This window comes from Petromyzon marinus, unplaced genomic scaffold, assembly GCF_048934315.1.
Source record: "Petromyzon marinus isolate PM22_M1 ecotype Great Lakes invasive population unplaced genomic scaffold, UKy_Petmar_22M1.pri1.0 PM_G_Scaffold_17, whole genome shotgun sequence".
NCBI classification, from domain to species: Eukaryota; Metazoa; Chordata; class Hyperoartia; order Petromyzontiformes; family Petromyzontidae; genus Petromyzon; species Petromyzon marinus.
Genome location: NW_027422728.1, coordinates 325,958 through 394,224, shown reverse-complemented (window position 1 = coordinate 394,224; position 68,267 = coordinate 325,958). Strand labels below are relative to the sequence as shown.

Sequence of the window (68,267 nt, the reverse complement as noted above, 5' to 3'; positions counted from 1 at the left end):
TGTGTGAGTCTATGGGTCTCTGTGTGAGTCTATGGGTCTATGTGTGAGTCTATGGGTCTCTGTGTGAGTCTATGCGTCTCTGTGTGAGTCTATGTGTCTCTGTGTGAGTCTGTGGGTCTCTGTGTGAGTCTGTCGGTCTCTGTGTGAGTCTGTGGGTCTCTGTGTGAGTCTATGGTTCTCTGTGTGAGTCTATGGGTCTCTGTGTGAGTCTGTGGGTCTCTGTGTGAGTCTATGGGTCTCTGTGTGAGTCTATGGGTCTCTGTGTGAGTCTATGGGTCTCTGTGTGAGTCTGTGGATCTCTGTGCGAGTCTGTGGGTCTCTGTGTGAGTCTGTGGGTCTCTGTGTGCGTCTATGGGTCTCTGTGTGAGTCTGTGGGTCTCTGTGTGAGTCTGTCGGTCTCTGTGTGAGTCTATGGGTCTCTGTGTGAGTCTATGGGTCTCTGTGTGAGTCTATGGGTCTCTGTGTGAGTCTGTGGGTCTCTGTGTGAGTCTGTCGGTCTCTGTGTGAGTCTGTGTGTCTCTGTGTGAGTCTATGGTTCTCTGTGTGAGTCTATGGGTCTCTGTGTGAGTCTGTGGGTCTCTGTGTGAGTCTATGGGTCTCTGTGTGAGTCTATGGGTCTCTGTGTGAGTCTATGGGTCTCTGTGTGAGTCTGTGGATCTCTGTGCGAGTCTGTGGGTCTCTGTGTGAGTCTATGGGTCTCTGTGTGAGTCTATGGGTCTCTGTGTGAGTTTATGGGTCTCTGTGTGAGTCTATGGGTCTATGTGTGAGTCTGTGGATCTCTGTGCGAGTCTGTGGGTCTCTGTGTGAGTCTGTGGGTCTCTGTGTGAGTCTATGGGTCTCTGTGTGAGTCTGTGGGTCTCTATGTGAGTCTATGGGTCTCTGTGTGAGTCTATGTGTCTCTGTGTGAGTCTATGGGTCTCTGTGTGAGTCTATGTGTCTCTGTGTGAGTCTATGGGTCTCTGTTTGAGTCGATGTGTCTCTGTGTGAGTCTATGGGTCTCTGTGTGAGTCTATGTGTCTCTGTGTGAGTCTATGGGTCTCTGTGTGAGTCTATGGGTCTCTGTGTGAGTCTATGGGTCTCTGTGTGAGTTTATGGGTCTCTGTGTTAGTCTATGGGTCTCTGTGTGAGTCTGTGGATCTCTGTGCGAGTCTGTGGGTCTCTGTGTGAGTCTGTGGGTCTCTGTGTGATTCTATGGGTCTCTGTGTGAGTCTGTGGGTCTCTGTGTGAGTCTATGGGTCTCTGTGTGAGTCTATGTGTCTCTGTGTGAGTCTATGGGTCTCTGTGTGAGTCTATGTGTCTCTGTGTGAGTCTATGGGTCTCTGTGTGAGTCTATGGGTCTCTGTGTGAGTCTATGGGTCTCCGTGTGAGTCTATGGGTCTCTGTGTGAGTCTGTGGATCTCTGTGCGAGTCTGTGGGTCTCTGTGTGAGTCTGTGGGTCTCTGCGTGAGTCTGTGGGTCTCTGTGTGAGTCTATGGGTCTCTGTGTGAGTCTGTGGGTCTCTGTGTAAGTCTATGGGTCTCTGTGTGAGTTTAGGGGTCTCTGTGTGAGTCTGTGGGTCTCTGTGTGAGTCTATGGGTCTCTGTGTGAGTCTATGTGTCTCTGTGTGAGTCTATGGGTCTCTGTGTGAGTCTATGTGTCTCTGTGTGAGTCTATGGGTCTCTGTGTGAGTCTATGTGTCTCTGTGTGAGTCTATGGGTCTCTGTTTGAGTCTATGTGTCTCTGTGTGAGTCTATGGGTCTCTGTGTGAGTCTATGTGTCTCTGTGTGAGTCTATGGGTCTCTGTGTGAGTCTATGGGTCTCTGTGTGAGTTTATGGGTCTCTGTGTTAGTCTATGGGTCTCTGTGTGAGTCTGTGGATCTCTGTGCGAGTCTGTGGGTCTCTGTGTGAGTCTGTGGGTCTCTGTGTGATTCTATGGGTCTCTGTGTGAGTCTGTGGGTTTCTGTGTGAGTCTATGGGTCTCTGTGTGAGTCTATGTGTCTCTGTGTGAGTCTATGGGTCTCTGTGTGAGTCTATGGGTCTCTGTGTGAGTCTATGGGTCTCTGTGTGAGTCTATGGGTCTCCGTGTGAGTCTATGGGTCTCTGTGTGAGTCTGTGGATCTCTGTGTGAGTCTGTGGGTCTCTGTGTGAGTCTGTGGGTCTCTGCGTGAGTCTGTGGGTCTCTGTGTGAGTCTATGGGGCTCTGTGTGAGTCTGTGGGTCTCTGTGTAAGTCTATGGGTCTCTGTGTGAGTTTAGGGGTCTCTGTGTGAGTCTGTGGGTCTCTGTGTGAGTCTATGGGTCTCTGTGTGAGTCTATGTGTCTCTGTGTGAGTCTATGGGTCTCTGTGTGAGTCTATGTGTCTCTGTGTGAGTCTATGGGTCTCTGTGTGAGTCTATGGGTCTCTGTGTGAGTCTGTGGGTCTCTGTGTGAGTCTGTGGGTCTCTGTGTGAGTCTATGGGTCTCTGTGTGAGTCTATGGGTCTCTGTGTGAGTCTATGGGTCTATGTGTGAGTCCATGGGTCTCTGTGTGAGTCTATGTGTCTCTGTGTGAGTCTATGTGTCTCTGTGTGAGTCTGTGGGTCTCTGTGTGAGTCTATGGGTCTCTGTGTGAGTCTATGGGTCTCTGTGTGAGTCTATGTGTCTCTGTGTGAGTCTATGTGTTTCTGTGTGAGTCTATGGGTCTCTGTGTGAGTCTATGGGTCTCTGTGTGAGGCTATGTGTCTCTGTGTGAGTCTGTGGGTCTCTGTGTGAGTCTATGGGTCTCTGTGTGAGTCTAAGGGTCTCTGTGTGAGTCTATGGGTCTCTGTGTGAGTCTATGGGTCTCTGTGTGAGTTTATGGGTCTCTGTGTGAGTCTATGGGTCTATGTGTGAGTCTGTGGATCTCTGTGCGAGTCTGTGGGTCTGTGTGAGTCTGTGGGTCTCTGTGTGAGTCTATGAGTCTCTGTGTGAGTCTGTGGGTCTCTGTGTGAGTCTATGGGTCTCTGTGTGAGTCTATGGGTCTCTGTGTGAGTCTATGGGTCTCTGTGTGAGTCTATGGGTCTCTGTGTGAGTCTGTGGGTCTCTGTGTGAGTCTGTCGGTCTCTGTGTGAGTCTGTGGCACTCTGTGTGAGTCTATGGGTCTCTGTGTGAGTCTATGGGTCTCTGTGTGAGTCTGTGGATCTCTGTGTGAGTCTATGGGTCTCTGTGTGAGTCTGTGGGTCTCTGTGTGAGTCTATGGGTCTCTGTGTTAGTCTATGGGTCTCTGTGTGAGTCTATGGGTCTATGTGTGAGTCTATGGGTCTCTGTGTGAGTCTATGGGTCTCTGTGTGAGTCTATGGGTCTCTGTGTGAGTCTATGGGTCTCTGTGTGAGTCTGTGGGTCTCTGTGTGAGTCTGTCGGTCTCTGTGTGAGTCTGTGTGTCTCTGTGTGAGTCTATGGTTCTCTGTGTGAGTCTATGGGTCTCTGTGTGAGTCTGTGGGTCTCTGTGTGAGTCTATGGGTCTCTGTGTGAGTCTATGGGTCTCTGTGTGAGTCTGTGGATCTCTGTGCAAGTCTGTGGGTCTCTGTGTGAGTCTATGGGTCTCTGTGTGAGTCTATGGGTCTCTGTGTGAGTTTATGGGTCTCTGTGTGAGTCTATGGGTCTATGTGTGAGTCTGTGGATCTCTGTGCGAGTCTGTGGGTCTCTGTGTGAGTCTGTGGGTCTCTGTGTGAGTCTATGGGTCTCTGTGTGAGTCTGTGGGTCTCTATGTGAGTCTATGGGTCTCTGTGTGAGTCTATGTGTCTCTGTGTGAGTCTATGGGTCTCTGTGTGAGTCTATGTGTCTCTGTGTGAGTCTATGGGTCTCTGTTTGAGTCGATGTGTCTCTGTGTGAGTCTATGGGTCTCTGTGTGAGTCTATGTGTCTCTGTGTGAGTCTATGGGTCTCTGTGTGAGTCTATGGGTCTCTGTGTGAGTCTATGGGTCTCTGTGTGAGTTTATGGGTCTCTGTGTTAGTCTATGGGTCTCTGTGTGAGTCTATGGATCTCTGTGCGAGTCTGTGGGTCTCTGTGTGAGTCTGTGGGTCTCTGTGTGATTCTATGGGTCTCTGTGTGAGTCTGTGGGTCTCTGTGTGAGTCTATGGGTCTCTGTGTGAGTCTATGTGTCTCTGTGTGAGTCTATGGGTCTCTGTGTGAGTCTATGTGTCTCTGTGTGAGTCTATGGGTCTCTGTGTGAGTCTATGGGTCTCTGTGTGAGTCTATGGGTCTCCGTGTGAGTCTATGGGTCTCTGTGTGAGTCTGTGGATCTCTGTGCGAGTCTGTGGGTCTCTGTGTGAGTCTGTGGGTCTCTGCGTGAGTCTGTGGGTCTCTGTGTGAGTCTATGGGTCTCTGTGTGAGTCTGTGGGTCTCTGTGTAAGTCTATGGGTCTCTGTGTGAGTTTAGGGGTCTCTGTGTGAGTCTATGGGTCTCTGTGTGAGTCTATGTGTCTCTGTGTGAGTCTATGGGTCTCTGTGTGAGTCTATGTGTCTCTGTGTGAGTCTATGGGTCTCTGTGTGAGTCTATGTGTCTCTCTGTGAGTCTATGGGTCTCTGTTTGAGTCTATGTGTCTCTGTGTGAGTCTATGGGTCTCTGTGTGAGTCTATGTGTCTCTGTGTGAGTCTATGGGTCTCTGTGTGAGTCTATGGGTCTCTGTGTGAGTTTATGGGTCTCTGTGTTAGTCTATGGGTCTCTGTGTGAGTCTGTGGATCTCTGTGCGAGTCTGTGGGTCTCTGTGTGAGTCTATGGGTCTCTGTGTGAGTCTATGGGTCTCTGTGTGAGTCTGTGGGTCTCTGTGTGAGTCTATGGGTCTCTGTGTGAGTCTGTGGGTCTCTGTGTGAGTCTATGGGTCTCTGTGTGAGTCTATGGGTCTCTGTGTGAGTCTATGTGTCTCTGTGTGAGTCTATGTGTTTCTGTGTGAGTCTATGGGTCTCTGTGTGAGTCTATGGGTCTCTGTGTGAGGCTATGTGTCTCTGTGTGAGTCTGTGGGTCTCTGTGTGAGTCTATGGGTCTCTGTGTGAGTCTAAGGGTCTCTGTGTGAGTCTATGGGTCTCTGTGTGAGTCTATGGGTCTCTGTGTGAGTTTATGGGTCTCTGTGTGAGTCTATGGGTCTATGTGTGAGTCTGTGGATCTCTGTGCGAGTCTGTGGGTCTGTGTGAGTCTGTGGGTCTCTGTGTGAGTCTATGGGTCTCTGTGTGAGTCTGTGGGTCTCTGTGTGAGTCTATGGGTCTCTGTGTGAGTCTATGGGTCTTTGTGTGAGTCTATGGGTCTCTGTGTGAGTCTATGGGTCTCTGTGTGAGTCTGTGGGTCTCTGTGTGAGTCTGTCGGTCTCTGTGTGAGTCTGTGGCACTCTGTGTGAGTCTATGGGTCTCTGTGTGAGTCTATGGGTCTCTGTGTGAGTCTGTGGATCTCTGTGTGAGTCTATGGGTCTCTGTGTGAGTCTGTGGGTCTCTGTGTGAGTCTATGGGTCTCTGTGTTAGTCTATGGGTCTCTGTGTGAGTCTATGGGTCTATGTGTGAGTCTATGGGTCTCTGTGTGAGTCTATGGGTCTCTGTGTGAGTCTATGGGTCTCTGTGTGAGTCTATGGGTCTCTGTGTGAGTCTGTGGGTCTCTGTGTGAGTCTGTCGGTCTCTGTGTGAGTCTGTGTGTCTCTGTGTGAGTCTATGGTTCTCTGTGTGAGTCTATGGGTCTCTGTGTGAGTCTGTGGGTCTCTGTGTGAGTCTATGGGTCTCTGTGTGAGTCTATGGGTCTCTGTGTGAGTCTGTGGATCTCTGTGCAAGTCTGTGGGTCTCTGTGTGAGTCTATGGGTCTCTGTGTGAGTCTATGGGTCTCTGTGTGAGTTTATGGGTCTCTGTGTGAGTCTATGGGTCTATGTGTGAGTCTGTGGATCTCTGTGCGAGTCTGTGGGTCTCTGTGTGAGTCTGTGGGTCTCTGTGTGAGTCTATGGGTCTCTGTGTGAGTCTGTGGGTCTCTATGTGAGTCTATGGGTCTCTGTGTGAGTCTATGTGTCTCTGTGTGAGTCTATGGGTCTCTGTGTGAGTCTATGTGTCTCTGTGTGAGTCTATGGGTCTCTGTTTGAGTCGATGTGTCTCTGTGTGAGTCTATGGGTCTCTGTGTGAGTCTATGTGTCTCTGTGTGAGTCTATGGGTCTCTGTGTGAGTCTATGGGTCTCTGTGTGAGTCTATGGGTCTCTGTGTGAGTTTATGGGTCTCTGTGTTAGTCTATGGGTCTCTGTGTGAGTCTATGGATCTCTGTGCGAGTCTGTGGGTCTCTGTGTGAGTCTGTGGGTCTCTGTGTGATTCTATGGGTCTCTGTGTGAGTCTGTGGGTCTCTGTGTAAGTCTATGGGTCTCTGTGTGAGTCTATGTGTCTCTGTGTGAGTCTATGGGTCTCTGTGTGAGTCTATGTGTCTCTGTGTGAGTCTATGGGTCTCTGTGTGAGTCTATGGGTCTCTGTGTGAGTCTATGGGTCTCCGTGTGAGTCTATGGGTCTCTGTGTGAGTCTGTGGATCTCTGTGCGAGTCTGTGGGTCTCTGTGTGAGTCTGTGGGTCTCTGCGTGAGTCTGTGGGTCTCTGTGTGAGTCTATGGGTCTCTGTGTGAGTCTGTGGGTCTCTGTGTAAGTCTATGGGTCTCTGTGTGAGTTTAGGGGTCTCTGTGTGAGTCTATGGGTCTCTGTGTGAGTCTATGTGTCTCTGTGTGAGTCTATGGGTCTCTGTGTGAGTCTATGTGTCTCTGTGTGAGTCTATGGGTCTCTGTGTGAGTCTATGTGTCTCTCTGTGAGTCTATGGGTCTCTGTTTGAGTCTATGTGTCTCTGTGTGAGTCTATGGGTCTCTGTGTGAGTCTATGTGTCTCTGTGTGAGTCTATGGGTCTCTGTGTGAGTCTATGGGTCTCTGTGTGAGTTTATGGGTCTCTGTGTTAGTCTATGGGTCTCTGTGTGAGTCTGTGGATCTCTGTGCGAGTCTGTGGGTCTCTGTGTGAGTCTGTGGGTCTCTGTGTGATTCTATGGGTCTCTGTGTGAGTCTGTGGGTCTCTGTGTGAGTCTATGGGTCTCTGTGTGAGTCTATGTGTCTCTGTGTGAGTCTATGGGTCTCTGTGTGAGTCTATGTGTCTCTGTGTGAGTCTATGGGTCTCTGTGTGAGTCTATGGGTCTCTGTGTGAGTCTATGGGTCTCCGTGTGAGTCTATGGGTCTCTGTGTGAGTCTGTGGATCTCTGTGTGAGTCTGTGGGTCTCTGTGTGAGTCTGTGGGTCTCTGCGTGAGTCTGTGGGTCTCTGTGTGAGTCTATGGGGCTCTGTGTGAGTCTGTGGGTCTCTGTGTAAGTCTATGGGTCTCTGTGTGAGTTTAGGGGTCTCTGTGTGAGTCTGTGGGTCTCTGTGTGAGTCTATGGGTCTCTGTGTGAGTCTATGTGTCTCTGTGTGAGTCTATGGGTCTCTGTGTGAGTCTATGTGTCTCTGTGTGAGTCTATGGGTCTCTGTGTGAGTCTATGGGTCTCTGTGTGAGTTTGTGGGTCTCTGTGTGAGTCTGTGGGTCTCTGTGTGAGTCTGTGGGTCTCTGCGTGAGTCTGTGGGTCTCTGTGTGAGTCTATGGGGCTCTGTGTGAGTCTGTGGGTCTCTGTGTAAGTCTATGGGTCTCTGTGTGAGTTTAGGGGTCTCTGTGTGAGTCTGTGGGTCTCTGTGTGAGTCTATGGGTCTCTGTGTGAGTCTATGTGTCTCTGTGTGAGTCTATGGGTCTCTGTGTGAGTCTATGTGTCTCTGTGTGAGTCTATGGGTCTCTGTGTGAGTCTATGGGTCTCTGTGTGAGTCTATGGGTCTCTGTGTGAGTCTGTGGGTCTCTGTGTGAGTCTGTGGGTCTCTGTGTGAGTCTATGGGTCTCTGTGTGAGTCTATGGGTCTCTGTGTGAGTCTATGGGTCTATGTGTGAGTCTATGGGTCTCTGTGTGAGTCTATGCGTCTCTGTGTGAGTCTATGTGTCTCTGTGTGAGTCTGTGGGTCTCTGTGTGAGTCTGTCGGTCTCTGTGTGAGTCTGTGGGTCTCTGTGTGAGTCTATGGTTCTCTGTGTGAGTCTATGGGTCTCTGTGTGAGTCTGTGGGTCTCTGTGTGAGTCTATGGGTCTCTGTGTGAGTCTATGGGTCTCTGTGTGAGTCTATGGGTCTCTGTGTGAGTCTGTGGATCTCTGTGCGAGTCTGTGGGTCTCTGTGTGAGTCTGTGGGTCTCTGTGTGCGTCTATGGGTCTCTGTGTGAGTCTGTGGGTCTCTGTGTGAGTCTGTCGGTCTCTGTGTGAGTCTATGTGTCTCTGTGTGAGTCTATGGGTCTCTGTGTGAGTCTATGGGTCTCTGTGTGAGTCTATGGGTCTCTGTGTGAGTCTGTGGGTCTCTGTGTGAGTCTGTGGGTCTCTGTGTGAGTCTGTGGGTCTCTGCGTGAGTCTGTGGGTCTCTGTGTGAGTCTATGGGGCTCTGTGTGAGTCTGTGGGTCTCTGTGTAAGTCTATGGGTCTCTGTGTGAGTTTAGGGGTCTCTGTGTGAGTCTGTGGGTCTCTGTGTGAGTCTATGGGTCTCTGTGTGAGTCTATGTGTCTCTGTGTGAGTCTATGGGTCTCTGTGTGAGTCTATGTGTCTCTGTGTGAGTCTATGGGTCTCTGTGTGAGTCTATGGGTCTCTGTGTGAGTCTATGGGTCTCTGTGTGAGTCTGTGGGTCTCTGTGTGAGTCTGTGGGTCTCTGTGTGAGTCTATGGGTCTCTGTGTGAGTCTATGGGTCTCTGTGTGAGTCTATGGGTCTATGTTTGAGTCTATGGGTCTCTGTGTGAGTCTATGCATCTCTGTGTGAGTCTATGTGTCTCTGTGTGAGTCTGTGGGTCTCTGTGTGAGTCTGTCGGTCTCTGTGTGAGTCTGTGGGTCTCTGTGTGAGTCTATGGTTCTCTGTGTGAGTCTATGGGTCTCTGTGTGAGTCTGTGGGTCTCTGTGTGAGTCTATGGGTCTCTGTGTGAGTCTATGGGTCTCTGTGTGAGTCTATGGGTCTCTGTGTGAGTCTGTGGATCTCTGTGCGAGTCTGTGGGTCTCTGTGTGAGTCTGTGGGTCTCTGTGTGCGTCTATGGGTCTCTGTGTGAGTCTGTGGGTCTCTGTGTGAGTCTGTCGGTCTCTGTGTGAGTCTATGGGTCTCTGTGTGAGTCTATGGGTCTCTGTGTGAGTCTATGGGTCTCTGTGTGAGTCTGTGGGTCTCTGTGTGAGTCTGTCGGTCTCTGTGTGAGTCTGTGTGTCTCTGTGTGAGTCTATGGTTCTCTGTGTGAGTCTATGGGTCTCTGTGTGAGTCTGTGGGTCTCTGTGTGAGTCTATGGGTCTCTGTGTGAGTCTATGGGTCTCTGTGTGAGTCTATGGGTCTCTGTGTGAGTCTGTGGATCTCTGTGCGAGTCTGTGGGTCTCTGTGTGAGTCTATGGGTCTCTGTGTGAGTCTATGGGTCTCTGTGTGAGTTTATGGGTCTCTGTGTGAGTCTATGGGTCTATGTGTGAGTCTGTGGATCTCTGTGCGAGTCTGTGGGTCTCTGTGTGAGTCTGTGGGTCTCTGTGTGAGTCTATGGGTCTCTGTGTGAGTCTGTGGGTCTCTATGTGAGTCTATGGGTCTCTGTGTGAGTCTATGTGTCTCTGTGTGAGTCTATGGGTCTCTGTGTGAGTCTATGTGTCTCTGTGTGAGTCTATGGGTCTCTGTTTGAGTCGATGTGTCTCTGTGTGAGTCTATGGGTCTCTGTGTGAGTCTATGTGTCTCTGTGTGAGTCTATGGGTCTCTGTGTGAGTCTATGGGTCTCTGTGTGAGTCTATGGGTCTCTGTGTGAGTTTATGGGTCTCTGTGTTAGTCTATGGGTCTCTGTGTGAGTCTGTGGATCTCTGTGCGAGTCTGTGGGTCTCTGTGTGAGTCTGTGGGTCTCTGTGTGATTCTATGGGTCTCTGTGTGAGTCTGTGGGTCTCTGTGTGAGTCTATGGGTCTCTGTGTGAGTCTATGTGTCTCTGTGTGAGTCTATGGGTCTCTGTGTGAGTCTATGTGTCTCTGTGTGAGTCTATGGGTCTCTGTGTGAGTCTATGGGTCTCTGTGTGAGTCTATGGGTCTCCGTGTGAGTCTATGGGTCTCTGTGTGAGTCTGTGGATCTCTGTGCGAGTCTGTGGGTCTCTGTGTGAGTCTGTGGGTCTCTGCGTGAGTCTGTGGGTCTCTGTGTGAGTCTATGGGTCTCTGTGTGAGTCTGTGGGTCTCTGTGTAAGTCTATGGGTCTCTGTGTGAGTTTAGGGGTCTCTGTGTGAGTCTGTGGGTCTCTGTGTGAGTCTATGGGTCTCTGTGTGAATCTATGTGTCTCTGTGTGAGTCTATGGGTCTCTGTGTGAGTCTATGTGTCTCTGTGTGAGTCTATGGGTCTCTGTGTGAGTCTATGTGTCTCTGTGTGAGTCTATGGGTCTCTGTTTGAGTCTATGTGTCTCTGTGTGAGTCTATGGGTCTCTGTGTGAGTCTATGTGTCTCTGTGTGAGTCTATGGGTCTCTGTGTGAGTCTATGGGTCTCTGTGTGAGTTTATGGGTCTCTGTGTTAGTCTATGGGTCTCTGTGTGAGTCTGTGGATCTCTGTGCGAGTCTGTGGGTCTCTGTGTGAGTCTGTGGGTCTCTGTGTGATTCTATGGGTCTCTGTGTGAGTCTGTGGGTTTCTGTGTGAGTCTATGGGTCTCTGTGTGAGTCTATGTGTCTCTGTGTGAGTCTATGGGTCTCTGTGTGAGTCTATGGGTCTCTGTGTGAGTCTATGGGTCTCTGTGTGAGTCTATGGGTCTCCGTGTGCGTCTATGGGTCTCTGTGTGAGTCTGTGGATCTCTGTGTGAGTCTGTGGGTCTCTGTGTGAGTCTGTGGGTCTCTGCGTGAGTCTGTGGGTCTCTGTGTGAGTCTATGGGGCTCTGTGTGAGTCTGTGGGTCTCTGTGTAAGTCTATGGGTCTCTGTGTGAGTTTAGGGGTCTCTGTGTGAGTCTGTGGGTCTCTGTGTGAGTCTATGGGTCTCTGTGTGAGTCTATGTGTCTCTGTGTGAGTCTATGGGTCTCTGTGTGAGTCTATGTGTCTCTGTGTGAGTCTATGGGTCTCTGTGTGAGTCTATGGGTCTCTGTGTGAGTCTGTGGGTCTCTGTGTGAGTCTGTGGGTCTCTGTGTGAGTCTATGGGTCTCTGTGTGAGTCTATGTGTCTCTGTGTGAGTCTATGGGTCTCTGTGTGAGTCTATGTGTCTCTGTGTGAGTCTATGGGTCTCTGTTTGAGTCGATGTGTCTCTGTGTGAGTCTATGGGTCTCTGTGTGAGTCTATGTGTCTCTGTGTGAGTCTATGGGTCTCTGTGTGAGTCTATGGGTCTCTGTGTGAGTCTATGGGTCTCTGTGTGAGTTTATGGGTCTCTGTGTTAGTCTATGGGTCTCTGTGTGAGTCTGTGGGTCTCTGTGTGAGTCTATGGGTCTCTGTGTGAGTCTATGGGTCTCTGTGTGAGTCTATGGGTCTCTGTGTGAGTCTGTGGATCTCTGTGCGAGTCTGTGGGTCTCTGTGTGAGTCTATGGGTCTCTGTGTGAGTCTATGGGTCTCTGTGTGAGTTTATGGGTCTCTGTGTGAGTCTATGGGTCTATGTGTGAGTCTGTGGATCTCTGTGCGAGTCTGTGGGTCTCTGTGTGAGTCTGTGGGTCTCTGTGTGAGTCTATGGGTCTCTGTGTGAGTCTGTGGGTCTCTATGTGAGTCTATGGGTCTCTGTGTGAGTCTATGTGTCTCTGTGTGAGTCTATGGGTCTCTGTGTGAGTCTATGTGTCTCTGTGTGAGTCTATGGGTCTCTGTTTGAGTCGATGTGTCTCTGTGTGAGTCTATGGGTCTCTGTGTGAGTCTATGTGTCTCTGTGTGAGTCTATGGGTCTCTGTGTGAGTCTATGGGTCTCTGTGTGAGTCTATGGGTCTCTGTGTGAGTTTATGGGTCTCTGTGTTAGTCTATGGGTCTCTGTGTGAGTCTGTGGATCTCTGTGCGAGTCTGTGGGTCTCTGTGTGAGTCTGTGGGTCTCTGTGTGATTCTATGGGTCTCTGTGTGAGTCTGTGGGTCTCTGTGTGAGTCTATGGGTCTCTGTGTGAGTCTATGTGTCTCTGTGTGAGTCTATGGGTCTCTGTGTGAGTCTATGTGTCTCTGTGTGAGTCTATGGGTCTCTGTGTGAGTCTATGGGTCTCTGTGTGAGTCTATGGGTCTCCGTGTGAGTCTATGGGTCTCTGTGTGAGTCTGTGGATCTCTGTGCGAGTCTGTGGGTCTCTGTGTGAGTCTGTGGGTCTCTGCGTGAGTCTGTGGGTCTCTGTGTGAGTCTATGGGTCTCTGTGTGAGTCTGTGGGTCTCTGTGTAAGTCTATGGGTCTCTGTGTGAGTTTAGGGGTCTCTGTGTGAGTCTGTGGGTCTCTGTGTGAGTCTATGGGTCTCTGTGTGAATCTATGTGTCTCTGTGTGAGTCTATGGGTCTCTGTGTGAGTCTATGTGTCTCTGTGTGAGTCTATGGGTCTCTGTGTGAGTCTATGTGTCTCTGTGTGAGTCTATGGGTCTCTGTTTGAGTCTATGTGTCTCTGTGTGAGTCTATGGGTCTCTGTGTGAGTCTATGTGTCTCTGTGTGAGTCTATGGGTCTCTGTGTGAGTCTATGGGTCTCTGTGTGAGTTTATGGGTCTCTGTGTTAGTCTATGGGTCTCTGTGTGAGTCTGTGGATCTCTGTGCGAGTCTGTGGGTCTCTGTGTGAGTCTGTGGGTCTCTGTGTGATTCTATGGGTCTCTGTGTGAGTCTGTGGGTTTCTGTGTGAGTCTATGGGTCTCTGTGTGAGTCTATGTGTCTCTGTGTGAGTCTATGGGTCTCTGTGTGAGTCTATGGGTCTCTGTGTGAGTCTATGGGTCTCTGTGTGAGTCTATGGGTCTCCGTGTGCGTCTTTGGGTCTCTGTGTGAGTCTGTGGATCTCTGTGTGAGTCTGTGGGTCTCTGTGTGAGTCTGTGGGTCTCTGCGTGAGTCTGTGGGTCTCTGTGTGAGTCTATGGGGCTCTGTGTGAGTCTGTGGGTCTCTGTGTAAGTCTATGGGTCTCTGTGTGAGTTTAGGGGTCTCTGTGTGAGTCTGTGGGTCTCTGTGTGAGTCTATGGGTCTCTGTGTGAGTCTATGTGTCTCTGTGTGAGTCTATGGGTCTCTGTGTGAGTCTATGTGTCTCTGTGTGAGTCTATGGGTCTCTGTGTGAGTCTATGGGTCTCTGTGTGAGTCTGTGGGTCTCTGTGTGAGTCTGTGGGTCTCTGTGTGAGTCTATGGGTCTCTGTGTGAGTCTATGTGTCTCTGTGTGAGTCTATGGGTCTCTGTGTGAGTCTATGTGTCTCTGTGTGAGTCTATGGGTCTCTGTTTGAGTCGATGTGTCTCTGTGTGAGTCTATGGGTCTCTGTGTGAGTCTATGTGTCTCTGTGTGAGTCTATGGGTCTCTGTGTGAGTCTATGGGTCTCTGTGTGAGTCTATGGGTCTCTGTGTGAGTTTATGGGTCTCTGTGTTAGTCTATGGGTCTCTGTGTGAGTCTGTGGATCTCTGTGCGAGTCTGTGGGTCTCTGTGTGAGTCTGTGGGTCTCTGTGTGATTCTATGGGTCTCTGTGTGAGTCTGTGGGTCTCTGTGTGAGTCTATGGGTCTCTGTGTGAGTCTATGTGTCTCTGTGTGAGTCTATGGGTCTCTGTGTGAGTCTATGTGTCTCTGTGTGAGTCTATGGGTCTCTGTGTGAGTCTATGGGTCTCTGTGTGAGTCTATGGGTCTCCGTGTGAGTCTATGGGTCTCTGTGTGAGTCTGTGGATCTCTGTGCGAGTCTGTGGGTCTCTGTGTGAGTCTTTGGGTCTCTGCGTGAGTCTGTGGGTCTCTGTGTGAGTCTATGGGTCTCTGTGTGAGTCTGTGGGTCTCTGTGTAAGTCTATGGGTCTCTGTGTGAGTTTAGGGGTCTCTGTGTGAGTCTGTGGGTCTCTGTGTGAGTCTATGGGTCTCTGTGTGAGTCTATGTGTCTCTGTGTGAGTCTATGGGTCTCTGTGTGAGTCTATGTGTCTCTGTGTGAGTCTATGGGTCTCTGTGTGAGTCTATGTGTCTCTGTGTGAGTCTATGGGTCTCTGTTTGAGTCTATGTGTCTCTGTGTGAGTCTATGGGTCTCTGTGTGAGTCTATGTGTCTCTGTGTGAGTCTATGGGTCTCTGTGTGAGTCTATGGGTCTCTGTGTGAGTTTATGGGTCTCTGTGTTAGTCTATGGGTCTCTGTGTGAGTCTGTGGATCTCTGTGCGAGTCTGTGGGTCTCTGTGTGAGTCTGTGGGTCTCTGTGTGATTCTATGGGTCTCTGTGTGAGTCTGTGGGTTTCTGTGTGAGTCTATGGGTCTCTGTGTGAGTCTATGTGTCTCTGTGTGAGTCTATGGGTCTCTGTGTGAGTCTATGGGTCTCTGTGTGAGTCTATGGGTCTCCGTGTGAGTCTATGGGTCTCTGTGTGAGTCTGTGGATCTCTGTGTGAGTCTGTGGGTCTCTGTGTGAGTCTGTGGGTCTCTGCGTGAGTCTGTGGGTCTCTGTGTGAGTCTATGGGGCTCTGTGTGAGTCTGTGGGTCTCTGTGTAAGTCTATGGGTCTCTGTGTGAGTTTAGGGGTCTCTGTGTGAGTCTGTGGGTCTCTGTGTGAGTCTATGGGTCTCTGTGTGAGTCTATGTGTCTCTGTGTGAGTCTATGGGTCTCTGTGTGAGTCTATGTGTCTCTGTGTGAGTCTATGGGTCTCTGTGTGAGTCTATGGGTCTCTGTGTGAGTCTGTGGGTCTCTGTGTGAGTCTGTGGGTCTCTGTGTGAGTCTATGGGTCTCTGTGTGAGTCTATGGGTCTCTGTGTGAGTCTATGGGTCTCTGTGTGAGTCTATGGGTCTCCGTGTGAGTCTATGGGTCTCTGTGTGAGTCTGTGGATCTCTGTGTGAGTCTGTGGGTCTCTGTGTGAGTCTGTGGGTCTCTGCGTGAGTCTGTGGGTCTCTGTGTGAGTCTATGGGGCTCTGTGTGAGTCTGTGGGTCTCTGTGTAAGTCTATGGGTCTCTGTGTGAGTTTAGGGGTCTCTGTGTGAGTCTGTGGGTCTCTGTGTGAGTCTATGGGTCTCTGTGTGAGTCTATGTGTCTCTGTGTGAGTCTATGGGTCTCTGTGTGAGTCTATGTGTCTCTGTGTGAGTCTATGGGTCTCTGTGTGAGTCTATGGGTCTCTGTGTGAGTCTGTGGGTCTCTGTGTGAGTCTGTGGGTCTCTGTGTGAGTCTATGGGTCTCTGTGTGAGTCTATGGGTCTCTGTGTGAGTCTATGGGTCTATGTGTGAGTCTATGGGTCTCTGTGTGAGTCTATGCGTCTCTGTGTGAGTCTATGTGTCTCTGTGTGAGTCTGTGGGTCTCTGTGTGAGTCTGTCGGTCTCTGTGTGAGTCTGTGGGTCTCTGTGTGAGTCTATGGTTCTCTGTGTGAGTCTATGGGTCTCTGTGTGAGTCTATGTGTCTCTGTGTGAGTCTATGGGTCTCTGTTTGAGTCTATGTGTCTCTGTGTGAGTCTATGGGTCTCTGTGTGAGTCTATGTGTCTCTGTGTGAGTCTATGGGTCTCTGTGTGAGTCTATGGGTCTCTGTGTGAGTTTATGGGTCTCTGTGTTAGTCTATGGGTCTCTGTGTGAGTCTGTGGATCTCTGTGCGAGTCTGTGGGTCTCTGTGTGAGTCTGTGGGTCTCTGTGTGATTCTATGGGTCTCTGTGTGAGTCTGTGGGTTTCTGTGTGAGTCTATGGGTCTCTGTGTGAGTCTATGTGTCTCTGTGTGAGTCTATGGGTCTCTGTGTGAGTCTATGGGTCTCTGTGTGAGTCTATGGGTCTCTGTGTGAGTCTATGGGTCTCCGTGTGCGTCTATGGGTCTCTGTGTGAGTCTGTGGATCTCTGTGTGAGTCTGTGGGTCTCTGTGTGAGTCTGTGGGTCTCTGCGTGAGTCTGTGGGTCTCTGTGTGAGTCTATGGGGCTCTGTGTGAGTCTGTGGGTCTCTGTGTAAGTCTATGGGTCTCTGTGTGAGTTTAGGGGTCTCTGTGTGAGTCTGTGGGTCTCTGTGTGAGTCTATGGGTCTCTGTGTGAGTCTATGTGTCTCTGTGTGAGTCTATGGGTCTCTGTGTGAGTCTATGTGTCTCTGTGTGAGTCTATGGGTCTCTGTGTGAGTCTATGGGTCTCTGTGTGAGTCTGTGGGTCTCTGTGTGAGTCTGTGGGTCTCTGTGTGAGTCTATGGGTCTCTGTGTGAGTCTATGTGTCTCTGTGTGAGTCTATGGGTCTCTGTGTGAGTCTATGTGTCTCTGTGTGAGTCTATGGGTCTCTGTTTGAGTCGATGTGTCTCTGTGTGAGTCTATGGGTCTCTGTGTGAGTCTATGTGTCTCTGTGTGAGTCTATGGGTCTCTGTGTGAGTCTATGGGTCTCTGTGTGAGTCTATGGGTCTCTGTGTGAGTTTATGGGTCTCTGTGTTAGTCTATGGGTCTCTGTGTGAGTCTGTGGATCTCTGTGCGAGTCTGTGGGTCTCTGTGTGAGTCTGTGGGTCTCTGTGTGATTCTATGGGTCTCTGTGTGAGTCTGTGGGTCTCTGTGTGAGTCTATGGGTCTCTGTGTGAGTCTATGTGTCTCTGTGTGAGTCTATGGGTCTCTGTGTGAGTCTATGTGTCTCTGTGTGAGTCTATGGGTCTCTGTGTGAGTCTATGGGTCTCTGTGTGAGTCTATGGGTCTCCGTGTGAGTCTATGGGTCTCTGTGTGAGTCTGTGGATCTCTGTGCGAGTCTGTGGGTCTCTGTGTGAGTCTTTGGGTCTCTGCGTGAGTCTGTGGGTCTCTGTGTGAGTCTATGGGTCTCTGTGTGAGTCTGTGGGTCTCTGTGTAAGTCTATGGGTCTCTGTGTGAGTTTAGGGGTCTCTGTGTGAGTCTGTGGGTCTCTGTGTGAGTCTATGGGTCTCTGTGTGAGTCTATGTGTCTCTGTGTGAGTCTATGGGTCTCTGTGTGAGTCTATGTGTCTCTGTGTGAGTCTATGGGTCTCTGTGTGAGTCTATGTGTCTCTGTGTGAGTCTATGGGTCTCTGTTTGAGTCTATGTGTCTCTGTGTGAGTCTATGGGTCTCTGTGTGAGTCTATGTGTCTCTGTGTGAGTCTATGGGTCTCTGTGTGAGTCTATGGGTCTCTGTGTGAGTTTATGGGTCTCTGTGTTAGTCTATGGGTCTCTGTGTGAGTCTGTGGATCTCTGTGCGAGTCTGTGGGTCTCTGTGTGAGTCTGTGGGTCTCTGTGTGATTCTATGGGTCTCTGTGTGAGTCTGTGGGTTTCTGTGTGAGTCTATGGGTCTCTGTGTGAGTCTATGTGTCTCTGTGTGAGTCTATGGGTCTCTGTGTGAGTCTATGGGTCTCTGTGTGAGTCTATGGGTCTCCGTGTGAGTCTATGGGTCTCTGTGTGAGTCTGTGGATCTCTGTGTGAGTCTGTGGGTCTCTGTGTGAGTCTGTGGGTCTCTGCGTGAGTCTGTGGGTCTCTGTGTGAGTCTATGGGGCTCTGTGTGAGTCTGTGGGTCTCTGTGTAAGTCTATGGGTCTCTGTGTGAGTTTAGGGGTCTCTGTGTGAGTCTGTGGGTCTCTGTGTGAGTCTATGGGTCTCTGTGTGAGTCTATGTGTCTCTGTGTGAGTCTATGGGTCTCTGTGTGAGTCTATGTGTCTCTGTGTGAGTCTATGGGTCTCTGTGTGAGTCTATGGGTCTCTGTGTGAGTCTGTGGGTCTCTGTGTGAGTCTGTCGGTCTCTGTGTGAGTCTGTGGGTCTCTGTGTGAGTCTATGGTTCTCTGTGTGAGTCTATGGGTCTCTGTGTGAGTCTGTGGGTCTCTGTGTGAGTCTATGGGTCTCTGTATTGAGTCTATGGGTCTCTGTGTGAGTCTATGGGTCTCTGTGTGAGTCTGTGGATCTCTGTGCGAGTCTGTGGGTCTCTGTGTGAGTCTGTGGGTCTCTGCGTGAGTCTGTGGGTCTCTGTGTGCGTCTATGGGTCTCTGTGTGAGTCTGTGGGTCTCTGTGTAAGTCTATGGGTCTCTGTGTGAGTTTAGGGGTCTCTGTGTGAGTCTGTGGGTCTCTGTGTGAGTCTATGGGTCTCTGTGTGAGTCTATGTGTCTCTGTGTGAGTCTATGGGTCTCTGTGTGAGTCTATGTGTCTCTGTGTGAGTCTATGGGTCTCTGTGTGAGTCTATGGGTCTCTGTGTGAGTCTATGGGTCTCTGTGTGAGTTTATGGGTCTCTGTGTGAGTCTATGGGTCTCTAAGTGAGTCTATGGGTCTCTGTGTGAGTCTGTGGGTCTCTGTGTGAGTCTGTGGGTCTCTGTGTGAGTCTATGGGTCTCTGTGTGAGTCTATGGGTCTCTGTGTGAGTCTATGTGTCTCTGTGTGAGTCTATGTGTCTCTGTGTGAGTCTATGGGTCTCTGTGTGAGTCTATGGGTCTCTGTGTGAGGCTATGTGTCTCTGTGTGAGTCTGTGGGTCTCTGTGTGAGTCTATGGGTCTCTGTGTGAGTCTAAGGGTCTCTGTGTGAGTCTATGGGTCTCTGAGTGAGTCTATGGGTCTCTATGTGAGTCTATGGGTCTCTATGTGAGTCTATGGGTCTCTGCGTGAGTCTATGGGTCTCTGAGTGGGTCTATTGCCTCTGTGTGAGTCTATGGGTCTCTGTGTGAGTCTATGGGTCTCTGTGTGAGTCTATGGGTCTCTGTGTGAGTCTATGGGTCTCTGTGTGAGTCTATGGGTCTCTGTGTGAGTCTATGGGTCTCTGTGTGAGTCTATGGGTCTCTGTGTGAGGCTATGTGTCTCTGTGTGAGTCTGTGGGTCTCTGTGTGAGTCTATGGGTCTCTGTGTGAGTCTAAGGGTCTCTGTGTGAGTCTATGGGTCTCTGAGTGAGTCTATGGGTCTCTATGTGAGTCTATGGGTCTCTGCGTGAGTCTATGGGTCTCTGAGTGGGTCTATTGCCTCTGTGTGAGTCTATGGGTCTCTGTGTGAGTCTATGGGTCTCTGTGTGAGTCTATGGGTCTCTGTGTGAGTCTATGGGTCTCTGTGTGAGTCTATGGGTCTCCGTGTGAGTCTATGGGTCTCTGTGTGAGTCTGTGGATCTCTGTGTGAGTCTGTGGGTCTCTGTGTGAGTCTGTGGGTCTCTGCGTGAGTCTGTGGGTCTCTGTGTGAGTCTATGGGGCTCTGTGTGAGTCTGTGGGTCTCTGTGTAAGTCTATGGGTCTCTGTGTGAGTTTAGGGGTCTCTGTGTGAGTCTGTGGGTCTCTGTGTGAGTCTATGGGTCTCTGTGTGAGTCTATGTGTCTCTGTGTGAGTCTATGGGTCTCTGTGTGAGTCTATGTGTCTCTGTGTGAGTCTATGGGTCTCTGTGTGAGTCTATGGGTCTCTGTGTGAGTCTGTGGGTCTCTGTGTGAGTCTGTGGGTCTCTGTGTGAGTCTATGGGTCTCTGTGTGAGTCTATGGGTCTCTGTGTGAGTCTATGGGTCTATGTGTGAGTCTATGGGTCTCTGTGTGAGTCTATGCGTCTCTGTGTGAGTCTATGTGTCTCTGTGTGAGTCTGTGGGTCTCTGTGTGAGTCTGTCGGTCTCTGTGTGAGTCTGTGGGTCTCTGTGTGAGTCTATGGTTCTCTGTGTGAGTCTATGGGTCTCTGTGTGAGTCTATGTGTCTCTGTGTGAGTCTATGGGTCTCTGTTTGAGTCTATGTGTCTCTGTGTGAGTCTATGGGTCTCTGTGTGAGTCTATGTGTCTCTGTGTGAGTCTATGGGTCTCTGTGTGAGTCTATGGGTCTCTGTGTGAGTTTATGGGTCTCTGTGTTAGTCTATGGGTCTCTGTGTGAGTCTGTGGATCTCTGTGCGAGTCTGTGGGTCTCTGTGTGAGTCTGTGGGTCTCTGTGTGCTTCTATGGGTCTCTGTGTGAGTCTGTGGGTTTCTGTGTGAGTCTATGGGTCTCTGTGTGAGTCTATGTGTCTCTGTGTGAGTCTATGGGTCTCTGTGTGAGTCTATGGGTCTCTGTGTGAGTCTATGGGTCTCTGTGTGAGTCTATGGGTCTCCGTGTGCGTCTATGGGTCTCTGTGTGAGTCTGTGGATCTCTGTGTGAGTCTGTGGGTCTCTGTGTGAGTCTGTGGGTCTCTGCGTGAGTCTGTGGGTCTCTGTGTGAGTCTATGGGGCTCTGTGTGAGTCTGTGGGTCTCTGTGTAAGTCTATGGGTCTCTGTGTGAGTTTAGGGGTCTCTGTGTGAGTCTGTGGGTCTCTGTGTGAGTCTATGGGTCTCTGTGTGAGTCTATGTGTCTCTGTGTGAGTCTATGGGTCTCTGTGTGAGTCTATGTGTCTCTGTGTGAGTCTATGGGTCTCTGTGTGAGTCTATGGGTCTCTGTGTGAGTCTGTGGGTCTCTGTGTGAGTCTGTGGGTCTCTGTGTGAGTCTATGGGTCTCTGTGTGAGTCTATGTGTCTCTGTGTGAGTCTATGGGTCTCTGTGTGAGTCTATGTGTCTCTGTGTGAGTCTATGGGTCTCTGTTTGAGTCGATGTGTCTCTGTGTGAGTCTATGGGTCTCTGTGTGAGTCTATGTGTCTCTGTGTGAGTCTATGGGTCTCTGTGTGAGTCTATGGGTCTCTGTGTGAGTCTATGGGTCTCTGTGTGAGTTTATGGGTCTCTGTGTTAGTCTATGGGTCTCTGTGTGAGTCTGTGGATCTCTGTGCGAGTCTGTGGGTCTCTGTGTGAGTCTGTGGGTCTCTGTGTGATTCTATGGGTCTCTGTGTGAGTCTGTGGGTCTCTGTGTGAGTCTATGGGTCTCTGTGTGAGTCTATGTGTCTCTGTGTGAGTCTATGGGTCTCTGTGTGAGTCTATGTGTCTCTGTGTGAGTCTATGGGTCTCTGTGTGAGTCTATGGGTCTCTGTGTGAGTCTATGGGTCTCCGTGTGAGTCTATGGGTCTCTGTGTGAGTCTGTGGATCTCTGTGCGAGTCTGTGGGTCTCTGTGTTAGTCTTTGGGTCTCTGCGTGAGTCTGTGGGTCTCTGTGTGAGTCTATGGGTCTCTGTGTGAGTCTGTGGGTCTCTGTGTAAGTCTATGGGTCTCTGTGTGAGTTTAGGGGTCTCTGTGTGAGTCTGTGGGTCTCTGTGTGAGTCTATGGGTCTCTGTGTGAGTCTATGTGTCTCTGTGTGAGTCTATGGGTCTCTGTGTGAGTCTATGTGTCTCTGTGTGAGTCTATGGGTCTCTGTGTGAGTCTATGTGTCTCTGTGTGAGTCTATGGGTCTCTGTTTGAGTCTATGTGTCTCTGTGTGAGTCTATGGGTCTCTGTGTGAGTCTATGTGTCTCTGTGTGAGTCTATGGGTCTCTGTGTGAGTCTATGGGTCTCTGTGTGAGTTTATGGGTCTCTGTGTTAGTCTATGGGTCTCTGTGTGAGTCTGTGGATCTCTGTGCGAGTCTGTGGGTCTCTGTGTGAGTCTGTGGGTCTCTGTGTGATTCTATGGGTCTCTGTGTGAGTCTGTGGGTTTCTGTGTGAGTCTATGGGTCTCTGTGTGAGTCTATGTGTCTCTGTGTGAGTCTATGGGTCTCTGTGTGAGTCTATGGGTCTCTGTGTGAGTCTATGGGTCTCTGTGTGAGTCTATGGGTCTCCGTGTGAGTCTATGGGTCTCTGTGTGAGTCTGTGGATCTCTGTGTGAGTCTGTGGGTCTCTGTGTGAGTCTGTGGGTCTCTGCGTGAGTCTGTGGGTCTCTGTGTGAGTCTATGGGGCTCTGTGTGAGTCTGTGGGTCTCTGTGTAAGTCTATGGGTCTCTGTGTGAGTTTAGGGGTCTCTGTGTGAGTCTGTGGGTCTCTGTGTGAGTCTATGGGTCTCTGTGTGAGTCTATGTGTCTCTGTGTGAGTCTATGGGTCTCTGTGTGAGTCTATGTGTCTCTGTGTGAGTCTATGGGTCTCTGTGTGAGTCTATGGGTCTCTGTGTGAGTCTGTGGGTCTCTGTGTGAGTCTGTCGGTCTCTGTGTGAGTCTGTGGGTCTCTGTGTGAGTCTATGGTTCTCTGTGTGAGTCTATGGGTCTCTGTGTGAGTCTGTGGGTCTCTGTGTGAGTCTATGGGTCTCTGTATTGAGTCTATGGGTCTCTGTGTGAGTCTATGGGTCTCTGTGTGAGTCTGTGGATCTCTGTGCGAGTCTGTGGGTCTCTGTGTGAGTCTGTGGGTCTCTGCGTGAGTCTGTGGGTCTCTGTGTGCGTCTATGGGTCTCTGTGTGAGTCTGTGGGTCTCTGTGTAAGTCTATGGGTCTCTGTGTGAGTTTAGGGGTCTCTGTGTGAGTCTGTGGGTCTCTGTGTGAGTCTATGGGTCTCTGTGTGAGTCTATGTGTCTCTGTGTGAGTCTATGGGTCTCTGTGTGAGTCTATGTGTCTCTGTGTGAGTCTATGGGTCTCTGTGTGAGTCTATGGGTCTCTGTGTGAGTCTATGGGTCTCTGTGTGAGTTTATGGGTCTCTGTGTGAGTCTATGGGTCTCTAAGTGAGTCTATGGGTCTCTGTGTGAGTCTGTGGGTCTCTGTGTGAGTCTGTGGGTCTCTGTGTGAGTCTATGGGTCTCTGTGTGAGTCTATGGGTCTCTGTGTGAGTCTATGTGTCTCTGTGTGAGTCTATGTGTCTCTGTGTGAGTCTATGGGTCTCTGTGTGAGTCTATGGGTCTCTGTGTGAGGCTATGTGTCTCTGTGTGAGTCTGTGGGTCTCTGTGTGAGTCTATGGGTCTCTGTGTGAGTCTAAGGGTCTCTGTGTGAGTCTATGGGTCTCTGAGTGAGTCTATGGGTCTCTATGTGAGTCTATGGGTCTCTGCGTGAGTCTATGGGTCTCTGAGTGGGTCTATTGCCTCTGTGTGAGTCTATGGGTCTCTGTGTGAGTCTATGTGTCTCTGTGTGACTCTATGGGTCTCTGTGTGAGTCTGTGGGTCTCTGTGTGAGTGTATGGGTCTCTGCGTGAGTCTGTGGGTCTCTGTGTGAGTCTATGGGTCTCTGTGTGAGTCTATGGGTCTCTGTGTGAGTTTATGGGTCTCTGTGTGAGTCTATGGGTCTATGTGTGAGTCTGTGGATCTCTGTGCGAGTCTGTGGGTCTGTGTGAGTCTGTGGGTCTCTGTGTGAGTCTATGGGTCTCTGTGTGAGTCTGTGGGTCTCTGTGTGAGTCTATGGGTCTCTGTGTGAGTCTATGGGTCTCTGTGTGAGTCTATGGGTCTCTGTGTGAGTCTATGGGTCTCTGTGTGAGTCTGTGGGTCTCTGTGTGAGTCTGTCGGTCTCTGTGTGAGTCTGTGGCACTCTGTGTGAGTCTATGGGTCTCTGTGTGAGTCTATGGGTCTCTGTGTGAGTCTGTGGGTCTCTGTGTGAGTCTATGGGTCTCTGTGTGAGTCTGTGGGTCTCTGTGTGAGTCTATGGGTCTCTGTGTTAGTCTATGGGTCTCTGTGTGAGTCTATGGGTCTATGTGTGAGTCTATGGGTCTCTGTGTGAGTCTATGGGTCTCTGTGTGAGTCTATGGGTCTCTGTGTGAGTCTATGGGTCTCTGTGTGAGTCTGTGGGTCACTGTGTGAGTCTGTCCGTCTCTGTGTGAGTCTGTGTGTCTCTGTGTGAGTCTATGGTTCTCTGTGTGAGTCTATGGGTCTCTGTGTGAGTCTGTGGGTCTCTGTGTGAGTCTATGGGTCTCTGTGTGAGTCTATGGGTCTCTGTGTGAGTCTGTGGATCTCTGTGCGAGTCTGTGGGTCTCTGTGTGAGTCTATGGGTCTCTGTGTGAGTCTATGGGTCTCTGTGTGAGTTTATGGGTCTCTGTGTGAGTCTATGGGTCTATGTGTGAGTCTGTGGATCTCTGTGCGAGTCTGTGGGTCTCTGTGTGAGTCTGTGGGTCTCTGTGTGAGTCTATGGGTCTCTGTGTGAGTCTGTGGGTCTCTATGTGAGTCTATGGGTCTCTGTGTGAGTCTATGTGTCTCTGTGTGAGTCTATGGGTCTCTGTGTGAGTCTATGTGTCTCTGTGTGAGTCTATGGGTCTCTGTTTGAGTCGATGTGTCTCTGTGTGAGTCTATGGGTCTCTGTGTGAGTCTATGTGTCTCTGTGTGAGTCTATGGGTCTCTGTGTGAGTCTATGGGTCTCTGTGTGAGTCTATGGGTCTCTGTGTGAGTTTATGGGTCTCTGTGTTAGTCTATGGGTCTCTGTGTGAGTCTGTGGATCTCTGTGCGAGTCTGTGGGTCTCTGTGTGAGTCTGTGGGTCTCTGTGTGATTCTATGGGTCTCTGTGTGAGTCTGTGGGTCTCTGTGTGAGTCTATGGGTCTCTGTGTGAGTCTATGTGTCTCTGTGTGAGTCTATGGGTCTCTGTGTGAGTCTATGTGTCTCTGTGTGAGTCTATGGGTCTCTGTGTGAGTCTATGAGTCTCTGTGTGAGTCTATGGGTCTCCGTGTGAGTCTATGGGTCTCTGTGTGAGTCTGTGGATCTCTGTGCGAGTCTGTGGGTCTCTGTGTGAGTCTGTGGGTCTCTGCGTGAGTCTGTGGGTCTCTGTGTGAGTCTATGGGTCTCTGTGTGAGTCTGTGGGTCTCTGTGTAAGTCTATGGGTCTCTGTGTGAGTTTAGGGGTCTCTGTGTGAGTCTGTGGGTCTCTGTGTGAGTCTATGGGTCTCTGTGTGAGTCTATGTGTCTCTGTGTGAGTCTATGGGTCTCTGTGTGAGTCTATGTGTCTCTGTGTGAGTCTATGGGTCTCTGTGTGAGTCTATGTGTCTCTCTGTGAGTCTATGGGTCTCTGTTTGAGTCTATGTGTCTCTGTGTGAGTCTATGGGTCTCTGTGTGAGTCTATGTGTCTCTGTGTGAGTCTATGGGTCTCTGTGTGAGTCTATGGGTCTCTGTGTGAGTTTATGGGTCTCTGTGTTAGTCTATGGGTCTCTGTGTGAGTCTGTGGATCTCTGTGCGAGTCTGTGGGTCTCTGTGTGAGTCTGTGGGTCTCTGTGTGATTCTATGGGTCTCTGTGTGAGTCTGTGGGTCTCTGTGTGAGTCTATGGGTCTCTGTGTGAGTCTATGTGTCTCTGTGTGAGTCTATGGGTCTCTGTGTGAGTCTATGTGTCTCTGTGTGAGTCTATGGGTCTCTGTGTGAGTCTATGGGTCTCTGTGTGAGTCTATGGGTCTCCGTGTGAGTCTATGGGTCTCTGTGTGAGTCTGTGGATCTCTGTGTGAGTCTGTGGGTCTCTGTGTGAGTCTGTGGGTCTCTGCGTGAGTCTGTGGGTCTCTGTGTGAGTCTATGGGGCTCTGTGTGAGTCTGTGGGTCTCTGTGTAAGTCTATGGGTCTCTGTGTGAGTTTAGGGGTCTCTGTGTGAGTCTGTGGGTCTCTGTGTGAGTCTATGGGTCTCTGTGTGAGTCTATGTGTCTCTGTGTGAGTCTATGGGTCTCTGTGTGAGTCTATGTGTCTCTGTGTGAGTCTATGGGTATCTGTGTGAGTCTATGGGTCTCTGTGTGAGTCTATGGGTCTCTGTGTGAGTCTGTGGGTCTCTGTGTGAGTCTGTGGGACTCTGTGTGAGTCTATGGGTCTCTGTGTGAGTCTATGGGTCTCTGTGTGAGTCTATGGGTCTATGTGTGAGTCTATGGGTCTCTGTGTGAGTCTATGCGTCTCTGTGTGAGTCTATGTGTCTCTGTGTGAGTCTGTGGGTCTCTGTGTGAGTCTGTCGGTCTCTGTGTGAGTCTGTGGGTCTCTGTGTGAGTCTATGGTTCTCTGTGTGAGTCTATGGGTCTCTGTGTGAGTCTGTGGGTCTCTGTGTGAGTCTATGGGTCTCTGTGTGAGTCTATGGGTCTCTGTGTGAGTCTATGGGTCTCTGTGTGAGTCTGTGGATCTCTGTGCGAGTCTGTGGGTCTCTGTGTGAGTCTGTGGGTCTCTGTGTGCGTCTATGGGTCTCTGTGTGAGTCTGTGGGTCTCTGTGTGAGTCTGTCGGTCTCTGTGTGAGTCTATGGGTCTCTGTGTGAGTCTATGGGTCTCTGTGTGAGTCTATGGGTCTCTGTGTGAGTCTATGGGTCTCTGTGTGAGTCTGTGGGTCTCTGTGTGAGTCTGTCGGTCTCTGTGTGAGTCTGTGTGTCTCTGTGTGAGTCTATGGTTCTCTGTGTGAGTCTATGGGTCTCTGTGTGAGTCTGTGGGTCTCTGTGTGAGTCTATGGGTCTCTGTGTGAGTCTATGGGTCTCTGTGTGAGTCTATGGGTCTCTGTGTGAGTCTGTGGATCTCTGTGCGAGTCTGTGGGTCTCTGTGTGAGTCTATGGGTCTCTGTGTGAGTCTATGGGTCTCTGTGTGAGTTTATGGGTCTCTGTGTGAGTCTATGGGTCTATGTGTGAGTCTGTGGATCTCTGTGCGAGTCTGTGGGTCTCTGTGTGAGTCTGTGGGTCTCTGTGTGAGTCTATGGGTCTCTGTGTGAGTCTGTGGGTCTCTATGTGAGTCTATGGGTCTCTGTGTGATTCTATGTGTCTCTGTGTGAGTCTATGGGTCTCTGTGTGAGTCTATGTGTCTCTGTGTGAGTCTATGGGTCTCTGTTTGAGTCGATGTGTCTCTGTGTGAGTCTATGGGTCTCTGTGTGAGTCTATGTGTCTCTGTGTGAGTCTATGGGTCTCTGTGTGAGTCTATGGGTCTCTGTGTGAGTCTATGGGTCTCTGTGTGAGTTTATGGGTCTCTGTGTTAGTCTATGGGTCTCTGTGTGAGTCTGTGGATCTCTGTGCGAGTCTGTGGGTCTCTGTGTGAGTCTGTGGGTCTCTGTGTGATTCTATGGGTCTCTGTGTGAGTCTGTGGGTCTCTGTGTGAGTCTATGGGTCTCTGTGTGAGTCTATGTGTCTCTGTGTGAGTCTATGGGTCTCTGTGTGAGTCTATGTGTCTCTGTGTGAGTCTATGGGTCTCTGTGTGAGTCTATGGGTCTCTGTGTGAGTCTATGGGTCTCCGTGTGAGTCTATGGGTCTCTGTGTGAGTCTGTGGATCTCTGTGCGAGTCTGTGGGTCTCTGTGTGAGTCTGTGGGTCTCTGCGTGAGTCTGTGGGTCTCTGTGTGAGTCTATGGGTCTCTGTGTGAGTCTATGGGTCTCTGTGTGAGTCTATGGGTCTCTGTGTGAGTCTGTGGGTCTCTGTGTGAGTCTGTCGGTCTCTGTGTGAGTCTGTGGCACTCTGTGTGAGTCTATGGGTCTCTGTGTGAGTCTATGGGTCTCTGTGTGAGTCTGTGGGTCTCTGTGTGAGTCTATGGGTCTCTGTGTGAGTCTGTGGGTCTCTGTGTGAGTCTATGGGTCTCTGTGTTAGTCTATGGGTCTCTGTGTGAGTCTATGGGTCTATGTGTGAGTCTATGTGTCTCTGTGTGAGTCTATGGGTCTCTGTGTGAGTCTATGGGTCTCTGTGTGAGTTTATGGGTCTCTGTGTTAGTCTATGGGTCTCTGTGTGAGTCTGTGGATCTCTGTGCGAGTCTGTGGGTCTCTGTGTGAGTCTGTGGGTCTCTGTGTGATTCTATGGGTCTCTGTGTGAGTCTGTGGGTTTCTGTGTGAGTCTATGGGTCTCTGTGTGAGTCTATGTGTCTCTGTGTGAGTCTTTGGGTCTCTGTGTGAGTCTATGGGTCTCTGTGTGAGTCTATGGGTCTCTGTGTGAGTCTATGGGTCTCCGTGTGAGTCTATGGGTCTCTGTGTGAGTCTGTGGATCTCTGTGTGAGTCTGTGGGTCTCTGTGTGAGTCTGTGAGTCTCTGCGTGAGTCTGTGGGTCTCTGTGTGAGTCTATGGGGCTCTGTGTGAGTCTGTGGGTCTCTGTGTAAGTCTTTGGGTCTCTGTGTGAGTTTAGGGGTCTCTGTGTGAGTCTGTGGGTCTCTGTGTGAGTCTATGGGTCTCTGTGTGAGTCTATGTGTCTCTGTGTGAGTCTATGGGTCTCTGTGTGAGTCTATGTGTCTCTGTGTGAGTCTATGGGTCTCTGTGTGAGTCTATGGGTCTCTGTGTGAGTCTATGGGTCTCTGTGTGAGTCTGTGGGTCTCTGTGTGAGTCTGTGGGTCTCTGTGTGAGTCTATGGGTCTCTGTGTGAGTCTATGGGTCTCTGTGTGAGTCTATGGGTCTATGTGTGAGTCTATGGGTCTCTGTGTGAGTCTATGCATCTCTGTGTGAGTCTATGTGTCTCTGTGTGAGTCTGTGGGTCTCTGTGTGAGTCTGTCGGTCTCTGTGTGAGTCTGTGGGTCTCTGTGTGAGTCTATGGTTCTCTGTGTGAGTCTATGGGTCTCTGTGTGAGTCTGTGGGTCTCTGTGTGAGTCTATGGGTCTCTGTGTGAGTCTATGGGTCTCTGTGTGAGTCTATGGGTCTCTGTGTGAGTCTGTGGATCTCTGTGCGAGTCTGTGGGTCTCTGTGTGAGTCTGTGGGTCTCTGCGTGAGTCTGTGGGTCTCTGTGTGCGTCTATGGGTCTCTGTGTGAGTCTGTGGGTCTCTGTGTAAGTCTATGGGTCTCTGTGTGAGTTTAGGGGTCTCTGTGTGAGTCTGTGGGTCTCTGTGTGAGTCTATGGGTCTCTGTGTGAGTCTATGTGTCTCTGTGTGAGTCTATGGGTCTCTGTGTGAGTCTATGTGTCTCTGTGTGAGTCTATGGGTCTCTGTGTGAGTCTATGGGTCTCTGTGTGAGTCTATGGGTCTCTGTGTGAGTTTATGGGTCTCTGTGTTAGTCTATGGGTCTATGTGTGAGTCTATGGTCTCTGTGTGAGTCTGTGGGTCTCTGTGTGAGTCTATGGCTCTATGTGTGAGTCTATGGGTCTCTGTGTGAGTCTATGGGTCTCTGAGTGAGTCTATGGGCCTCTGTGTGAGTGTGTGGGTCTCTGTGTGAGTCTATGGGTCTCTGAGTGAATCTATGGGTCTCTGTGTGAGTATATGGGTCTCTGTGTGAGTCTGTGGGTCTCTGTGTAAGTCTATGGGTCTCTGTGTGAGTCTATGGGTCTCTGTGTGAGTTCATGGGTCTCTGTGTGAGTCTATGGGTCTATGTGTGAGTATATGGGTCTCTGTGTGAGTCTGTGGGTCTCTGTGTAAGTCTATGGGTCTCTGTGTGAGTCCATGGGTCTCTGTGTGAGTTTATGGGTCTCTGTGTGAGTCTATGGGTCTATGTGTGTGTCTGTGGATCTCTGTGCGAGTCTGTGGGTCTCTGTGTGAGTCTGTGGGTCTCTGAGTGAGTCTATGGGTCTCTGTGTGAGTCTATGTGTCTCTGTGTGAGTCTATGTGTCTGTGTCGTACCGCGCTCCTCGGGACGGAGGAGGGGGGGGAGAGAAACAGCCACGAGGCGCTGTTATACTCCACGTTACAAACCACAACGTTAACCGTGCTGTGAGAGGTGTTAAGAGGCGGTGCCAGCAAAAGAGCTGCGGTCTGAGGTCACCGTAAAAATACAATTAGTTTAGAACCGACGTGATTTTACCTAAAGAACCAAGAAGATTAATCCCTGCAGTCACGACAGCTTTAAATCGAAATCTATCGTGTAGTGTTGAGTCTATGGTGTAGTGTTGAGTCTATGGTGCAGTGTTGAGTCTATGGTGTAGTGTTGAGTCTATGGGCAGTGTTGAGTCTATGGTGCAGTGTTGAGTCTATGGGCAGTGTTGAGTCTATGGTGCAGTGTTGAGTCTATGGGCAGTGTTGAGTCTATGGTGCAGTGTTGAGTCTATGGTACAGTGCTGAGTCTATGATGCAGTGTTGAATGTATGGTGCAGTGCTGAGTCTATGGGCAGTGTTGAGTCTATGGTGCAGTGTTGAGTCTATGGGCAGTTTTGAGTCTATGGGCAGTGTTGAGTCTTTGGGTAGTGTTGAGTCTATCGGGCAGTGTTGAGTCTATGGTGCAGTGCTGAGTCCATGGTACAGTGTTGAGTCTATGGGTAGTGTTGAGTCTATGGGCACTGTTGAGTCTATGGGCAGTGTTGAGTCTATGGTTAGTGTTGAGTCTTTGGGTAGTGTTGAGTCTATGGTGCAGTGCTGAGTCTATGGGTAGTGTTGGTTTTTCTCACACCAGATAACTCTCGAAACTCCGTTTGGTACAGGACCATCCAGACTGTGTGTGCCCCCTTTTATTGCTGTGCATGAGTTTGTCAGAAGTGACAGACTGAACTGTTTAATTCTTAACACGTAGGCTTTTGGCGACCAATGTTCTGTTTACGTGACAACCCTTACCAGTTGGCCGTGTCGGGTGGTGGCGGGTTTAACATTAATATATTTACGCAATCTAACCCACAAAAAGCCTTTGTGTATGGATGAATTGTTTAAACCAAACATTTCAAGTCACTTAAATATTTTATTTTGATTTAAAGCTTTCGTGACTGCAGTAATTCATATTCTTAGCTCTTTCGGCAAAGTCACGTTGAAGGGAAACAATAAAATAATAAAATATATATACAAAACAATAAAAATTATCACGACGTTTCGACCATAACATAACGACCGTTTGTGTTATGGTCGAAACGTCGTGAGAATTTTTATTGTTTTATATGTATTTTATTATTTTATTGTTTGCCTTCAACGTGACTTTACCGAAAGAGCTAAGAATATCACTAAAAGATGTCCGTTTTTAATGACGCTTGCCGCCCGAACATTTTTGTTCCCGCATTCAGGAGCCGTCGAGGGTGACAACAGGGGTCGTGCCATTTCCCATCGCCGGTTTTTAAACTACCCGTTGAGCTACGAGCCCCGGGATCTCTTCGACGCCTTGAAAGGAGGAGAAGGCCTCGACGTTTCTTGAGCGATCTTTAACAAGAGACCCCCGGGCGGACTCGTCCCTCGCAAAAGCATTCTTTTCACCCCAAATTGCCCCGTATTTTTCCGCCGGGTCGATGCCGAACGTCGTAGACTTTCGGGCCTCCCGCAGGGCGTCGGCGGCGGCGAGACGCTCTGCCCCCCCGATGCCCCGCTTCGACCGGATCCCGCGACCGTCGGCCTCGAAGATGCTGAGAGAATCGGCCAGGCTGCTGTCGTTCTCCAAGGGGTGGCCCCGGTCGTCCCCCGTGCGGCCCGCGGACTTGGCGCGGGCCGGACTCTACCGCATGGGCTTCAGCGACCTGGTGGCCTGCTTCCGCTGCGGCGGGATGATGCATCGCTGGGAGGAGGGGGACGACCCCGCTCGGGAGCACGCCAGGCACTTCCCCGCCTGCGCTCGCGCGGTGGGTGACGCCAGCGACGGCGCCGGTGACGTCCTGACGCTTGTTTTGGGGGGGCGAGGCCGGGTCTTTCCTAAAACTAGTGCGGGGTGCCGCTGAGAATTTGCAACGATTGGCACGAAGAGATGTGCCTCGGGGTTCTGGGTACCGATTGGAGATAATTCTAGGCGTGTTTAGACGACGATGGCGAACGAGCGGAGACCCTTTGGCTCGTTGAATCCATTGACGCGCATTCGCGGTCAGATTCGTGTTATATTAAAAAACGATAGTCCAAAAACAAGTGTGAACATTTCTTTGTAAGCACCCTGTGCTAACACAGTTATTCTTGACCTGGCGAGGGCCCTACTCAGCGCTGCGATGATGTAGCTATTTGTTTCAGATGCCGACCCTCTCCGTCACGCAAAGCAGCGACGTTGCTCAGCGAAGCGGGCTCAGCATCGTTGCGTGGACATTTATATTTGCCGAATACCCTCGCACGTGGTGACCACGGGGGGAACAGAGAGAGAGAGACACGGAAACTCCAAATAGGCAGAAGCAGGTGTCAGGGTCGGGTTTCGAGCCCATGACCTCCTGCATACCAGGCGAGGTCGTTGACATCTCCTGGCTACCGCTGCGCCCTTGTAGATGAGTCTCAGTTCTTCAATGCTTTGTGCCTATAACCATGTTCAATGATGAGACTTTCCCGCTCCCCGCGCTGAAGAGTCGGCTCGCTCATTTGACAGCAGAGCCACGGCAACAAAATCAATTAAACTCTGCCCACCGTTGTAAAGACGTTGCAGCTGCCGTGCCGTAGAGGCGGTCACGTGGATTTCGGATTAACCGAGGCAACGTATTTGTTCGGTTTAAGCGCCGCGTGACTTGTAATAAAAACGTCCAAGAATTAACCAATGTTGTATAAACTGTTTTTAGATTATTTGGACTTCAGGGGAATATCCACGAGTTCTTAATCTCTGTCAAAATCGCAGGTGTGCGGTTCATCTGCAAATCGAATAAACCGCGCACGGATCATCCAGAGTCTACTGTAATTCAAATCAAGATTCTACTGTAATGTTATCTTCTCTATAAATTCCCCCACCTGTTGTATATGCCGGGTCTTGAAAATTTTAATAAAAATGATAAAAATGAAATAAAATTTGGAAAAATGCGTAATTATCCGAAATAATGTTAATTGATGTAATTATGCGCATAGGTTATGCTAGTTATGGAGATGTAATCGTATTAAGTCATGTAAATGACTTAACCTTTTTAGGTCAGTCTAAAAAGGTTTTGTTTCGAAGATGTCGTTTAAAAAAAAACGATTCCAATGCCCTCACGGCTTCCTGGGGAGCCGTTCCAAAGGGCGGGGACAATTCGATGAGCTCACTGCATCACCGTCGTCGCCATTGACGCTGTCGTCACAGTCGTCATCGTCGTCACCATTGTCGTCGTTGCGTTTGTTTCTGGGTGGTGCCTTTTCCCCGCAGGCCCCGTTGCCGCAGGCCACTCAGGATGGCCCCGACTCCGCACTGTGTCCAGAGATGCGTTCGTTCGGGGCGCGAATCAGATCTTTCGCGAGCTGGCCGTACACCGCCAATGTGTCCCCGCATGAGCTGGCCTACGCAGGCTTCTACTATTCCGGTACGGTTTGTGCTGCTGCTGCCGCTGCTGCTGCTGCTACGTAGAAGTGGGTGGAGGCCTTCCCCGGTGCTGTAGTCGTCCCCGTTTTGTGGGGGGAGGGGCGGCTCTTTGGGGGGCAAGCGCCACGGTGGCTCGGAGATGTTGACTACCTCGCCTGGAAGGCAGGAGGTGGTGGGTTCCATCCTGACGCCTGATGCGTATTTGGAATTTTCGTGCCTCCCCGTGGTCGCGTGGATTTTTTCTGCCGGTCCTCCGGTTTTTTTCCTCGCACATTTAGAAACACGCGTTTAGAGAATTTGGCTGCGTTTAAATTATCATGCGATAAGCCACTTCGTTGAGCTATCGTTTGTGAATGCCAGGTGGTCGCCTCTGAAAAAGAGCTGAATAGCAACTCAATGGTCCTAACACCTAGTATCATAAAATAGTTTCAATGTTGGTTAATAGTTTTGGTCAAACACCTGAGGGAGGTCAGAATCAGAATATTTATCTATACTGGAGGAATCCATTGAGCTGTGAAGCTCTTTTTCGCATGATGTCCAGTCGGGGCATGGGGGGTAAGAACGTCACGGCAACGAACAGTTTACAAAAACACGATAGGAGTGCGAAGTCCTGTCGGTTCCAAGCGTGTTGTAGAGTGCGTACACGAAACACGGGGAAGGCCTTTACAAGTTGTATAATCTCATGCAGATGTAGATGACGCTGGTTCTTCACGTTCTGTAGATGTAGATGACACTGGTTCTTCACGTTCTGTAGATGTAGATGCCGCTGGTTCTTCACGTTCTGTAGATGTAGATGCCACTGGTTCGTCACGTTCTGTAGATGTAGATGCCACTGGTTCTTCACGTTCTGTAGATGTAGATGCCGCTGGTTCTTCACGTTCTGTAGATGTAGATGACGCTGGTTCTTCACGTTCTGTAGATGTAGATGCCACTGGTTCTTCACGTTCTGTAGATGTAGATGCCGCTGGTTCTTCACGTTCTGTAGATGTAGATGCCGTTGGTTCTTCACGTTCTGTAGCTGTAGATGCCGCTGGTTCTTCACGTTCTGTAGATGTAGATGCCACTGGTTCTTCACGTTCTGTAGATGTAGATGACGCTGGTTTTTCACGTTCTGTAGATGTAGATGCCACTGGTTCTTCACGTTCTGTAGATGTAGATGACGCTGGTTCTTCACGTTCTGTAGATGTAGATGCCACTGGTTTTTCGTATTCTGTAGATGTAGATACAACTGGTTCTTCACGTTCTGTAGATGTAGATGCCGCTGGTTCTTCACGTTCTGTAGATGTAGATGCCGCTGGTTCTTCACGTTCTGTAGCTGTAGATGCCGCTGGTTCTTCACGTTCTGTAGATATAGATGCCACTGGTTCTTCACGTTCTGTAGATGTAGATGACGCTGGTTATTCACGTTCTGTAGATGTAGATGCCACTGGATTTTCGTATTCTGCAGATGTAGATGCAACTGGTTCTTCACGTTCTGTAGATGTAGATGACGCTGGTTCTTCACGTTCTGTAGATGTAGATGACGCTGGTTCTTCATGTTCTGCAGATGTTGATGCCACTGGTTCTTCATGTTCTGTAGCTGTAAATGCCACTGGTTCTTCACGTTCTGTAGCTGTAAATGCCACTGGTTCTTCACGTTCTGCAGATGTTGATGCCACTGGTTCTTCACATTCTGTAGATGTAAATGCCACTGGTTCTTCACGTTCTGTAGATGTAAATGCCACTGGTTCTTCACGTTCTGCAGATGTTGATGCCACCACCTCCATCTATTGTGAGGCGGTTGAACTTACGACTCTCGGTCCGAACGGGCAACTGGATGGGTTTGTTTATCTCTGAAAAGTTGACAGTGTCGATATGTAGGGGAGAGGTCCCTGTAACGTGTTTTCTATTTTGAGTAGGTCACGGAGATCTTGTGAGGTGCTTCAGCTGCGACGGTCATCTACAAGAGTGGGCGCTGGGAGACAGCGCTTGGCATGAGCACGCAAAGTGGTTTCCCAGGTGAGGCGTTTGGCACCTGCTGCTCCCGTGAAATGTATATATATACAGTGAGGGAAAAAAGTATTTGATCCCCTGCTGATTTTGTACGTTTGCCCACTGACAAAGAAATGATCAGTCTATAATTTTAATGGTAGGTTTATTTGAAAAGTGAGAGACAGAATAACAACAACAAAATCCAGAAAAACGCATGTCAAAAATGTTATAAATTGATTTGCATTTTAATGAGGGAAAAAAGTATTTGACCCCCTCTCAATCAGAAAGATTTCTGGCTCCCAGGTTTCTTTTATGCAGGTAACAAGCTGAGATTAGGAGCTGAGATTAGGAGTACACTCTTTAAGAGTGTGCTCCTAATCTCAGCTCGTTACCTGTATAAAAGACACCTGTCCACAGAAGCAATCAATCAATCAATCAAATTCCAAACTCTCCACCATGGCCAAGACCAAAGAGCTCTCCAAGGATGTCAGGGACAAGATTGTAGACCTACACAAGGCTGGAATGGGCTACAAGACCATTGCCAAGCAGCTTGGTCAGAAGGTGACAACAGTTTGTGCGATTATTCGCAAATGGAAAAAACACAAAAGAACTGTCAATCTCCCTCGGCATGGGGCTCCATGCAAGATCTCACCTCGTGGAGTTGCAATGATCATGAGAACGGTGAGGAATCAGCCCAGAACTACACGGGAGGATCTTGTCAATGATCTCAAGGCAGAGGGACCATAGTCACCAAGAAAACAATTGGTAACACACTACCTCAGGGGTCGGGAACCTATGGCTCGCGAGCCAGATGTGGCTCTTTTGATGATTGCATATGGCTCGCAGATAAAACAAAATATTCTCACTTGTTTTAATCCATCCATCAATTTTTTACTGCGCATGTCCTGTTCATGGCTGCAGGAGCAATTGTCCATTATTTTAATTGGATGATACTGGCCTACGTATGCATGTGAGCAGTCATTCTCACATCTTAAAAACATCAAGTCCAACCTACGATCACGTTTAACGGATGAAAGCCTCAACGCTTGCATGAAGCTTAACCTCACCAAGTACCAACCCGACTACAAAGACATCAGCAAATCCATGCAGCACCAGAAGTCGCATTAATGGTGAGTGTTATAACAACATTATTTAAAAGAATAAATTCAGAGGCTTATTATACTGACATTTAGTTGAATTCACTTTTAAAATATATTATATGGCTCTCACTGAAATAAATTTCCAAATTTTTTGCTTTCATGGCTCTCTTAGTCAAAAAGGTTCCCGACCCCTGCACTACCTCGTGAAGGACTGAAATCCTGCAGTGCCCGCAAGGTCCCCCTGCTCAAGAAAGCACATATACATGCCCGTCTGAAGTTTGCCAATGAACATCTGAATGATTCAGAGGACAACTGGGTGAAAGTGTTGTGGTCAGATGAGACCAAAATGGAGCTCTTTGGCATCAACTCAACATGCCATGTTTGGAGGAGGAGGAATGCTGCCTATGACCCCAAGAACACCATCCCCACCGTTAAACATGGAGGTGGAAACATTATGCTTTGGGGGTGTTTTTCTGCTAAGGGGACAGGACAACTTCACCGCATCAAAGGGACGATGGACGGGGCCATGTACCATCAAATCTTGGGTGAGAACCTCCTTCCCTCAGCCAGGGCATTGAAAATGGGTTGTGGATGGGTATTCCAGCATGACAATGACCCAAAACACACGGCCAAGGCAACAAAGGAGTGGCTCAAGAAGAAGCACATTAAGGACCTGGAGTGGCCTAGCCAGTCTCCAGACCTTAATCCCATAGAAAATCTGTGGAGGGAGCTGAAGGTTCGAGTTGCCAAACGTCAGCCTCGAAACCTTAATGACTTGGAGAAGATCTGCAAAGAGGAGTGGGACAAAATCCCTCCTGAGATGTGTGCAAACCTGGTGGCCAACTACAAGAAACGTCTGACCTCTGTGATTGCCAACAAGGGTTTTTGCCACCAAGTACTAAGTCATGTTTTGCAGAGGGGTCAAATACTTATTTCCCTCATTAAAATGCAAATCAATTTATAACATTTTTGACATACGTTTTTCTGGATTTTTTGTTGTTATTCTGTCTCTCACTGTTCAAATAAACCTACCATTAAAATTATAGACTGATCATTTCTTTGTCAGTGGGCAAACGTACAAAATCAGCAGGGGATCAAATACTTTTTTCCCTCACTGTAAATATTCACTAATTATGTGTTCCCCAACACATCCATCGCATTATATAATAATGATGTGTTCCCCGATACATCCAACGCATTATAAGATAATAACAAAATCATAATAAACGCGATAAAATAATAAATATAATGTGTTCCCCAATACAACCATCTCACTATAAGATCATAATATAAATAATAATAATAATGATGGTGATGTGCTCCCCAATACATCCACCACATTATACCCAGCCGGCATAACGTAATGACCCCCCCCTCTTCCCGCGTCGTTTGCTGAACAGCTGCGCGTTTGTTGGACGACAGAAGGGGGAAGCTTTCGTCCGCGGGTCGATGCGGCCGCCGGTAACAAAACATTTTCTCGCCAACTTTTGGTTTCGCAGGAAAATCGAGTTTAACGCCGGCGTGCGAACACGCCGCACGTACGATTTTTTGTTTCGTTTTTTAACGTTGACCTTGGTCAACTCCGGTCGTTGAACAGACGAGACTATCCTCATCTCTTGATGGAGTTTATCAGGGGTCTTGAACACAAATAGACTCAAACTTAAACTTCGCAGGCAGCTTGAAATGTTGTTCATCATTCAGGGGTAAAAATACAAAAATAATGTGGTTTTATTACCAATATGCTCATTGTAAATATAGTAGTGTGTATAGTATAGTAGTGTATAGTGTAGTGTATAGTGTAGTGTAGTGTATAGTGTAGTGTATAGTAGTGTAGTGTATAGTGTAGTGTATAGTGTAGTGTATAGTAGTGTAGTGTATAGTGTAGTGTATAGTGTAGTGTATAGTAGTGTAGTGTATAGTGTAGTGTATAGTGTAGTGTATAGTAGTGTATAGTAGTGTAGTGTATAGTGTAGTGTATAGTAGTGTATAGTGTAGTGTATAGTAGTGTATAGTGTAGTGTATAGTAGTGTAGTGTATAGTGTAGTGTATAGTATAGTAATGTATAGTGTAGTAGTGTATAGTAGTGTAGTGTATAGTGTAGTGTATAGTATAGTAATGTATAGTGTAGTAGTGTATAGTAGTGTAGTGTATAGTATAGTAGTATAGTATAGTAGTGTATAGTATAGTGTATAATATAGTAGTGTATAGTGTAGTGTATAGTAGTGTAGTGTATAGTATAGTAGTATATAGTGTATAGTGTAGTAGTGTATAGTATAGTAGTGTATAGTGTAGTGTATAGTAGTGTATGTATAGTAGTGTATAGTAGTGTAGTAGTGTATAGTAGTGTAGTGTATAGTATAGTAGTGTATAGTATAGTATTGTATAGTAGTGTATAGTGTAGTAGTGTATAGTAGTGTAGTAGTGTATAGTAGTGTATAGTGTAGTAGTGTATAGTAGTGTAGTAGTGTATAGTAGTGTATAGTATAGTAGTGTATAGTAGTGTATAATAGTGTATAGTAGTGTATAGTAGTGTATAGTGTAGTAGTGTATAGTAGTGTATAGTAGTGTATAATAGTGTATAGTAGTGTATAGTAGTGTAGTAGTGTATAGTAGTGTAGTAGTGTATAGTGTATAATAGTGTATAGTAGTGTATAGTGTATAATACTAGTACAGCTCACACCGGTGTGTTGGAGAGCCAAGCCACAACATTTAGAATCTGAGTATGACGTTTCACCAGTAATTACAACAACAACGAGCTTCATCAGGCGACGGCCAGATTAAATGTACTCTATAACTATATATAACTATGGGGATAATCGGTGTTTTTGGCATAGAGATCCACGGAATTTTTTTAATTTTATCTTTTTGGATGCTGCGCGATTTTGAGCCGTCTGCAGCTGCCCTGCCCCCCGTCGTTAGCGGCGACAATCGAGAGCCGGCTCTTGTCGTTCCGTTTGGTTTGCCGACACGCCGATTGCAAATCGAGCGCAGAGTAACGGTGCAAAAAGTCGCGATCGTTTTTAACGCGAGCGGTCGTCGCTTGCGTAACTTATCCATTTTTGTCGGTTCTTCTGCGTGACACCGGCGATGATTCTTACACGCGACGATGTTCATCTTTATTTGTCGGTTTAAAGGCTCCGCTACCGGGTCAGACGCCGCAGAGTACAACCGCGGAGATTGAGCACGGTAAGACGGCGGATCCCTGCGCACTGTATCAGACCCTCACCTGATACAGGTGAGGGTCTGATACAGGTGAGAGTCTGATACAGGTGAGGGTCTGATACAGGTGAGGGTCTGATACAGGTGAGAGACTGATACAGGTGAGAGTCTGATACAGGTGAGGGTCTGATACAGGTGAGGGTCTGATACAGGTGAGAGTCTGATACAGGTGAGAGTCTGATACAGGTGAGGGTCTGATACAGGTGAGGGTCTGATACAGGTGAGAGTCTGATACAGGTGAGAGTCTGATACAGATGAGAGTCTGATACAGGTGAAAGTCTGAGCCAGGTGAGAGTCTGATACAGGTGAGAGTCACGACCTCATGTATACCAGACGAGGTGGTCAACATCTCGCCAACTTTGCGCCCCATATGTAAGCAGTCTGGTGATGATCGACCATCACTTTTTGAAACCGCTGAAAGTGTGTGCGGGTGTGTCTCTGTGTGTGCGTCTGTGTGTGTGTGCGCTTGCGTCTGTGCGTGCGCGCGTGTGTCTCTGTGTGTCTCTGTGCGTCTCTGTGTGTCTCTGTGCGTCTCTGTGTGTCTCTGTGTGTCTCTGTGCGTCTCTGTGTGTCTCTGTGTGTCTCTGTGTGTCTGTGTGTCTCTGTGTGTCTCCGCGTGTGTCTCCGCGTGCGTCTGCGCGCGCTTCGTCCACAGCAGCGCCATCGACTGAGGAGCTTCTGGACAAGCTGGAAGAGCGGCTGTCCTGCAAGGTGTGCATGGAGCGCGAGGTGTCCACGATGTTCGTGCCGTGCGGACACGTGGCCACGTGCGGCCACTGCGCCCTCTCCCTGAGCCGGTGTCCTGTGTGCCGCGTCGCCGTGCAGACGTCGCTCCGGGCCTTCATGGTTTAGGCGGACGGCCGGGCGAAGGAGGAGGAGAGAGAAACGACCGCCGGGGATCCCGACCGCCCGTGGCTTCGACCGTTGGGGCGAGTTCGTTGATTCACCCATCCCCTCTCCCGTACCGAGGCATAAGCCGGTCGCTGGCGAGCGTTCGGCGTTCGTTTTTTCCGCACAGGGAGGCACGGGGAGGGCAATTTCACTTGGCCACCGGCCTCCACCCATAGAGCAGCCTTTTTTTTGGGGGGTTTCCGGAATGTAAAAGGGTTCATTGATAATTATCAGTGTGGTGGTTTTGAAGGCGTACGATGTCAGACTTGGAAAGTGAAGGAAGTAAAGTTTTAAGACTGTTCTGTAATCTTTACTTTAACCGGATGGTACGCATAGGTTACACACGTTAACAGTTTCTACATTTGGGAGCTATTACATTTAGAACTCTGTGGAGCGCTTATTGCAACGGGTGGAAGGGTCAAAGATTGCGGTGATTTTAAGGCGTACTTACATGTGTGAGTTATTACATTTATAACTCTGTGGGACAATGCAATGGGTGGCATGGGAAAGCGTTAATAAGAGTGCGTTGATTTTAACGTGTGCAATGTCAGACTTGGGAAGTGACGAAGTGAATGTACATGCACATATACACGTGTAAGCTGTTACACGTGTAACAGCTTACACGTGTATATGTGTAAGCTGTTACACATGTAAAGCTGTTACACGTGTAACTCTGTGGATCGCTTATTGCAATGGGCGGAAGGGTTAAAGAGTTGCGGTGATTGTAAGGCGTTTGGTGCTAGACTTGAAGTGAAGAAGTTACGTTCTGTAAATCTTTACTGGAACTGGAATGTTACGCAGAGTTCACGTGCGTAAACATTTTTACGTTTGTGAGTTATTACATTAATAAGTAATATTTTAAAATACTTTTTTTTTTTAAACACTCTTTAATGAAATGTACCCTACTGGTAACGGAATAACTCCACGACTCCAGGAAGTGGCCCCGAGGCTTGGCCACGACGTAAGGGGACCGTGGAGATTTACAGCCAACGACGTCAGTTGAGCGTGGACAATTACACCCAAGACGAAACATAACGTGTTAAAAAAAGATTGTTGGAAAATATATTTTTTACGCTAGAATACAGTGTTGTCATCATTATGACATAAGTATACCACATTGGTAAGTGGGTTAAGATTGAGTTACTATATTTGATGATACTACAACAACAACAGACAGAGTGAGTTCATACACAGCGTGTGCAATAATAGCCCCATGGAGCACTTATTGCAATGGTGATGTCATCAAAAATTTAATTGTCGCGTTCCACGGTGGCCGCTCTTTGTCGGTGGTGGGGAGCGGTGGGGGGTTGGTGGAGCGGTCAGCGCTACCAACGCCGGTGATCAGCCGAGTTCCATTCCCGCTCACGGCCAACGCCACAGTGATTGCGATCATCTGAACAACCGGTCCTGGGCCTCCCCTAGGTCGACTTGGCCTCGAATGAGTGCCCGCTGCGATATGTAAAGACATCGCCACTGGGGAGACAAAGGCGGCTGTGCGTGGTGTTGACCACCCCACCCCCCCCCCACCCTCGTGTGCCACAGTGCCGGTAGCCTTCATAGCTGCTGCTAATCGCTAACAGCACTTGCCCCAACAGTCTGTTAAGGCTACACGGGGAGGGATCTTCATAGCTGCTGCTAATTGCTAACAGCACTTGCCCCAACAGTCTGTTAAGGCTACACGGGGGGGATCATCATAGCTGCTGCTACTCGCTAACAGCACTTGCCCCAACAGTCTGTTAAGGCTACACGGCGGTGGCTGGGGGATCTTTGGGGCTGTGTGTGGACGGCTTTGTGTGTTCCTCGCCGCTTTTGTTTCTAAGAAGTGCCAGGTTATTTTTCCATCGGTCGCGTGAGAGATAATTTTCGGGGACTCGTTAACCCGCTGCTGGATTAGGGCCCCTCGGCGCGCCTCGTCCCACGGGGGTTTGTGTTGGACTCGGCACTTGGCGAAGAGAACGCCGGAGCAGTTCCCCCCGCGGGAGATTGGTCGCGGGCAAATTTAGAATCGCTGCTCGGAAATGTTGAAAAGGTCGAATCCGTCCTCGGCTGCGACGCTCGCTCATTCATTCAGCTCCAGCAGCAGCGTCCGCCTGCACCGAGTTTCTGGCTTTGCCGCTCTTAACCCAGAGTTTTTAAGCGGCTGCTGCGTTGAACATCGTCGCGCGTAGTGTAAACTAAATATATATACACACAGCTTCCTGAGAATGTGTTAAGTTGGGGAAACGTGATTATTTTGCGCGTTTAAAACACGGACGTTGTAAAACATCCTTCAAGGTTTTGATTTAAAGCTTTCGTGACTGCAGGGATTCATATTCTTGGTTCTTTCGGTAAAGTCACCACCACGTAGAAGGGAAACAATAAAATAAATAAAATATAAAACAATAAAATTCTCACAACGTTTCGACTGCAACACGAGCAATCATCATCAGGTGTGAAAACCACATAGCACCACGGAGAGCGATTTGGCAGTTGTTCAGACCGCATTCCATTCTCTTCCTCTCCCCCCTCCTCTTTTCCGAACATAGATGGACTCGTCCATTTGAACAACTGCCAAATCGCTCTCCGTGGTGCTAACGTTAAAAAAAACTCCACTTTTTAAAAAATTTCTTGCTGTGGTTTTCACACCTGATGATGATTGCTTCTTGTGTCGTAGTCGAAACGTCGTGAGAATTTTTATTGTTTTATATTTTTATTATTTTATTGTTTCCCTTCTACGTAGTGACTTTACCGAAAGAACCAAGAACATTCTTCAAGGTTCTTTCGGTCAAGTGACGTAGGGACAAAATAAAATAAATCACGACGTTTCTGTCGCAACACAAGCGACCCCCCCATCAGTTGAACTGTACCTGTTCCGCCTGATGACGGTCGCTTGTGTCGCGATGGAAACGTGGTGATGTATTTTATACACCTACCACGTGATGACTTTGAGAGCGTGGATCCCTGCAGTTGCCACGAAAGCTTCAAGTGAAGATTCTCAAGGCTGCTTTCAATGTTGCGTTCAGTCAATGAAACGTCCGCACATTCGAGTCGAGTGCCCATTAATGGGCCACGCAAGGCCCAACGCGTAGGGCCGAGGCTTCGCTCTGTGGCTCGTTTGATCGTCTCGTTATTAAATCATTTTTGATGTCACCAGAGGACTTGGGAGTCTTGTTGTGTTTAGACTGCAGGAGCGGTGGGAGGGGTTTTAAGAGCTATTAAATTGTCTCTCTCTGTCTCTGTGTGAGTCTCTCTCTGTGTGTGTCTGTCTGTCTATGTTGTGTGTCACTCTCTGTTTGTCTCTGTGTGAGTCTCTCTCTCTGCTTGTGTGTCTGTCTCTGTGTCTATGTTGTGTGTCACTCTCTGTGTCTCTGTGTGAGTCTCTCTCTGCTTGTGTGTCTGTCTGTGTGTCTATGTTGTGTGTGTCGCTCTGTGTGTCTCTGTGTGTCTCTCTCTGTTTGTCTCTGTGTTGTCTCTCTCTGCCTGTGTGTCTGTCTGTGTGTCTATGTTGTGTGTCTCTGTGTGAGTCTCTCTCTGCTTGTGTGTCTGTCTCTGTGTCTATGTTGTGTGTCTCTCTCTGTTTGTCTCTGTGTGAGTCTCTCTCTGTGTGTCTGTCTGTCTATGTTGTGTCACTCCCTGTGTGTCTCTTTGTGAGTTTCTCTCTGCTTGTGTGTCTGTCTGTGTGTCTATGTTGTGTGTGTCTCTCTCTGTTTGTCTCTGTGTGAGTCTCTCTGCTTGTGTGTCTGTGTGTCTATGCTGTGTGTTACTCTGTGTGTCTCTGTGTTGTCTCTCTCTGTGTGTCTGTCTGTGTGTCTATGTTGTGTGTCTCTCTCTGTGTGTTTCTGTGTTGTCTCTCTCTCTGCTTGTGTGTCCCCGTGTCTATGTTTTGTCTCTCTCAAATTTATCAATCGTTGGAAGAACGTAATCAACCAGGTGGGGCGTTGATTGTTTTGTTGGCCGACTCTGTGTTATATTGCATTATATTTCCAAGTTTACTATGTTTGTTCTCATTCATTTGTACCTTATGATGGTCGCTTGTGTTGCAATCGAAACGTCGTATTCTATTATTATTACATTTCTTTACCATTACGAATTGTCTGGGAATCAAAGCCAAGCAAGTTTCTTACCACAGTGACCGCACGAGACGTGAAACAAATGCTGCACATGTAGTGGGTGCAGGGAGATTGGAGACGGCGTGTAGAGGCAACACGTTGATTTAACGACAACGGTAACAGCAATAGTAGCGGTCCCTAACACAAAGGGGTGACGGCCCCTTAACCCGCTACCTGGGGGTGGTACGGCCCCCGGACAAGCGTGGCCTATCACTGGGACCACGGGCTCTCTCGCCTCCGGCTAACCGTGACCTAGGGGAGGCTACACTAACCCGACCCAGTCAAGGTACGGGTCTCGACCACTGTCTCGCTCGGTCCCGGCCCTTACAAGGACGTCGGGACCCGGGGGCTCCCAGGGTCTCACCACTAGCCCGCTCGGTCCCGGCCCTTAGAAGGGCAGCGGGTCTGGGGGAATTGATAGGACGAGTGGAAATGAAGTAACCTCTGAGCTATTTTAATTAGTCATTAAATAATACAACAAAATTAATGACATTCAAAAAGTAATTTACATTAAACACGTATTAGAACATTGTAACTTCAACCATCTCTTAAAGCAACGTGTATTACTAATTACTCATTCGTTAGCCCCCATTACTCAATCGCGACTTCACGCTCATCAGCCAGCCATCTCAGTCAGTCGACCCGTGGCACCTGGGTCTGCCCCGTGACCTCCTGCCAGCGGGCGTTCGACACTTCATGTGGCCTCAGGGTGCACATAGCCTGGCACAAGCGTCGTGGTGACGTCACCGCCACTTAGTGGCGAATGGCGGTTGTTGTTGTTGTATGTGTGTGTGTGTCTGTGTGTGTGTATGTGTGTGTATGTGTATGTGTGTATGTGTGTGTATGTGTGTGTATGTGTGTGTGTATGTGTGTGTGTATGTGTGTATGTATGTGTGTGTATGTGTGTGTATGTTGGTATGTGTGTGTGTATGTGTGTGTGTATGTGTCCGGCAAAACAACCCCCTACCTCCTCGCGGTGCCGGACGAGCAACTCTGTCGTGGACAGTGCTGTGGGGGGAGATCCAATTTTGATTGGCTCCTCCCCTCATGGCATATGTGTCCACCACAGGGGCTAAACGGGGGCTCTGGACGGGTGCGAGGGGCTGGTAACCCCTCCACCTTCAATTAATTACCACGAAACCACGAGGTAAACTGAAATATGTAACTAATAAGCTTGTGCCGGAGGCCCCCGGGAGCCAGGCGTCTATGACGTCTCCTGGCCAAACCCCAATTGGCGGAGCCAGGAGATTGAATATCCACCCTCGGGGCTCCTCCAGAAACAACGAAAAGCCACTACGGGTGGCCACGTGGAATGTTCGAACGCTCACTGCGGAGGAGAGGCTGCCACTCCTCTGTCGGGAGCTGGACCGGTACCGCCTGGATCTATGCGGCATTCAGGAGGTCCGGTGGACCGGCTCTGGCTCCTGCCACCATGAGGGGTGGACAGTCCTCTACTCGGGGCAGCAGACTGCCAAACAACACGGTGTGGCTCTTCTTTTGAACAAAAGAATGAAGGGGGCGTGGGAGCGTGGCGGTGAGGTGTGGGAAGCTGTAAGCCCCAGGCTACTTTGGGCTCACCTTTCCATCAACCGGAGGCGAGGAATGGTGGTCGTGGTTACTTATGCCCCCACCGAAGATGAACATCCGTGGAGGGATGCAGGCAAAGCCGATGAGTCAGATGCCTTCTATGACCTCCTGTCACAGGTGCTGGCTAAAGTGGCCCCTCCGGATAGAGTCATCATGTTGGGTGGCTTTAATGCCCGAGTTGGTCATGATACTGGCACCTGGTCTGGAGTGATTGGAGGGCATGGGCCAGATCAGCTCAATAACAACGGTAAGAGGCTGCTAGATTTTTGTGCAGCCCATGGGCTTGTAATTACCAACACGCTGTTCCGGCATCGGCGCATCCACACAACATCATGGATGCATGCCGGGTCCAAGCAAGAACATCTGCTGGACTACATAGTGACGGACCAGCGGATGCGAGCCTATGTCCTTGACACCAGGACCTACCGTGGAGCTGATCTGCCCTCTGACCATCGACTAGTCATCTGTAAGATGCGCCTGCCATTCTTCCACTCCGGTGGTGGGTGTACACCCAGGACCCCATTCCAACCTAAAGTGGCCTGGTCTCAGTTATCTGATGAAAGTTGCAAGCGAGAATTTCATCATCGCTTGCGGCTGGGATTGGCATCGTCCCCGACTCCTCCTGATGTCGAGGGTAAATGGGCGAGGTTTAGGACTGTGACTCATGCAGCTGCAATGGCTGCTTTGGGTACGCGGTCCAGACCTCCCCAGAGACCCTGGCTGACAGGAGGTGTTCAGGATGGTTGAGAAAAAGCGACAGGCCCACTGTCATCGGCTACAGAATCCCACGTCAGAGAATGAGGAGGCTTACCGCAGCCTTCGCTCGGAGGTTCGGAGAGCCGTGAGGCGCTGCAAGGATGGGTGGTGGTCGCGGGTTGCTGCGGAGATGGAGTCTGCCTCAGTGGCCTGCGATCACAAATCTCTATTTAACTCCATCAAAAAAGTAACCTGCAGCGCCACACCTATTACCATCATTAGGGGAAAAAACGGTGATCCAATCTCCGACCCCCAGGAACAGGTTTGCAGATTTGCTGAGCATTTCTGTGAGGTCATGGGGGAGGGAAAATCCCTCAGCCAGGAAAAGATCGTGGCACAAAGTGAGGATGACCCTGCTGAGGCTGTGGTGCCTCAAATATTGGAAGAAGTCACCCCCTGTGAGTGGCTGGCTGATGTGCCATCTGTTGAGGAAGTACTGAAGGCGATCCGGAGTCTGAGACCAGGAAAGGCAGCGGGCAGAGATGATCTCCCAAGCGAAATGCTGAGGGAGGGTGGCGTTTGTGCACAGACTGCCCTATATGACATCATAACAACGGTCTGGGCCGCTGGACGGGTTCCGCAGGATTGGAAGGATGCCCTGGTGGTCCCCCTCTTTAAGAAGGGGGACCGCATAGACTGTAACAACTACAGGGGCATCTCACTCCTCAGTGTGCCGGGAAAGGTCCTGGCAAGGATTATTCAGCATCGCCTTGCCAGGCACGCTGAGGAGAGGCTTTCGGAGCCCCAATGCGGTTTCAGGAAAGGGCGGTCCTGCACAGATGCCATATTTTCTGTCCGTCTGCTACAGCAGAGGTGTAGGGAATTCCAACAAGACCTACATCTCTGCTTTATTGACCTGGTCAAGGCCTATGATACCATCAGTAGGCCTGGGCTCTGGGTCGTTCTTCGTGCTTTTGGAGTACCTGACCCTCTGCTCACGATCATTAAGGACCTTCATGATGGTGAGCGGGCCCGGGTAAAACTACATGGCCGGGAGTCAGAGCCATTCCCTGTACACCGTGGGGTGCGACAGGGATGTCCTCTGGCTCCCACATTATTTAACATCTATTTTGACCACGTAGTTCGTGAAGCCTTCAATAGCTGTACCGGGGGAATCTCCATATGGTACAGATATAATGAGAGGCTAATCGATGACCGGGTGCGGTCAAGGGATGGCTCCCTATTGCTTAACCACGTTATGTATGCTGATGATTTGGTAATAGCTGATCAGTCAGAGGAGGAGTTGGAGACGCTGCTGCTGAGACTGGAGCGTGCCACTAAGAGGTGGGGCCTTACCATCAGCCCCACCAAAACTAAGCACCTGCCTGGGTATTTTGTACCATCGGACACTCCACCCCCACAACTCCCAATCGGTGATGGGGCAGTTGTGGAGAGAGTGGAGAGTTTCCCATACCTGGGCAGTGTGCTTATGACTGGCTCCAGTTTAACAGCAGAGGTCTCACTCCGAATCAGTCGAGCGGCAATATCTTTTCATCGGTTGCGTAACGCTGTGTGGAAGCTACCTGGTCTGTCGCTCCGCACTAAGCTTCAGGTCTTCTCGGCCACGGTCATTCCCTCCCTTCTCTACGCTTGCGAAACGTGGACCCCCCTAATGGAACATCTTCCCCGGTTAGAAACATTTAGGCTGGCCTGCCTACGATCCATCCTGGGTTTAACCAGACTGGATTGTGTGAGGAGCTCACAAATTCTTGAAAGATCTGGGCAGGGTCCCATCGGTGAGCTCCTCCAGCAGGCAAGGCTGCGATGGCTGGGTCATGTAGCCCGCATGCCCAGCCACCGCATGCCGAAACAGCTTTTGTTTGGCCGGATTGAGGGGGCTAAGCGGGCGCGGCACGGGCTAGAGAAGAGATGGAGTGATGTGGTACAGGAGGATGTGGAGCTGAGTGGACTTGCCGATGACTGGTACCAGCGGTGTCAAGATCGGCCTCTGTGGAGGAGGCTCGTGAAGGATGCTACTGGGCAGTTGGAAGCAGTCGCCCTCCAACAACAACGGAGGACGGAGGAGCGACGCTCAGAACAACGAGCGGAGCGCCGGGTGGCTAAAGCACAGCAGGTTGGCACAGTAGGGGGCACAGGTGGTGCATCAGCCAGTCATCTCAGTCAGTCGACCCGTGGAACCTGGGTCTGCCCCGTGACCTCCTGCCAGCGGGCGTTTGACACTTCACGTGGCCTCAGGGTGCACATAGCCTGGCACAAGCGTCGTGGTGACGTCACCGCCACTTAGTGGCGAATGGCGGTTGTTGTTGTTGTGTATGTATGTGTGTGTATGTGTGTATGTATGTGTGTGTGTATGTGTGTATGTGTGTGTATGTGTGTATGTGTGTGTGTATGTGTGCATGTGTGTATGTATGTGTATGTGTGTATGTATATGTACGTGTATGTATGTGTGTGTATGTATGTGTGTGTGTATGTGTGTATGTATGTGTGTATGTATGTGTGTGTATGTATGTGTGTATGTATGTGTGTATGTGTGTGTGTGGGGAGCGATAGTGTAGCGGTTAGCGCGCTGCGCTATGAACATGGCGACCCGGGTTCGATTCCCGCTCACGGCCAACACCAGTGACGATTATCTGGACCGGTCCCGGGCCTCCCCTAGGTCGACTCAGCCTCAAATGAGTACCTGGTGCGGTGTGTAAACATCGCCACTAGGGAGACAAAGGCGGTCGGGCATGGTGCTGGCCACCCACCCCCTCGTGTACCGTTCGGCCTTCATAGGTGCTCGCTAACAGCACTTGCCCCTACAGTCTGGTACAGGCTATATGGGGGATCTTTGTCTTTGTATGTGTGTGTATGTATGTATATGTGTGTGTATGTGTGTATGTGTGTGTGTATGTGTGTGTATGTGTGTATGTGTGTGTACGTTGAACTCTTTCTGTCACACCACCACCGCACGTTGCCCAACCGTGCTGAAAGACGACAACAAGCGGCAATTCTAAAGAGTTATCGGTGTAGTGTGTGTTCATCAGGTGAAGGGACGAGACTGTCTCGAGAACAGGCCACTTGTGTTGAAACGTCGTGAGAATTTGATCGTGTTATTTTATTTTATTAATTTATTACTTTATTCTCATTCTACGTGGTGACTTTACCGAAAGAACCAAAGAAGATGAAAACGCGTGTGTAGTGACTGCGACTGTCACCGCGTGGTGCCGGGCTTACGAAGCCACGGCGGACGATGCGTTGGCATCACGTGCGGCCCGCTCACCGGGCGTGGCGCCGCCGGGCCTAGCGGGGGGCCTGGCTGAGCGCCGGTCAGCGCGGAGGCACCGCGAGCGGCGTGCGGCGCGGGCCAGCCGGGCTCGCGTTGGGGCACGACACGCCGGTTGACCCGCCAGCACGCGGCCGGACGACGTTGGAGGGGGGCTGCCGGGCGGTCACGTGGCGTAGAGGAGCTCTCGGGGAGCCTTCGGGAAAGAGGCGGAGAGATCCGGAAGGTGGGCGGGGCGAGGGGCGGAGGCAGCCCCGGCCCGGGCCGATGTGACGGGGGCCCTACGAGGGCCCCGGGGTTTTTCGTGTTGCCAGCGATGAAGATCCACGTCGGGGGGAGAAGCCTCTAGCCATGCGGTCTGGGACCCAGCTCAGGGTCCGGGCCGGGATAACGAGCCGTGTCCGGTGCTGCCGTAGCGTAGCTAGATGGGCGTTCAACACCCAAGCGTGGCTTGTGTTATGTTGAGTCGGTGAAGTGGTGTTGCTCCCTAGACAACGTCTGCGACTCAGTTGGAGTCGCTACATATGTGTATATAAAACATGTAATAATAGTAGGGCTTTTACCCTTTTTTTGGGGAACAAAACTGAAACCTTTTTACAAGGATTCATGCTACTGCATTAACCACAATACCTGCAAATTGCAAACAAAAAACACACTATGATATTTGTGGCATTGTCCTTGAAACTGATTGGTCCACACCAAGGGACGGCTTTCTTTCTAAGGGACAATGCATCATATATTATCATAGTATGTGTTTTGTTTGCATTTTGACTGCAGGTATTGTGGTTAATGCAGTAACATGAATCCTTGTAAAAAGGTTTCAGTTTTGTTGCCAAAAAAAGGGGAAAAACCCTTACTATTATTATTACATTTTGGTACTGGCAAAGGTCTAATGAAGATAAAAAACATGCATTTGAACAAACGCAACAATCATCCGGGAAAATTGTTCTCGGAGCGCAGCTAGAAAAAAAAAGCACAAACGTTTTAAGAGACGCAACATATCATTTACTGCAGATAGTTTCACATCAATCACTCAATCTCGGTCAATGCTCACCGCCACTATTGCCAGACATTGTGTAACAGGTAAGAGGCGTAGCCCTGCAATTCTTACCTGTGCCACTGCTGACAGATGGGGCTCCACGAGAGGGGGCTCTGGAGAGCCCCTTTGAGTCGGGCGGGGTAATTTTGACTCTTTCACGTTGGCCAGACGTCTTCGAAGAGGATTTTGTACACGATACATATATATACGTTATGAACCTGTGACCAATGCCGACTGTTACACTTCTAATAGGATACTCGTAAGCAATGCGTTAGGCTTGACAGGAATTGAACGATGTGTTGTACCGCACATTTTCCACGAATGCTCAGACCACTTTGGTGTGTGTGCATGTTGTATACTCCCCACAGGATTATAAGATAGGCGTCGTTGTGCTCTCATAGTTCAACAATCTTTAGGATCCGACGGTGCATTCCATAACTAAAGGTTAATCCTCTGTTCATTATGATGTCGTTTTTGGTTGCTTAGTACACTGAGTGAACGTATTTCAACGGAACATGAAAATGACTTTTTTGTTATGTAACTGAGCGTACCCAGCTATATTTTCACATAGCTCAGTGCCATGATACTACTACTCAGATTTATGTTCCATTAGAAGTTAAGATTACGGTTAAAAGTCACGACTTACTTGCACGCACTTTACGTCGGTAACGCTAAACACACAAACGTTCATTGTGAACGATCAAAGACAACTGTCTGACGTTGTGACTTAAAAAAGTGTTTTAACAGAAATTCAGGCAATTTAAAACAACACGTCATCACAATTTCTTGGCTGTACGTTCTGTTTGTGTGTAACCAGTTTTCTGCGGCAAGACTTAAAGTCAAATTGTGTATACGCACTCAATAAAATGCATCCCACGACAATTATTTTTGTGGAATTTCTTTTTTAAAACATGAACATTTAAGTTTGTAGTTGGCACGTTTTTAACGCGGCAATGAAAGTTGTTTAAAAGTCAAAAGCCTCTGTCTCTCTCTCTGTCTCTCTCTTCTCGTCTCCACTGTCGCTGCCCGTCGGAGCTCGGCGTCTGCGGCTCCTCTCATAGGTGGGCGTCCCCGGCCCGAACGCTCCCAGGAAGCCCTCCTGTGTGGCAGCAGAGAAACAGAACGAAAAGAGAGCCCCATCATCATCATCGTCATCACACAGCTGCTGCTGCTGCTACTCAGCCCCGAGCTGTAAATGCTCTGCTGGTACGCATGGCATTGTCCTTGTGCTGGTCGCCTTTTGGCGTTGTTCTCTGATCTGATACTTGGTGGTGAGTCACTGGTAGAGAGACACTGGGTAGTGAGACACTGGGTAGTGAGACACTGCGTAGTGAGACACTGGGTAGTGAGACACTGGTTAGTGAGACACTGGGTAGTGAGACACTGGGTAGTGAGACAATGGGTAGTGAAACACTGATACAGAGACACTGGGTAGTGAGACACTGGGTAGTGAGACACTGATACAGAGACACTGGGTAGTGAGACACTGGGTAGTGAAACATTGGGTAGTGAGACACTGATACAGAGACACTGGTTAGTGAGACACTGGGTAGTGAAACACTGGGTAGTGAGACTGCTAGTGAGACACTGGGTAGTGAGTCACTGGTACAGAGACACTGGGTAGTGAGACACTGGGTAGTGAAACACTGGGTAGTGAGACGCTGCTAGTGAGACACTGGGTAGTGAGACACTGGGTAGTGAGACACTGCTAGTGAGACACTGGGTAGTGAGACACTGCTAATTAGACACTGGGTAGTGAGACACTGGGTAGTGAGACACTGCTAATTAGACACTGGGTAGTGAGAAACTGGGTAGTGAGACACTGGGTAGTGAGACACTGCTAATTAGACACTGGGCAGTGAGACACTGGGTAGTGAGACACTGGTTAGTGAGACACTGGGTAGAGAGACACTGGGTAGTGAGACACTGGGTAGTGAGACAATGGCTAGTGAGACACTGGGTAGTGAGACACTGGGTAGTGAGACACTGCTAGTGAGACACTGGGTAGTGAGACACTGGGTAGTGAGACACTGCTAGTGAGACACTGGGTAGTGAGACACTGGGTAGTGAGACACTGATAGTGAGACACTGCTAGTGAGACTGGGTAGTGAAACACTGGGTAGTGAGACACTGCCAGTGAGACACTGGATAGTGAGACACTGGGTAGTGAGACACTGATAGTGAGACACTGCTAGTGAGACACTGGGTAGTGAAACACTGGGTAGTGAGACACTGCTAGTGAGACACTGGGTAGTGAGACACTGGGTAGTGAGACACTGCTAATTAGACACTGGGCAGTGAGACACTGGGTAGTGAGACACTGGTTAGTGAGACACTGGGTAGAGAGACACTGGGTAGTGAGACACTGGGTAGTGAGACAATGGCTAGTGAGACACTGGGTAGTGAGACACTGGGTAGTGAGACACTGCTAGTGAGACACTGGGTAGTGAGACACTGGGTAGTGAGACACTGCTAGTGAGACACTGGGTAGTGAGACACTGGGTAGTGAGACACTGATAGTGAGACACTGCTAGTGAGACTGGGTAGTGAAACACTGGGTAGTGAGACACTGCCAGTGAGACACTGGGTAGTGAGACACTGGGTAGTGAGACACTGATAGTGAGACACTGCTAGTGAGACACTGGGTAGTGAAACACTGGGTAGTGAGACACTGCTAGTGAGACACTGGGTAGTGAGTCACTGGTACAGAGACACTGGGTAGTGAGACACTGGGTAGTGAAACACTGGGTAGTGAGACACTGCTAGTGATACACTGGGTAGTGAGACACTGGGTAGTGAGACACTGCTAATTAGACACTGGGCAGTGAGACACTGGGTAGTGAGACACTGGTTAGTGAGACACTGGGTAGAGAGACACTGGGTAGTGAGACACTGGGTAGTGAGACAATGGCTAGTGAGACACTGGGTAGTGAGACACTGGGTAGTGAGACACTGCTAGTGAGACACTGGGTAGTGAGACACTGGGTAGTGAGACACTGATAGTGAGACACTGCTAGTGAGACACTGGGTAGTGAGACACTGGGTAGTGAGACACTGCTAGTGAGACACTGGGTAGTGAGACACTGGGTAGTGAGACACTGCTAGTGAGACACTGGGTAGTGAGACACTGGGTAGTGAGACACTGATAGTGAGACACTGCTAGTGAGACTGGGTAGTGAAACACTGGGTAGTGAGACACTGCCAGTGAGACACTGGGTAGTGAGACACTGGGTAGTGAGACACTGATAGTGAGACACTGCTAGTGAGACACTGGGTAGTGAAACACTGGGTAGTGAGACACTGCTAGTGAGACACTGGGTAGTGAGTCACTGGTACAGAGACACTGGGTAGTGAGACACTGGGTAGTGAAACACTGGGTAGTGAGACACTGCTAGTGATACACTGGGTAGTGAGACACTGCTAATTAGACACTGGGTAGTGAGACACTGGGTAGTGAGACACTGGGTAGTGAGACACTGCTAATTAGACACTGGGTAGTGAGACACTGGGTAGTGAGACACTGGGTAGTGAGACACTGCTAATTAGACACTGGGCAGTGAGACACTGGGTAGTGAGACACTGGCTAGTGAGACACTGGGTAGAGAGACACTAGGTAGTGAGACACTGGGTAGTGAGACAATGGCTAGTGAGACACTGGGTAGTGAGACACTGGGTAGTGAGACACTGCTAGTGAGACACTGGGTAGTGAGACACTGGGTAGTGAGACACTGATAGTGAGACACTGCTAGTGAGACACTGGGTAGTGAGACACTGGGTAGTGAGACACTGGGAAGTGAGACACTGGCTAGTGAGGTACTGGGTAGTGAGACACTGGGTAGTGAGACACTGCTAGTGAGACACTGGGTAGTGAGACACTGGGTAGTGAGACACTGTTAGTGAGACACTGGGTAGTGAGACACTGCTAGTGAGACACTGGGTAGTGAGACACTGGGTAGTGAGACACTGGGTAGTAAGACACTGGGGAGTGAGACACTGCTAGTGAGACACTGGGTGGTGAGACACTGGGTAGTGAGACACTGCTAGTGAGACACTGGGTGGTGAGACACTGGGTAGTGAGACACTGGGGAGTGAGACACTGGGTAGGAGTCTAGGCCATAGAGAAGACTGCTTCTACTGCTGTATCTGGTGTAGGCCGACCAGTTCTCAAAGACAAAGCGTGTGCACTGAGCGACTTCCGAGACACGTCGAGTAGAAGGCTTCTTATTTATTAAGAGCACACGGGGCGATACACTTCGTAACACAGCTGCACATAGACGATCCTAACACACAGCCCATCTCCGGCATACGCTGCGCCAGCTGTCCGACTAGCGTAGCGGCGGCGGCAACGGAGAGGGTGTTGCAGAACAGCCACGTGGTCGGAGACGAAGGGATCACGACGAGCAGAGACGCAGCCAGGACCCAAGACCCGCTAACAGCCCCGAACCTCTGGTTTCGGTCTCCCTTATATATGCCGGGCGTGGCCAAGCTCCACCTCTGGCCACGCCCCTTTCCAAGCTCCACCACTGGCCACGCCCCTTTCCAGAACCTTCGGGCTGGTTCATCCCCCGCTCCTCCTGATGTCGAGGGGAAATGGGCGAGGACTGTGGCTCATGCAGCTGCAATTGGCTGCTTTGGGTACGCGGTCCAGACCTATCCCCATAGACCCTGGCTCACAAAGTAGGTGTTCAGGCTGGCTGAAAAAAAAGCGACAGGCTGACTCTCATCGTCTGCAGCATCCCACGTCAGAGAATGAGGCTTACCGCAGCCTTCGCTCGGAGGTTCGGAGAGCCGTGAGGCGCTGTAAGGACGGTCGGTTGTCGCGGGTTGCTAAGGAGATGGAGTCTGCCTCAATGGCCCATGATCACAAATCGCTCTTTAATTCCATAAAGAAGTAACCTGCAGCACCACACTTATTACTATGATTAGGGGAAAGAACGGTGATCCAATCTCCGACCCCCAGGAACGGGTTTGCAGATTTGCTGAGCATTTCTGTGAGGTCCTGGAGGAGGGGAAATCCCTCAGCCTGGAAAACATCGTGGCACAAAGTGGAGATGACCCTGCTGAGGCTGCGGTGCCTCAAAGGTGTCGAAGAAGTCACCCCCTGTGAGTGGCTGGCTGAGGTACCATCTGTTGAGGAAGTACTTAAGGCGATCCAGAGCCTAAGACCAGGAAAGGCAGCGGGCAGAGATGATCTCCCAAGCGAAATGCTGAGCGAGGGTGGCGTTTGTTGAAAAGTTTTGTCCACACAGTACACGTCTTTTGGCGTTGCTGAAACCGTTCGTTGCCCGTCCCGCGCTCATGTTGCTGCTGTGATAGGTTATTGTCTTTTATAAATTTGAATGGCGATCCTTTATTTATTTATATATGCATCTACGTAGTTGGTTTACGTCATGTTATTAGAAATGGCAGTACGGGGATTCAACCGCTAGGTGGCAACCGCAGCATTGCTTTGATGATCCGGAGTAAGAGAGAGACGCCTATTAGCATTGGACACGGAGTAGACGACAGAGGTAGCTCAAATGACAGAGGACAATTATTTACTTATTCAGTTTCTCAACGGGGATAGCTACCCCCCCCTCCAAACCATCAACAAAAGCAGTGGCCATTTATCCCCGCGGCTGAATCATTTTGGTGGCGCATGCCAGCTTTACCACGTTCGCCGCTTGTTGCAGAAATTCACCGTTCAAATCCGGCACTCACCCTGCTCACGGCTGCCGTTGCATTAACCGTAAACATACGCGCCTTCCACTTGACAGTCGGATGTTAAAGACCTCGCAACGTCTGTCGCAAGATCACGCCATTGTGTGCTGCTGTCACGGTCCCGATTTGCCAAATAAAAAAAAATGACCCGCAGATTGTAATAGACAGCACTCGTGGAAGACCCCTATGGCTGAAGTATGGCAGGGGCCTCCTGAAAGAGTCATGATACTCATTGAGGTTGTCCTTGATAAACAAGCGAACACCTGGAATTACACGCAATTTGGATGACTCTCAGCGGCGAATAATATCTGAACCGGTCCTAGGTCCACACTACTTCACAACCCACACTGATCAGCATGGTGAAGTATGGTCAAACAACCTAAATGACCCAACATGGTGTAATCAGACCATTATTCAGCAGTATTTTCACGAAAGGGCTGGTGGGAAAGCATGGTCCAACAATTCCCATGACCAATACTGTTGGGGAATCCTTCATCCAGCGGCGGATTGACAAAGTGCCGCATAAATCTTTACTGGCGTGCTGCATCAGCAACCGTGATAAGCAGTGCATATGAAGAAAGAAACACCTTGATTAAAAAAAAATCTTTAACTGAATTTTTTGCCCAGCTGTCCTTTGTTGACGACGTTTAATGGCGCTGATGCATGTATAATCCATTAACAAGCAAGCAGTGTTGGTGGATAACACAGGCATTGAGATGCCATGCTGTGCAGCCGCCCACCCACCTCCAAGGCAACTGAATGCTGTGTGAAGTGTAGCAGACAGTACAGTTCAGCAGTTTTCAAATAATAAAATCGAGGACATTTGTCAATCCACTGCTAGACAGATGGATGCGTCTGTGCCATTTTGGTCACGATGGTTGTATGACCATACTTCGAGGTGGCGAGATGTTAACTACCTCGCCTGGTATATAGGAGGTCGTGGGTTAGATCCCGACCCTTACACGTGTATATTTGGAGTTTGAATTTCTCTCTCATCGTGGTCGCATGGATTTTTCTCCGGGGCCTCCGGTTTTTCCCTCTCCACATTTAGAATCAACGTGCGTTTATAGAGTATTTGGCTGCTATAAATTTCCCCATGATGAGCCACTTCGTTGAGCTATCATTTGTGATAGCCAGATCGTTTATAAAAAAGAGCTATATAGCTCTGGGCCTTACCTGGTGAAATATATATTTTTAATTTAGTTTATATGGTGGAAGCCAGGGACTAGTTCAGATATAGCTCCTCACTGTGATGTTAGCCGTGGCTGGGAGTTGAACTCGGGTTCAATCGTATGGTGTGCTGACCACTATGTATTTTATAGCTTTATTTTGGTGATTTCTAAAACAGATGGTTAAGCCATGTTTCTTGCGGAAGTGCGGAGTTGGCCTGATAACTTGAATCTAACTTGTCTTCTGGTTGTTATTGTTTGTCTTGCATCACACTGGGATTTTTGCACACAGCGTTGTAATACGGTGTTTTTTTCTGTAAGATTTGCTGGTTTATCCAGGATGTTTCTGTTGCGCGTCGTTGTCGCTTTAAGATGTTTCTCTGTTCATACTTTGTTGCGGTTGCACCCGACTCAAGAGCCGCATGGCTCACAGGGCTACACCTAATGAATGAAACTTGAAAACTTGAAACTGCCCTACATGACATCATAACAACAGTCTGGACCACTGGACGGGTTCCGCAGGATTGGAAGGATGCCCTGGCGGTCCCCCTCTTTAAAAAGGGGGACCGCACAGACTGTAACAACTACAGGGGCATCTCACTCCTTAGTGTGCTGGTAAAGGTCCTGGCAAGGATTATTTAACATCGCCTTGCCAGGCATGCTGAGGAGAGGCTTACGGAGCCCCAATGCGGTTTCAGGAAAGAGCGGTCCTGCACAGATGCCATGTGATCTGTCCGTCTGCTACAGCAGAGGTGTAGGGAATTCCAACAAGACCTACACATCTCTGCTTTATTTACCTGGTCAAGGCCTATGATACCATCAGTAGGCCTGGGATCTGGGTTGTTCTTCGTGCTTTCGGAGTCCCTGACCTGCTGCTCACGATCATGAACGACCTTCATGATGGTGAGCAGGCCTGGGTAAAACTACGTGGCCGGGAGTCGCAGCCATTCCCTGTACACCTTGGGGTGCGACAGGAATGTCCTCTGGCTCCCACATTATTTAACATCTATTTTGACCACGTAGTTTGTGAAGCCTTTTCATCTGGTACAGATACAATGGGAGGCTGATTGATGCCCGGGTGCAGTCAAGGGATGGCTCCCTATTTCTCAAACATGTTATTGGTGGTGGTGTTGGCGGTGGTGGTGTTGGCGGTGGTGGTGTTGGCGGTGTTGGTGGTGGTGGCGACGTTAGTGGTGTTAGTGGTGGCGACGGTAGTGGTGTTGGTGGTGGCGGTGGCGACGGTAGTGGTGTTGGTGGTGTTAGTGGTGGCGACGGTAGTGGTGTTGGTGGTGGCAATGGCGACGGTAGTGGTGTTGGCGGTGGTGACGGTAGTGGTGTTAGTGGTGGCAACGGTAGTGGTGTTGGTGGTGGCGGTGGTGACGGTAGTGGTGTTAGTGGTTAGTGATGGCGATGGTAGTGGTGTTAGTGGTGGCGACGGTAGTGGTGTTAGTGGTGGCGACGGTAGTGGTGTTGGTGGTGTTAGTGGTGGCGACGGTAGTGGTGTTTGCGGTGGTGACGGTAGTGGTGTTATTGGTGGCGACGGTAGTGGTGTTGGTGGTGGCGACGGTAGAGGTGTTGGCGGTGTTAGTGGTGGCAACGGTAGTGGTATTGGTGGTGGCAACGGTAGTGGTGTTGGCGGTGTTAGTGGTGGCGACGGTAGTGGTGTTGGTGTTGGCGGTGTGTAACCCCTCACCCAGCCTCCCTGCTCCATGAGCCACGGCTTGCGTGTGATCAACAGCACAGCGGCCACCGCGTCTGTCAAGGGCCACGACTTCTCCAAGTCGCCCAGACGACCGGAGGCCCTCAAGCTCTTCACGAGCAGCGCGCAAAACACCACCATGGACAGGACGCCTTCCCAGTTCATGGGCCCGCCGGCGAGAACCTTCCAGGCCATGGTCACGACCAGCCGGAGCGGCTCCGCCTCCCTCGCCAGCTCCTCCGTGCGGCTCGCCAAGTCCGGGATGGAGGCTTCAAGCTGAGCGAGCAAGATGTCCCCTTGGGTGTCGAGCACCTCCTGCAGCTGCTCCACACGCTGCCGGACGAGCCGCTGGGAAGCCTGGAGCTCCGACTGCACCTCCTGCGCCTGCCGCCGCAGTTGCTGCACCTGCCGCCACAGTTCCTGCCAGTTCTTGAACTGCCGCAGCTGCTCAAACTGCTCGTGCTGCGTCAGCTGCAGCTGCTTGAACCGATGCATTAGCTGTAAGTCCTGGAGCCGATACTGCTCCTGCACCTCCTGGAGCTGCTGCTCCTGCACCCCCTGGCGCTGCTGCCGCTCCTGCTGGAGCCGCCGCACGAGCTTCTGTTGCTGCTGCACCTGCTCAAGCTGCTCCTGCACCTCCTGCACATGCTGGAGCTGCTGCTGCCGGAGATTCTCCGCCCGCTGCTGCTGTTGCTGCTGCGCCAGCTGGAGTTGTCGCTGCACCTTCAGGAGCTGCTCCTGCAACTGCTGAAGCTGCTGCTGGTGGTGCTGGTGCAGTCCCTGCTGCACAGGCTGCTGGTGCTGCTGCTGCAGTCCCTGCTGCACAGGCTGCTGGTGCTGTCCCTGCTGCACAGGCTGCTGGTGCTGCTGCTTGTGGAGCTGCCGCCGCTGCTCCGCCTGTTCTGTCAGGTGAGCCACGTAGCCGGAGATTAGATCGGAGGTTACGATGGTCAGCAGCTGCATCGCTTCATCCTCCTCCTCCTCCTCGCCGCCGCAGCAGCCGACCCTCGCCTGTATCCCACCCGCAGAATGCGACGCGGCATGGGCAGAGGCCGCAGGCTGCATGGCGGTGTAGGCCTCAGTGGCGGGCGTTGACGTCGTTGTTGCTGATTCCGCTGCTGCGGGGTCGTTGATGTCGCGAGGCAACTGAGGAGGTGGAGGAGGGGGACGAGGTGGAGGTAGAGGAGGTAGAGGAGGCAGAGGAGGTGGCGACTTCGCGCCTCGCTGGGAGCTGTTTGGCTTCTCCCTCCATTCAGATTTGGTTCTCGGTGATGGCGTAGGATCGATCCGTGGATCTATTCGGTATCGAGGGAAATCGATTCCTCCACGTTCGAATCGACTTCGATTGCAAGCCGTCGGTCGATTTTGACCTCGATTCACGATCCGCACGCGAGGGGGCGGGGCCACGTGGGTGGACGTACAATGCAAAATCAGTTCTGAGAAAGAGTTCATAGTTCATTTATTTGGTATAGCCCTGTGAGCCATTCGGCTCTTGAATCGGGTGCAACCGCAACAAACAAAAAACATGAACAAGAAAACATCTTAAAGTGATTTTGTGACTGTGCAAACAGAAAATACAGGAAAAAAATATCAAAATATTCAAGCAGCAATAGCACCGTACACCAACGCTGTGTGCAAAAATCTCAGTGGGATGCAAGTCAAACAACAACAACAACCACAAGACAACTAAGATTAAGGCCATCAGTCTAACTCCGTACTACAATAAACAAAAACATGGCCAAAACAAAAAAACTTTTCGAAATCACCAAAATAAAAGCCATAAATGCAATGTAACAGTGATCATAGGGACTGTGACCGAATTTTTAACAATAAACTACATAAATAAATTATAACACCAAAATCTAGGGCCATAATTTAGGCCACTGAATAGCAGTGGCAGCTAGAGTTGTACAACTCCTCTAGAGCAGTTTTGAGTGAAGATCTCATAGGTAGTGATTTAAGTTGCAGTTTATTGGCAATAGCATTCCAGACCCTGGGGGCATCAATAGCAAAAGCTCTTCCTCCAGTTTTTGTACGGCAATAGGGAATGTGAAGCTGGTAAATGAGCGAAGACCTGAGGTCAAATTTGTTCTTTGAAACAGAGGAGATCCAGTAGGTAGTCTGCGGAATTTTTTGTAAGTACATCGTGAATAAATAAGATCTGGTGCACAAGCCGTCGAACATTAAGAGATGTTAAGTTTGACCCAATGTAGAGATCACAGTGGTGAGTCCTATATGGGCAATTCAATGCAAATCTTAAGGCCGAGTGATAGATGGAATCAAGCTTCTTCAGTACAGTACTTGGGGCTGATTTATACACGATGTCACAGTAGTCAAGTAGAGGCAGTATGGTAGCTTTTATCAATTCCAAACGGAACATTGATAGAGACCCATAGACTGCTCATAGAGACCCATAGACTACTCATAGAGACCCTTAGAGTACTCATAGAGACCCATAGACTACTCATAGAGACCCATAGACTACTGATAGAGACCCATAGAGTCACCGCACAGAGACCCATAGACTACTGATAGAAACCCATAGAGTACTGATAGAGATCCATAGACTACTGATAGAGACCCATAGAGTACTGATAGAGACCCATAGAGTACTGATAGAGACCCATAGAGTCACTACACAGAGACCCATAGACTACTGATAGAGACCCATAGACTACTGATAGAATCAGAATCAGAAAGGGTTTTATTCGCCATGAAAGTTCACACCGACACGGAATTTACTTTGGCAGGATGGTGCATACATTCAACATATAGGAATCTAAAATCTTCAATAAGTTTTAAACAAGTCTTACTATAAGGGTTAAAAGTCTAACTAACACACAAGGGGCTGAAGTATATGCAATTGAATAAATATCGAATATAAAATAGCTTTAAGATATAATTTAAAAATAAAAAATACAAATAGGTTAACATAGTTAATATCGGCAAGGTGTCATTATGTAGATAAAATGTTAATATCAGTGTTAGCCCTTGGCCTTGTTTAACAGGCCAGCAGCAGATGGGAAGAAACTGTTTTTATGGCGTGAGGTTTTGGTCCTGATGGACCGAAGCCTTCTGCCGGAGGGGAGTAGCTGAAACAGAGTGTCCAGGGTGGGAGGAATCGGCCACAAATCTTCCTCGCTCGCCTCATGGTCCTTGTCGTGTGCAGGTCGTCGAGGGTTGGTAGATTGCAGGCAATTATCTTCTCAGCAGTGTGGATGATACGCTGCAGTCTGCTCTTGTTCTTGGCAGTGGCAGCAGCGTACCAGACGGTTATGGAGGATGTGAGGATGGATTCAATGATCGCTGTATAGAATTGCACCAGCATTGTCTTTGGCAGGTTGAATTTCTTCAGCTGCCGTAGAAAGTACATCCTCTGTGCAGTGTGCTTAACAGCGGATGTCAAACAAGCCACTGTGTCACTCACAACGCACATTGCATGTTGGTGTCACGGTCAAAATTGTGGCAATTCCAGTAACACTATCCAGAAACTCCACAGGGAGATGACGCGTCAATGATCGCCCCCTACCGACAGACTCATGTCTCGTGCAGGCTGGTGCAGGGCCACCTTGTGCCACACAGGGGCAGCTGCCACTAGGGGGCCCCCTTCCATTGTTTGAGATGAGGTTCGATACGAAACACCGAGTTGGTGAGGCAATTAGGCAAGCGACTTATGAGTGCAAATGTGTTGTTTATAACGTAGTGAATGCTTGGGAGCTTAATTGTCTCTCGCTCCTGCTCACAGATTTACCCAGCCCACAGCTCCACAGATACCAGCCGCTCTTCCTGGGCAGGTTCGGTTACGTACGGTGCGAAATAAGTTCCAGATACACACACAGAGACTCACACATACCCATAGATTATCATGGTTGGCTAGGTATGGTGCGAAATAAGTTATACACACACAGAGACCCATATATTAACACGGTTGGCTAGGTATGGTGCGAAAGAAGTTATACACACACAGAGACCCATGGATTAACACGGTTGGCTACGTACGGTGCGAAAGTTACAGATAAACAAGTTTGAGTCGCGGGCCGTGGAAGTTGACCGGGCGCGTGTTGCTACTGACAGTCGTGAATACGGTTGGATAGACGCTGATAGAGAGACACACACACAGACAAGAGAGGCGGACAGACACAGACAAGAGGAACACAGAAACGACAGAGAGACACAGGCAGAAAGAAACACAGAGGCAAACAGATGACACAGACGGACAGAGAGATGTTGAATCGAACACACTGAACTCGCTCCATTGAAAGAGATTCCTCGATCTTTGCAATGCCCGGAAGTCATTCTTATTTTTATTGATTTAATTGCGTGTGGTGTGTACGTGCAGGCAATGTGGGATATCGATGTACACAGATATGAACAAGATCAGCAGACAAGACGTCTTTAATTTAATCGGTCTCTCCACGAAACAAAGGAATGTTGAACACAAAATATAAATCCCACGGCCTTCGTGCGAGTCCATAATTACTGCAGCATTGCTTCAGTGCAAGCCAACTGTGGACCGGTTTTGGTGGACAATGTCTCAACAGCAGTGGGGCTTGCTTCAAGCCATGGTTGTGAACATCCAGATGTTAATCAGCAAGGAGCACTTCTAGTCCGAGCTCGACAAAATCTACGTCAACACGTAAGACAAAATTATAATTCGTGTTGTAAAGAATGTATCTCCTCTACGTGTAACTTTAAGGTGGTATGCCTTGTAACTGATGAATGATCCGAGTGTGCTTTCTATGTCAAAGACAATGAGTTGCTCCAGATGCTTCCTGAAACACAAAAATAGCCTTTGACCTGTATCACAAGAACAACGGGTCTCACCTGAGTTATCTATACAGGTTACTTCCAAACACACACACACACTTTGTCCTAACATCACTTATTCAATGTTTGACCCTTATAAAAAATAAAGTGATGCATGTACACACAATATCAGACAAGTGTTCATTCTAAATTATTGACAGGAATTTTAACAAAATGTAATTACTGCAGTGAAATATACTGCATCAGATAACATCTGATTAAGAAACTATTTTAAAAAAATATGCAGCGTCTGCTTAACAGTGGATGTAAAACATACTATTGTAGTGTCATTCAAAACGAGTAGGCCATTCATGCTGGCTAATTCTAAACATTAGCGACAAATTACAAAACTGAGATGAAACATCAATCATCGCCCCCTACTGACAGCCTCTTGTTCACATAATCTTTGGTTCTTTCAGTAAAGTCACGTAGGTAGAAAAAATAATAGATCACGACGTTTCGATCGTAACACAAGCGGTCGTCCTCAGGCGGAAAAAATAATAAATGCAGGCCGGTGCAGGGCCACTACCCTGTGCCACACAGGGGCAGCTGCTACTTGGGGATGCTCTTCGAGTGTTTCAGACGAGATCCGAAACTCCGAGTTGCCGAGGCGATTAAGCAAGCACCGAATGAATGCAATTATTATAACATAGTGAATGCTTGGGGGCTTCTTGGCTCTCGCTCCTGGTCAGAGATCTCCCCAACCCACGGGCCCACAAAGACTGGCCGCTCGCTCTTACTCTGCAGGTTGAACCTAGGAATTGAGTGTTCAACTTCACATTCTTTTCATTAAAGGCCTGTGACAAAGGTGCATCTATTGTAGCGACCGTCTCAAGCTTACACATCTACCGGGTCTCCATTTGACTTTGTATTGTCTAGGAGCAAGTCCACCCACACCTCCACTTCCATGAATTGCTGGGAGTTGCCTCGCTCTGCCTCAGTCAGAATTCACCTCTGGCTTCACGTTGCCTCCATCAATGTGAAGGTCCGATTTTGGAGTTGAATCATCTTCACATTTCACCATCACCTCTTCCCTCTTCACCATCACCTCTTCATATTTCACCTTGATACCTTTAAAAGTGTCCAAGCTGGGATTTTCTTCCGGTTCGTGTTTCATGAGGGATGGGCTTATTGTAGCACTTTGACTTTCACAAGCTGATTTCAGACTCCACTCCTTGCAGATCTTCTGATGCTTCTGTGTTCTCTGGTGTACTTGAAGATTTTATGAATGTGCAAACGCCTTCCTGCAGAGTGCACCTGAAGGGTTTCTCTCCTGTGTGTATTCTCTGGTGTGTTACAAGAGGAGATGACTGTGCAAACGCCTTCCCACACACACTGCACTTGAAGGGTTTCTCTCCCGTGTGTGTTCTCTGGTGTACTTTAAGATGTAGTGACTGTGAAAACGCCTTCCCGCACAGAGTGCACTTGAAGGGTTTCTCTCCCGTGTGTGTTCTCTCGTGTACTTGAAGATGTGGTGACCGTGCAAACATCCCGCACAAAATGCACCTGAAGGGTTTCTCTCCTGTGTGTGTTCTCTGGTGTTTTTTAAGAACAGTTGAATGTGAAAATGCCTTCCCACACACAGTGCACTTGAAGGGTTTCTCTCCCGTGTGTGTACTCTGGTGTCTTTGCAGACTTGATGAATGTGCAAACGCCTTCCCACACACAGTGCACCTGAAGGGTTTCTCTCCCGTGTGTGTTCTCTCGTGTACTTGAAGATTTGATGACCGTGCAAACATCATCCCGCACAAAATGCACCTGAAGGGTTTCTCTCCTGTGTGTGTTCTCTGGTATTTTTTAAGAACAGTTGACTGTGAAAATGCCTTCCCACACACAGTGCACTTGAATGGTTTCTCTCCTGTGTGTGTTCTCTGGTGTTTTTTAAGAACAGTTGACTGTGAAAATGCCTTCCCACACACAGTGCACTTGAAGGGTTTCTCTCCCGTGTGTGTTCTCTGGTGTCTTTGCAGACTTGATGAATGTGCAAACGCCTTCCCGCACATCGTGCACCTGAAGGGTTTCACTCCCGTGTGTGTTCTCTGGTGTTCTTTAAGATGTGGGGACTGTGCAAATGCCATCCCACACACACTGCACTTGAACGGTTTCTCTCCCGTGTGTGTTCTCTGGTGTGTTTGCAGATTTGATGACTGTGAAAATGCCTTCCCACACACAGTGCACTTGAAGGGTTTCTCTCCTGTGCGAGTTCTCTGGTGCTGTGTCAAATTTCCAGTCCGATCCGTGCTGTATGCACGCTGGTCGCATTGTTGACTTGTCATACCGAGCTGTGCTGACTGCATTTGCTCCATCAGACCAATTCTGCGGAGGAAGCGTCAGAAGAAGCGTCAGCTGCAGACAGAAAAAAATTAACATACACACAATCTACACGTCAGTATCGAGGCACAGAGGAATGCATATATAGTCACATGTGACTTACACGTCTATATTCATATATTCATGATGTAGTAAAAACGTTTCCCAAATTCATCACAGGGCTGTGATGGCACACAATGAGAGGGAAACTGGTTATAAACATGCCTGGAAGCCCTCGTATCTTCAAAATGAATGTTAACCCAAAACTCCGAGCACACAATTTCGGCTGTCTGGCTACAAAAGGAATATTTATGAGAGCTAAATTCAGCTGACATAGCAAAGGGTGTTGAAAACAATACTATTTGTGTTAGGCAGAAATGCATAAATCAACGTTCAATCGCAACTTAGAGGTGTGAATCCAGGCTCAGATGTCCTTGAATGCGGGGGATGAACAGTTCCGACTTCAGCTGAATGTGTGTGCTGTGTTAACTTCCTGTTTCCATTCATATAAAGAGTTCCAGAGGAAAACAAAACTAAACTATTGTTATAATATAACCTCCGTGTTCAACAAAGTTAATAGACGTTACTGCAAACACAAACTGTACACTGTCACTGGGTAAACAGGCGGTGGCGTGTCTAGAATCACGCCTGGCCACCTTCATCTGCTTGGCATGAATGCTTCCTCACTCCACCAAGTAATTAATCGAGGATTAACGAACACAGCCGAGGCTAACTGGAGTTTGCGTGTCTCTCTCCGTGGTGAGATGTTAACTACCTCACCTGGTATACAGGAAGTCGTGGGTTCGATCCCGACCCTGACGCCTGCTGTATATTTGGAGTTTGCGCATCTCTCCGCTGAGTATCTTTGACCGATAGACATTGACACACGTATTCTTGTTGATTTCGGTAAAGTTACGTAGATAGAAAATAACAATAACAGATAATGCAATTACATTAAATAAAGACCACTTGTGTTGCGATCAAAACGTGAGTTGTTTTGCTTTATTTACAATTTATTTTTCATTTATTTTCATTGTCATTTTTATATTACTTTCTATCTACGTGACTTTACGGAAAGAACCAAGAATATTAATTCCTGCAGTCACCAAAGTTTTAAGTCAAAACATTCACACACGTTGACAAAGCTTCACCTTGTGTTGTTGTGGGCAGGTCGCTTCTGATAACAAGAGCGGTATAGCAGCTCAAGCGGGCTTGGCCTGGTGAAAAAAATAAAAACTGCGTGAATATTTACAATAAAACAAAGTTACAAAGTGGCGAGCCGGGTGAAGACAAATTAAACTTAAGCGAGATAATTAAAGTGAACGCAATCAGGCGAGGGCAGGAGGCATGGCCCCGCATGGCTAGGCCCCGCGTTGTAAAGTTCCAACCTGGACATCGATTCCCATGCTCGCTGCTACTCAACTGACATCCCTACGAGAGAGCGAGGCTCTACCTTGGTAAACAACAACAACAACCACCACCACAACCACCACAATCGCAATGAGAATTTCTCACCTCGGATTTCAGTGCAGGAAGCGATAGCTTCCGGTTACCTCGTGACGTCACGCGGGTAAGCAGGTAACGTGACATCACATCCGGGGTACGAGACACGCTCCTCCCACAATGAGCTGCTCCGTAAATAAATAACTTATAGAATGCATAAATTATGCTACTGTTACCCGTCCCATATGTCGTGGGGTGCTGAACCCGTCGAAAAAAACTCGCGACGGCTTTGACGAATACATTATGTTAATGAGCCGCCAGTCCTGGGCGTAGCTTTGCCCAAATAAGGATTGGCACTGGAAGGAAATCGACAGTGACCCAAGCGGAGGTGACGTCATGTTCAATAGCGCGGTGGACGGGGGAGGGGTGAATACCTTGGTGACATGACGTCACTAGCGAGGGACATCTCCCCCTGGCGTTTCACGCCGATGAGGTGCTGCTGAGTAGTGACGTTACAGAGCGGGATTGGAAATTAAGTTGATTTAGATTCATTTTCCATTGCTCCCTCCCTTGAACTCAGCAACAACGTGGACATTGCATCCC

The 68,267-nt window shown here is 49.3% G+C and overlaps 3 protein-coding genes across 3 annotated transcripts; 1 reads left to right on the top strand and 2 right to left on the bottom strand.

The window, feature by feature from the left end:
- The first annotated feature begins 30,504 nt into the window (after nt 1–30,504).
- Nucleotides 30,505–41,894, top strand: LOC142911127 (baculoviral IAP repeat-containing protein 3-like). The gene is made up of 5 exons (XM_076060201.1): nt 30,505–31,047; nt 32,508–32,661; nt 34,559–34,658; nt 38,866–38,917; nt 39,606–41,894. The coding sequence occupies exons 1-5, from the start codon at nt 30,721–30,723 to the stop codon at nt 39,741–39,743; spliced, it is 771 nt and encodes a 256-aa protein (XP_075916316.1). The 5' UTR covers nt 30,505–30,720; the 3' UTR covers nt 39,744–41,894.
- An 8,586-nt stretch (nt 41,895–50,480) lies between these two features.
- LOC142911126 (uncharacterized) lies at nt 50,481–60,391 on the bottom strand. The gene is made up of 2 exons (XM_076060200.1): nt 59,100–60,391; nt 50,481–51,636 (listed from the first exon to the last, which is right to left on the bottom strand). Exons 1-2 carry the CDS (start codon nt 60,168–60,170, stop codon nt 51,502–51,504), a joined length of 1,206 nt encoding a protein of 401 aa, XP_075916315.1. The 5' UTR covers nt 60,171–60,391; the 3' UTR covers nt 50,481–51,501.
- A 2,987-nt stretch (nt 60,392–63,378) lies between these two features.
- LOC142911125 (uncharacterized) lies at nt 63,379–67,140 on the bottom strand. The gene is made up of 2 exons (XM_076060199.1): nt 67,002–67,140; nt 63,379–66,227 (listed from the first exon to the last, which is right to left on the bottom strand). The coding sequence occupies exons 1-2, from the start codon at nt 67,067–67,069 to the stop codon at nt 65,060–65,062; spliced, it is 1,236 nt and encodes a 411-aa protein (XP_075916314.1). The 5' UTR covers nt 67,070–67,140; the 3' UTR covers nt 63,379–65,059.
- Between the last annotated feature and the right edge of the window lie 1,127 nt (nt 67,141–68,267).

Excerpts from the sequence above, each read along its gene's own strand:
- LOC142911126 (XM_076060200.1), bottom strand. The coding sequence starts at position 60,170 with ATGCAGCCTGCGGCCTCTGCCCATGCCGCGTCGCATTCTGCGGGTGGG. Across the intron at positions 51,637-59,099 it reads TCATGGAGCAGGGAGGCTGG|GAGGGCTTCCTGGGAGCGTT; the intron begins GTGAGGGGTTAC and ends GCTGCCACACAG.
- LOC142911127 (XM_076060201.1), top strand. The coding sequence starts at position 30,721 with ATGCCGAACGTCGTAGACTTTCGGGCCTCCCGCAGGGCGTCGGCGGCG. Across the intron at positions 34,659-38,865 it reads CACGCAAAGTGGTTTCCCAG|GCTCCGCTACCGGGTCAGAC; the intron begins GTGAGGCGTTTG and ends GTCGGTTTAAAG. Across the intron at positions 38,918-39,605 it reads AACCGCGGAGATTGAGCACG|CAGCGCCATCGACTGAGGAG; the intron begins GTAAGACGGCGG and ends CTTCGTCCACAG.
- LOC142911125 (XM_076060199.1), bottom strand. The coding sequence starts at position 67,069 with ATGCGCAAACTCCAAATATACAGCAGGCGTCAGGGTCGGGATCGAACC. Across the intron at positions 66,228-67,001 it reads CACGACTTCCTGTATACCAG|AATTGGTCTGATGGAGCAAA; the intron begins GTGAGGTAGTTA and ends CTTCCTCCGCAG.